Genomic DNA, 72,089 nt, shown 5'->3' with positions numbered 1-72,089 from the left:
CAAGCACATGCAATCCTAATCCCAAAATTCACCATAGATGGCCCTATACTAAGAACCCAACATAAACCAGTCAAAACACCAAAGTCTAGAGCTCATAACTTCATACCTTTTAATGGAATTCGATTTCAAGATAACCTCTACACCTCCTTAGCTTGCTCTTCCTCAGCCTTTGGCCTGAATTCCCTAAAGTTCCCATCAAATTCAACTTAAACACCATACTTCAAAAACCAGAATCAGAAACTGAAGAAATCTAAAGTCTGACCTCAAGTGTTAGTGTGTTCTTGCCAAACCTCTGCCAATTCTTCAAGCTTAGCTCAGAAACCTTATGGCTTAGTTGACCTAACTCCCATCTGAAAATTACTCCAAGAAAACACCCAGAAATGGTGAAGAGATCACCAACCGACTCCAAGGAAAGCAGCTCTGTTTTTCCCTTCCTTTTCTCTTTTCTTTATTTTCCTTCTTTTCTCTCTTTCAGACTTCTATTACATTCTACCACTTCCACTAACATAAAGCCTTAGCATATCTATCCCTTACAAGCCAAATGACCTTAATGCCCTCCCCTTTATTTCTAATCCTTTAATCCACTTAAGGGCATTCTAGTCATTTTACCCAATTCCCGCTAACTCCTCGAGTGTCTCTAATATTTCCCGCTTAAATCCCGATACCTAATTAATCACCAATAATATTCCTCAATGTCAAAATAGACTCCAGTATACTCACTAAATTCCCATTTATACCCCTAAGCTCACCCCGAGCCGGGTATAAATCCCCGCCATGACTTTTTCGCTACTTTGCTCACTAGGATCGTCTCGAGTCACAGATCACAGATATATCCACATAATAATGTGGTCTCGACAATTATCACATATATCAAAGCAGTTATGCCCATAATGGCCAAAATTACGATTATGCCCTTCTAACCTAATCAGAGCCTACATGCATACTAACACACATAGTCATGCATCTCAAATATTCAAATAGTCACATAACATGCTTTAAATCATAATCATGCATCTTAATCATTAAAGTCACACATAATTCCCACTATGCCCTCCAGGCACACTAATAAAGGCCCTTAAGTCTTATTAGTGAATTTGGGTACTATCAAGAATGGAACTGATCATGCCCATCCATTGCTCAGCTCTAAATGGATCTAGGCCTCCCTCAAAAACTGGAGGGTAATACTCCTAGAATCTTCCACAGAGAAATTCCCATCTGCTCTCAATCCTAGGCTGAGCCAAACTTGGTGCCACTCCTGGCACAACATAGGAAGAGGTGCTCCCCAACAGATTCTGCTGTTGCCTCAAACACCTAATCTCTTCCTCATGCCTCTGCAATCTTGATTGCAAATCTGTGACTATCTGTTGAAAATTCTGAGGGGCAGATGAAGAACTCAACCCCTGGCTGAAACTCCCAGCCTCAATATATCCACCACCAGGCCTCATTATCTGCCTTGGCTATAAACCTGCTGATTGAATCTGCAGTCAATAACTTGACCCATTAAACATGATGAGCATATCAAGAGTTTTCCCCCACGGGATCAATCTTACCACACCACATACACAAATCACTGCAGTGCTATAAACATTCCCATGGCATTCATACATCAATCAAAATCCATGCTCTTCCAACATTCACACCATGCCTCAACTCTAGCATGCAAACTTCATAATTATGTAATCATGGAGCAGGTAATTAAATGATCATGTTCATAGATATATTCACGGAGCATATAATCAAATAGTCAAGTGCCAGGCTCTATCAGAATATCATGCTCCCTAATGCAATGTGCAGGTAAAGCATTCACAATCTATTTAAGCAGCTAAACACATAACTACAAAAATAGTTACCATTCCTTGAGTGAAGCTATCTTCAGTGATGAGTGTACATGCCCAGCTTGTCTTCAGGAACACATAAACCTTGGCATGCTCTGATACCAAAATTGTAACGCCCCAACTCCAGGGACCGCTACAGTGTACATTGCAAACAGTGCTAAACTCGCTAATCGAGTCGTTTGGCCATAAAGGTGTAACTAAGTATGATTATCGGTTTAGGGATTAAAAATTTTGGTTAAGATATAACGTCTCATTAGAACGTTTACTGTATACATTGGGATCCCAAAAATATAATTTCAGAGTCTATTACAAGAAAATATTTACAACAGGCTGTTCTAAGCGGCAAAACCGGGTTTAACCCTAGTTCCTCTTTCAAACCTCGCCCAAGTATTGGTCGAGCAGCTGCATATGTACACGTCATCACCTAAGCTCTCCAACTCAAGGATGGTCCAACTTCCTTTTGCCTTTACCTGCACCACAAAGCACCCGTGAGCCGAAGCCCAGCAAGAAAACTCATATGCTCATGAACAGTCATATCATGATATCAAATCATATCTGGCATGCCTAGCAAACATAGCTTTAGTCAAGCATGCAATTGAATTCAAACAATGCTGGGGTATCCAGGATAAGAAATCCTGCCCTTCTGATTGGATGACTATCAAGTCAATCCTAATCAAATGAGTGTCTCAACACTTGAGGTTCTGGTAAACCATGTTGAGTGACCAACAAACAAGTCACTACGGGGCTCAGCACCCAAAGCCATGCATATGATGATCAAAATGATCATACAGAGCTCATAGCTCTGATCAGATGAGTGAATATCACTTGAGGTTCTGGTAAACCATACTAAGTGACTGCCAAACAAGTCACTAGGGCTTCAGTGCCTATAGCCGTGTAACGACACCGTTACCTGGGCTTTCCTGCAATGGCTCTTATCAGATGAGTGACTGACAAGCACGTCACTGTGGGGCCGGTGCCCATAGCCATGTAACCTAACAGTCACGAGGCTCGCTGGCCCTGGCTCTAAATGACTAGCCTTTGGCTAGACAAGTGCTTTTTAATATTCATCGAACTTGAGGTCGGTCCGGCATTAATGCTCATTTGAGTCATTCAATGCAGATGTCGATTAGATCTAATCTTTGTTGGCTTGCGTTGAACACGCTAAGGCCGTCCTGACTAATGAGTCAGCGCAATGTGACCAGTGCCCAGTACCGCTGCCGAACCTGACTAATGAGTCACAGCTTCACAGTTGATACTAACACCTTTGCCAATTCTGACTAATGAGTCAGTACCATGCACACGTAAGCATTGCTACCAAACATATATCATATGTCACACATCCAAAGATGGGCATTCAGCATGCTTACTTAACAATTGCGAGCATAATAATGATCATGCACAAACACAGAGACTCAAGCTCTGACCAATCCCATATTCATCATTCATGGCATGCCCTAATCACATGTTTCTTGTGCATCACATGCATCACACTTAATCATCCAGCATGCCTCAATAGTAATCATATGCAAATGAGCAAGATTGCTAAGCATTCATTATGCTATCAATGTTTACATTTAAACATCCAACATGCATCAATAATAGCCATGCATGTCACACATGGGGTGTGGTTTTCTTACCTTGGGTCCAAGCACAGGTTACCAACAAATGAGCCACAAGCACGATCCTGATTCCAAGCCTCTAGTGATAACCTAGTCACAACCACAAATGGTGATCCAATGAGTTCAAGTTCTAAAACCAATCCTTGAACTAAAACTTAACCTCCAAGACACCAATCCTCACTAATCCGGGTAGTAGGAATGATCCCGAGGCCTAAAACCATGTTCCCAGGGTCAAAATACCCAAACGGGCTCAAAAGCCTACCTGAGCCGCGGCCCCCAGCCAACTCTGAAGCAAGGGCCGCGGCGCCCAATGCATAGGGTTGCGGCGCCCAGCAGGATCAAATTCCTGCACCAGCTTCATCGAGCAAGGGCCGCGACGCCCAAGAACAGGGCCGCGACGCCCAAGAACAGGGCCGCGGCCCAACTTCGGGGCAGCCACTTTCCATCATTTTTAACCTTTTAAAACCTCCCAAAAACATGTCTAAACATTCCCAAATCATCAACTCAAAGTTCCCAAACTCCACAATGGTCCAAAACCTAAGGCTCAAACGAACTAGAAACTCAACGAATCACAAAGTCCAATTCAAGCTTAAAAACTTTTAAAAACTTAAAACTTAAACTTGAACTACCTCCGATTGGGTTGTTTCCAACTAAATCCTCCAGCTAATAAGCTTCTAATTCTCCTTAGGATTGCTATGCCTCGATCCTCGCTTGATTCTGAGTCCTAGAACTCAAGTTATCTTTGAAAATGCGATCGGAAAACGAAAAGGGAACTTTTAGAGAGAGAGAACGTACATAACGTTCTTTTTATTTTCTTAAAAGGTTACTTCAAGCTTAAGTAGCTTCCAATAAAACCTAGTGCTCGGGGTCCCGAAAACACCCCCGGGGACATTATAGTCAAAACTTCCAGAATTTCTCCCTGATCTTACTAACTCCCAATTTATCACCAAATATTAATTCTCATTACCCAATAACCCGGTAATGCTCTAAATACCCCTTGACTTAATCCAAGTCAAGCTTAAATCCCGTTGTGACTTTCCCACTAGCTTACCTCCTAGGATCGTCTTGTGCTGGGTAACCCTGGCATAACCAAACAATAGTAAAGCACCACGCCCATTTCACATATATGCCAAAAATGCCTGAAATGGACAAAATATGAAAATCGCCCAATTAATCACAAATGGGTTCACATGCATATTTAATACACCTAAACATGCATATTATCATTGAATAGCATAATAAAGCATTTATGGCCCTCCCGGCCTCCTAATCAAGGTCCTAAACCTTATTAGGAAATTTGGGGCATTACAAAACCCCTCAGCCCTGATGTTCATACCCATAACCATCCCAAGGGCAGATCCAAATAACCATAATAATCATGCATACATAAAGCATACCAAACACCAATTTACAATATTATGCATAAATTATCAAATTTCATTACCACCAGGTACATACATACTTACTATGCTTTCCATATACCGATAAATAAGTATAGCATATAAGTTCAATTTAAACATATAATCACCTGCAATCCATGTACAAATCATTATCCAAGTATTCATCCACATGCAAGAGCAATGCTAATCAGCAGGCCTCAATATCATCACACAACAGTCAAGGGTCAGGTCCTATCAGTATATCATGCTCCCTATTTTTTTTTTTTTTGGTAAATCAGATCTGTGTATTGCACAAAAATCCATTTACAACCTAAGTAGCCCATAATTAGGCCTGCCAATGAACTCTATTACAATTGTTCAAACCATTCTCTATCTAGCATTTGTATTTTGTTAGGCATGAAATTGCTAACTCTGCTCTTTACATTATATTGAATTCTTTTTACAACTATGACTACTCTATAAACTTTTTGACTCCACAAAGCCTCATTTCTACACCACCAAAGTTGATAAACCAAAGCTGTAATAGTAGCTTAAAACACTTGCTTCCTAAATCGAGAGATCCTTGCCTTAGCTATCCATCTCAGTAACTTCTGAATTGTATTGGCTGCCGTTTTCCAGCCCAACCAATTTTTAATCTGTTGCAGACAGTGAAAGCTCAAATAGCACTCAAAGTATATATGTTCTCTATTTTCCTTATTAGTTCCACATAAAAGGCAATAATCATCCGAAGTTATGTGAAATCTGAATAATCGATCTTTCATTTGCAACCTATCCAAAACCGCAAGCCAGAGAATAAATCTATGCTTCTGTATTGTGATTCTATTCCAGACCTCCTTATGCCACTGTACCATCTAATTTGTAGAAACAAGTGCTTGGTACCCCTCGGCTATCTTATATACTCCTCTTGAGAAAAGTGGAATCAGCTGTAGAGCCTTGAATTTTTCCTTGACTTTAACAATCTGTTTCCAATACTAACTACTTGTATTTGGGGCTGTATAAGCCCACCAATCTGCATCACTAATATATACTGCATGAATCTATCGGACCCATAAAGAATCTTTCTTTATTGCCACTGCCCACACATACTTTCCCATTGCTGCTATATTCCATTCCTTTATCCTTCTGAATCCTAATCCTCCTTCTGCCTTAGCTTTACACATATCATCCCATGATACATGTCCTGGACTTCTAAACTCAACCAATCCTTTCCATAAGAAATTTCTACAGATTGATGTAATTTGTTGCAAAACTTTTTGGGGAAGAATCAATACCTGTGCCCAGTAGGAATGTATTGCTATGAGTGCTGAGTTCACCAAGATAGCTCTGCCTGCATAAGATAAGTTTTTGGTACTCCAAACTTTAATCCTTTGAACCATCTTCTCCACCATAAGGTCACATTTAGTTGCTGTAATTCTTGTTGGACATATAGGAATCCCTAGATATCGAAATGGAACCTGACTTCTAGTGAAACCTGAAGCTGCTGTGACCCCGTGCACCTCCGATTCTTCCATATTACTGAAATATAAAGTTGTTTTTGCTTCATTTAGATGTAACCTAGAAGTTTGGGAGAATAACTTAAGACCCTGGATCATGCTCCCTATTGATCATACCAATTAATACATTCATATAATCTCATGTATTCAATTACAAAACCTTGAGTCGAGCTTTTCTTTAGCGGCGAGTGTACATGTCCAGCCAGTCTCCAGGAACCCTTAAACCTAGATCGCTCTGATACCAAGTTGTAACGCCCTGGGTAACCAAGACCGTTACACTATGTGTTTAAAATAGTGCAAGACTTGCTAATCAAGTTATTTAAATAAAAATGTGAATCTAACATCATCAAAGGATTAGGAATAAAAGATTTTGGTCTTAAATAGGTTATTTTCGTTAAAATGAAAATTCAGTACATGGGATCCCAAAACAGAGTTTAGAGAACATATTTACAAAATTTTCGGAAGTAATAAATAACCAAGGCCACTCTAATGGCAAAATACACAATTTAGGTTTTCGTCCTTGTACAATCCTTCGACCGTGGCAGCCGAGCAACTGACAATCTACACCTCACCCCCAGAGCTCTCCAACTCATGGTTGATCCGACATACCCTTGCCTTTACTTGCACCACGTAGCACCCGTGAGCCGAGGCCCAGTAAGAAAACCGTAATATCATAGCATGTTCATTATCAATAACCAAATATTCCACAAAACATAACCAAGCATTCTGCAATTCATAACATTTGCCTATTCAGTGATAACAATCAACAAATCAACAATTTGTCATCTAGATAATCAACATATCACATTCATTAGATTAACAACAATAATCACGTTCATAATCAATGATTTATCGCAACCATTACACAATATTTAGGGTCGACGCCCTTAAGTCGCACCCTCTATTTAACCCACTGTCTTCGGCTCACTTAGGCCACCCCCAATGTTATACCCACTGACTCCGGCCAGCTTAACCGAGCTCAGTGATTATTAAGCTATCCTCAGCTACCAATGGCTGAGTCGCGCCCTGTGCACAAATATTAGTTTCGGCACTCTTAGGTCGTTCATCCCACGCTCACAAGGCGTGTCACACTTAAATATCAATTCCGGCACTCTTAGGCCATTTATTTTATATTCACATGGTTATCACAATCATATAATAATGCATACAAATATAGGGAACACTTAGTCCCAACTTATCCACCTAATCGGGTGTAGTTTTCTTACATATGGTTCGAGCGAGTAATAGCAAATAACTGACCCCTGAGAACGATCGTTCCTTTGATCCCTTAGCGGTCACCTAGTCATAACCAAATATGGAATCCAATTAATGAAAACAACAATAAAATGGTCTTAACCTAAACCTCACTCCCGGGACCCTGAATTGTACCCAAACGGTGAGTAGATTCGATCCCGAGCCTTAGGAATTGAAACCCCCCAGCCAAAATCCCTTAAAAATGCCCAAAACCGAAATTTGAAGGAGCAGGGTAGCGTTGTACTGCCCATTTGTGGGCGCTATAGCGCTATGCACAACCAGCTTTGCCCATAAATTTTCCCCCTTCGACTCCACCATTCCCAACCTGAACCAAAAGCTTCCAAACCTCATTTTAAGTCCCAATTGAACCTTAATACCATATACACAAGTCCTATGCATCATAACCTAACCAAGCTTTGCCAAAAACCTCATTGAATTCTCAACTTTCAAACCCAAAATCTCAACTGAACTCAATAAGAAAAAAAGCAGAAAACCAGAGTTCTAATGGTTAGAATCTTACCTCAAGCTTAGTATAAACTCCTCTTCAATGGTGGAACACAATCCTAAGTCCTCAAGATCCACTTCCCTAGCTTGAATCCTCAAGAAAAGCTCCAAAAATCCAAAAGAAAAGAGAAGAAAATGATGTACGGGAGAAGAGGTTGAAGTGCTCTGTTTTGCTTCCTATTTTCTACAGCCTTCTTTGACTCATATATATCTTTAAGGTAAAAAGACCTAAATGCCCTCAAGTCTAATTAAAATCCTTAACAGCCACCAAGGGCAAAATCGTCCTTCCACACCTATCTCGTTAACCATAATTAACACCCTCCAATTCCCATTATTCTCAATATTCTCGAATACCAATAATTCATATCTCGTTACCCTTTAACTCCCAGCAACGCTCTAATCATCAAATTACCCCGGAACTCACCTCGAGCCGAATAGCTTATACTCAAAGATCGTCTCATGCTGAATAGCTCGAACAAATCCACATTATAATGTGGCCTCAACAATAGTTTACAAATATGCATACAAATATACAATTACGCCCTCTACAGGCCAAATTACCAAAATGCCCTCATAACAGCATATATACACATATGCATGCATTTATCATCATATAATAATATGATCCACATAAACATGCATATAATCATATAATGGCATAATAAATCAATTATGGCAGCCTCCTAATCAAGGTCCTAAACCTTATTAGGAAATTTTGGTCATCACATTGCACATCAATAAGAGCCCTTCCAGTAGCCAAGAATGGACGACCAAGAATAATAGGAATTTCATGGTCTTCCTCCATGTCCAATACCACAAAATCAGAGGGTAAAATAAAATTTTCAACCTTAACTAATACATCTTCAATCACTCCACGAGGATAAGTTAGTGATCTATCTACTAATTGAAGAGTAATGGTTGTAGGCTTCACCTCTCCTACCCCCAACTACTTAAAAACTGAAAGAGGCATTAAATTAATACTGGCTCCAAGATCACATAATGCTTTATCAAGAGATGACCCCCCAATAATGCAAGGTATAGTAAAACTGCCTGGATCTTTCACCTTCTGAGGCAATTTTTTTTTATAAGATGGCGCAACATTCTTTTGTTAGCTTCACAGTTTCAAAGTCTTCTAATCTTCTCATCTTCGATATGACTTCTTTCATAAATTTTACATAATTTGGCATATGTGCAAGAGCATCTGTAATGTCCCGAATTCTCTAATGTGGTTTATGTCTGGATTAGGGGGATATGAGGGCCATAATTGATTTATTATGCAATTATGTGATTAAATGCACTATTATGTCGAATATATGATGATAATTGCATATCTGTATATTTATGTGCATGTATGTGATATATGGGTGAGACCACATTATTATGTGGATATATTTGGATTATTCGGCATGAGACGATCCTAGGAAGCAAATTAGCGGTTTGGTCATAACGGGGTCAAATACCGGGCTCGGGGCAAGCCTAAGGGTAATTTGGTAAATTAGAATTACCGGGATCGAATAATAGGGAAATTATTTGAGGATATTGGAATTAGCGGGAATTGAAGGACGTTAATTATGATTAACGGGATAGGTGGGGAATGACCATTATGCCCTTGGATGGTTTTGAAAGATTATATTAGTACTATGGGCATTTTAGTCATTTGGGTTATTAGATATACTTAAGTTAGAAGGTTGTGGATTGAATTAGCTAAGGTAGGAAAGAAAAACAGAGTATCTCTTTCTCGGTTATCTCTCTATCTCTTGGATGTTTTGAGTGAAAGCTTGGGTTTTTGAAGGATTTAAGCTAGGAAATTGTTTGGGTGAAGCTAGGAGGCCATTACAACTATTAAGGTAATGATTTTAACATTTGATTCATGGTTTTTTTGAGTTTTTCTGGTGTTGTTCTTGGGCTGTTCTTGAGTCTCAAAACTTAAGTGGTGATTTTGAGTTTTAATGGTGTTTTGATTGTGTTTGGACTTGGGTTTTGATGAGGTTATGGGGTTAAATTATAAGATTGGGTGGTGTTTGAGTTGGTTTTGAACTTGCTATTCAATGGAAAACGCAGGGGAGAAAACCATAATTTTCTGGTTTGTCAATTGGCGCCCCAACGCCACTTTTGGCGCCCCAACACTAGGCAGAGGAGAGCTCGGGTGCTCTCTAACTTGGGGCAGCGCCCCAACGCTACCCATGAGCGCCCCAATGCTAGGCTTGTTTCATCAAAGCCCATTTTTAAGGTTTGGGAGGACTTTGGGGTCTCAGGGGATGGTTCCACCACCTCGTTGGGTGGATTGGAAGTCCCGAGAGCACGGGAGTGGTCCCAAAAGCAGGGTTTTAGACCATGAATCTTTTATCATTTATTTTATTAATGAGATTCCATGTTTGGTTATGACTAGGTGACTGCTAAGGGACCAAAGGAATGATCGTTCTCAAAGGGTCGTTCTTTTATTATTTCACGCTCGAACCAGAGGTAAGAAAATTGCACCCAGTATGTGACATGCATGGTTATTGATGAGGCATGTTGAGTGCTCTATATGTGGACATTGATTGCATATTAAATGTTTAGCAGTCTTGCTTACTTTTGAGTGGTACTGACTTATTAGTCAGAATCGGCAATGGTGTCAGTATTGACTGTGAAGCTGTGACTTATTAGTCAAGTTCGGTAGTAGTACTAAGCACTGGTCGTATGGAATTTACCTATGAGTCAAGAACGTTATTAGCGTGTTTAACGCAGAGCCAAAATGATTAGATCTAATCAACATAAGCATTAATTGCTTGACCGAAGCATTAAATGCTTGACCGACCCGAAGTTCGATGAAAACTAAAAGCGCTCGTCTAGTCTAACGGCTAGTTACTTAGAGTCAGGGCCAAAAGGCTCGGGTGACTGTAACGTCACATGGCTTAGGGTGCAGAGCCCAAGTGCGTGACTCCATAGTCACTTATCTGGTTAGGGTGTGGAACCCAAGTTTGTGACTCCATACTCACTTATCTGGTTCAAGTTCGTGACTCCATAGTCATTTATGTGGTTCAAGTTCGTGACTCCATAGTCACTTATTCGGTAAATTCATGACTCCATAGTCACTTATCTAGTTCAAGTTTGTGACTGCTTAGTCACTTATCTGAATGGGCTGCAAGCCCCAGTATGATTACCAGAATCATTAGTGATATTCATTTAGGATTGACTTGATAGTCATCCATACAGGAGGGCAAGGCCCACAATCATTTACTTGAACTTACTTGCATGCATGAATAGGGCTATTATTACTAGGCATGCTTATTATAATTCAGTGACATGTTATTACCTGTTCATGAGCATATTGAGTTTTCTTGCTGAGCCTTAGCTCACGGGTGCTATGTGGTGCAGGTAAAGGCAAAAGAAAGCTGGACCATCCTTGAGTTGGAGAACTTAGGTGACGATGTGTACATATGTGGCTACTCGACCACCACGACCGAGGGTTTAAAGCGGAACTAGGGTTAAACCCTATTTTTCCGCTTAGGTCGGCTGGTTGTAAATATTTTATTGTAATTAGCCTTTAAAATATATTTTTGGGATCCCAATGTATGCAGTAAACATTTTAGTGAAACGTTGTATCTTTGACCAAAATTTTTAACCCTATCATTAATCACACTTAGTTACACGATTATGCCCAAATGACTCGATTAGCAAGTTTAACACTGTTTAAATGCACAACTTAACGGTCCCTGGGTAGTAGGGCATTACAACTTGCTATCAGAGCGAGCCAAGGTTAAGGGTTCCTGAAGATAAGTTGGGCATGTACACTCGTCACTAAAGACAAGCCTCACTCAGGGTATGGTAACTATTTATGTGGTTATGTGCTTAACTGCTTAAATAGAATGTAAACGCTTTACCTGCATATTGTATTAGGGAGCATGAGATTCTGATAGAGCCTGGCTCTTGACTATTGATATGATTATATGATTACCTGCTCAGTGAATATATAAATATGTTATATGCATGCTGGAGTTGGAGGCACGGTGTGTATGTTCGAAAAGTAGGGGTTATGAATTGATGAACGAATGTTATGGGCATGTTTTTAGCATTGTAGTGGTTTGTGAATATAGTGTGGTATGATTATTCTGATGGGGAAGGCTTTTGAATATGCTCATTATGTTTAATGGGTCAAGTTATTGACTGCGGATTCAATTAGCAGGTATGTATCCAAGGCAGATAATGAGTGTAATGCCCCAAAATCCCTAATCAAGTTTAATGATTGGATTATTAGGTCAGGAGGTCCATAACTGATTTATTATGCCATTAAATTATTATATGCATGTTTATGTGAATTATATTATAATATGATGTTAAATGCATGCATGCGGGTCCATATTTCATCATGGGGGCATTTTGGTAATTTGGCCCGTTGAGGGTGTAATTGTGTATTTGTATGCATGTTGGTGAACTATTGTTGAGGCCAGATAATAATGTGGATTTGTTCGAGCCATTTGGCATGAGACGATCTTTGAGTGCAAGTTAGCGGTTTGTCATAACGAGATTAAGTTCGGGCCTCGGGGTGAGTCTCAAGGTAGTTTGGTGATTAGAAAGTTGCCGAGAATTAAAGGGTAACGGGATATGAAATATTATTATTTGAGAATTTTGAGAATAAGGGGAATTGGAGGGTGTTAATTATGAATAACGAAATAGGCAGAAAATGACGGTTTTACCCTTGGGGGCCTTTAGAATACTTTAAATAGCCTAGAGGAAATTTAGTCTTTTCACCCTAAGATATATTTAAGTCATTGAAGGTTGTAGAAGCTTACCAAAAACAGAGTATCAAAACTTCCTCCCGTACATCATTTTCTTCTCCTTTTTCCTTTGGATTTTTGAGCTTCTTTTGAGGATTCAAGCTAGGGAAGTGGATCTTGAGGGCTTAGGATTGTGTTCCAACATTGAAGAGGATCCTAAACTGAGCTTGAGGTAAGTTTCTAGCCATTAAAACTCTAGCTTTGCTCTGTTTTTGTTTTGGATTTCAGCTTGGTTTTCTAGGTTGGATAATGGGAATTGATGGGAGTTTTTGGCTAGGGTTACTTGGTTTATGATGCTTAGGACATGTGTGGATGGTTTTGGGTTCATTTGGGACTTAAAATGAGGTTTGGAAGCTTTTGGTTCAGGTCGGAAATGGTGGTGTCGAAGGAGGAAAAACCAGGGCAGAAACTGCCTAGTCCTAGCAATGTAGCGCCCAAGGGAGGGCTTGGGCGCTGCAGCGCTGTCCCCTTGGGCACTACAGCGCTGTCCCAGAGAAGTTTCTCCTTGCTTGTAGCACTGGGGCGCTAGAATGGCAGCGCTATAGCATTACCCTGCTTTTCCAAATTCCTATTTTGGGCATTTTTAAGGGTTTTTGGCTCGAGGTTTCAATTCATAAGGCTCGAGATCGAATCTACTCACCGTTTGGGTACAATTCGGGGTCCCGGGAGTGAGGTTTAGGTCAAGACCCTTTTTATTGTTGATTTTCATTAATGGAGGTTATAATTGGTTATTGCTAGGTAACCGCTAAGGAATTAAAAGGTCGATCGTTCTCAAGAGTCGTTCTTTTACTATTTCTCGCTCGAACCAAAGGTAAAAAAACTGCACCCCATATGTGACATGCATGGTTATTGTTGAGACATGTTGAGTGTTTAAATGTGGATATTGATTTCATATCAAATGCTTAACAAATATTGCTCACTTGTGGATGGCATTGACTAATTAGTCAGAATTGGCAATGGTGTCAGTATTAACTGTGAAGTTGTGACTCACTAGTCAAGTTCGGCAGTAGTACTAAGCACTGGTCACATGGTATTGACTAATAAGTCAAGAATGGTCTTAGCGTGTTTAACGCAAGCCGACAATGATTAGATCTAATCGACATCTGCATTGAATGACTCATCGTGAGCATTAATGCCAGACCGACCTCAAGTTCGATGAAAACTAAAAGCGCTTATCTAGCCTATGGCTAGTCACTTAGAGCCAGGGCCAGAACGCCCAGGTGACTACTTCGTCACATGGCTATGGGTGCTGAGCCCATAGTGACTCACTCATCAGTCACTCATTTGTTTAAGCTAGTGACTACCCATCAGTCACTCATCTGATTTACGTTAGTGACTTGCTCGTCAGTCACTCATCTGATTAGGGCTATAAGCCCCATCATGGTTAAACAAAACCTCAAAGTGTTAATCACTCATCTGTTCATGGCTATAAGCTCTGTATGATTATCATGATCATCATTTGATATTATTTACATGCAGTAATGAGTTTTCTTGCTGAGCTTTGGCTCATGGGTGCTATGTGGTGTAGGTAAAGGGAATGAAAAGCTCACCTAACCTTGAGTGGAGAGCTTAGGTGGTGATGTGTACATATATGGCCGCTTGACCACCATGGCCAAGGAGTTTCTCAGAGGAACTAGGAGGTTAACCCTATTTTTGCCGCTTAGGTCGGCGGGTTGTAATTTTACACTGTAATGACCATTTTGTATTGTAAATAACTTGTAAACGTTTTTATGGGCCCATGAAAAGTTTTATGTTTTAAATAAAATATATCATTTCCTTTTGATTGGTTTTTCCACCTTAACCTATTAATAACACCTAGATGCACGTTTATAACCAAAGAACTCGATTTGCGAGTTAAGCACGGTTTAAAGCTTACAGTAACAGTCTTGGAGTAACCAGGGTGTTACAATGAGACCTAGTGGTGGTTATATCGAGGCTGGGAATTACAACCATGATTTTAGTTCTTCACCTGCCCCTCAGAATTTCCAGCAAGTGTTTACAGATATGCAATTGAGATTGCAGAGGCAAGAGGAAGAGATTAGGTGTTTGAAACAGCAGCAAAATTTGTCAGGGAACACCTCTTCCTTTGCTATGCCAGGAGTGGCACCAGTATTGGCTCAGCCTAGGGTTGAGAATATATGGGAATTTCTTTGTGGAGGATTCCAGGAATATTACCCTCCAGTCTTTGAGGGAGGCCTAGATCCATTCAGAGCTGAGCAATAGATGGGCATGATCTATTCCATCATCGACAGTATGGGGGTGGTAGGTCACGATAGGGTGATCTGTGCTACATATGTATTGCGGGATGATGCCCAGACATGGTGGGAAGTAGTATCCCAGACACGAGATACAACTTTGATGGACTGGAAAGAATTTAGGCAGTTGTTTAATGAAATATATTATTGTGATGCAGTCAAGACTACTAAGATGAATGAGTTTCTGAACCTCGTTCAAGGAAATGCAACAGTAACCGAGTATGTTAACATATTCAATGGGTTGGCCAAGTTTGCTTTTGATATGGTACCCACGGATGTAGCTCGGAAGGAAAGGTTTATCCAAGGATATAATCCCAGAGTAGCTCAAGGTGTTAGGGTCGCCTCAGAGCATGAAATCTCTACCTACGCTCAGGTGGTAGGGAAAGCTCTTGCTATTGAGAGCACAGGAAATCAGATTGAGAAGGAGAGTGCCAGAGAGCGCGGAGCTCAGACAGTGATACCTCCATTTATTGGATTGAGCAAGGACAAGGATTGGGGACCCCGCCTAGAATGCACTCGGTGTAAGAGGCGTCATCTAGGAGAATGCCGAGCAAAGGCATGTTTCTTATGTGGAATGGTTGGGCATTTCAAGAAGGATTGCCCAAGGCGAAGGAAGGATGAGAAAAGGGGGTGAATAGCTCGACTCTAGCAGTCTGAGTCGGAGACTAAGACTGAGACTGAGACTGGGGTTGGTTCCTCAGTAGTGGCAGGTCAGCTTTCAAGTTCTGATTTTTGTATTATGCTGACTGGTTTTGGTGTCATGTTGTTCTTTGTTTATTGCATCTAGAGAAGCATAAACTTGTTATGCAGATTGCATGGTTATGTTGTGATGAGAATGTGATACTCTATTGGTAATTTTAAGAGATGGGTTAGGTTATGGTGGAAATGACTCATCAGTTGTTTTGATAGAGTTGGTTATGACTGACTTCAGTATGATCCTGGATATAGATTGGTTAGCCAAGTATGGGACATGTAAAGACCTGGATTTTCAAGACTCGATAATGTGGAAATATAAATATTTTCATTCAACAAAATGTCTCAAAAACCCGTATAAAAAAAACTTTTTAAAAAGTCGTATGGCCATACTTAACATTTAATTTCAAACATATTTTATAAAGAGTAGAGTGAGCCTAGTTTAGGAAAATTACACAATATTTCCAAAAATAAAACGGCTTCCCAAAAGGTCGGTCCACATGTACATTTGCAAGGTAGACTCCAACGCTCACGGCTCTGCCTTGCCCTTGCTCTTACCTACAACATGAAACAACTAGGTAAGCGAAAACGCTTAGTAAGTTCAACCTTAAAACAAAGCATGCAGAGAATTCGAGTTCCGGATCCATTCGGGCCCTACACAATCATTTTCAAGAATGCAAAAGCGTCCTGGCAAACTTATGGTCATGCTTGATAACCAATGATAAATTATTTCATATAAACAGATAAAACCCTGCACGCAGAAAATTCCAGAACAAGCAGACATATTACATCGCAACTATTTCTTATCAACAAATAAATACATGCACTCAGAAAATCCAAGAGCAAGCAGATAGATTATTTCACAACTATATCTTATCAACAAATATATCCCTGCACTCAGAAAATCCCAGAGCAAGCAGATAGATTATTTCACAATATAATTCGAGACCAACGCTCGACAATTTCCAACAATTCGGGCGTAACACGCCCTCCAACATAAATGCTAATCTGTAAGAGAGAACCGAGTCTTAACGCTAAGATCTAGCCAATAAATATCCCCATAAAGGGTAACTATCGTGTTACCTACGGCATCGCTACTTATCCAAGAGTGTAATCGAATTTACACGGTTTTACAAAGACTTCTATGTTAATCAGTGGTGCTGGTGAGCAGTTGCCCCTAGGGTATTCAGCCTCACTTAAACTTGGCAACCCCTAGTATCTCTAGGCACTCTCACTGAATGACCAATATTCACGACTGCTATCCGGGAATAACTTATCAGAGCACTTGCTTGGGTTCTAACCGTTCACTGATTAAGTAAACATGAGGACCCCTAGGTCCTATTCATTTTGGCGCCCCTAGGTTTAACCAGCAATCCTCACCTCTTAGCCACTCATTGCGGTACTAAACCGGACACAATAAAATCAAGCAGTGTGACGGGGATCAGCCGTCTAGGATATGACGAATATCTATCGTTCATATTTTTCTAAATCAGCACTCACTAGACTAACGTCTCTAAGCAACTTTCTACGACAGTGTATATATGTGCATGGGTCCCTATACTAACATACAATGCAATAATCGTTTCATGTTGCAGCCACACAATATAAGTTGACTTGTTTGGAGTCCTTAGCACTCAGCAGGTTTTCACCCTCCAACGTTTAGTCCAGTTACGCTAGTCAATACTGTAGTTATCCATACAGTATACTCGGATTAATTATGACACTCATAATTCATTATTATTATTTTGGGTAATTTGGTCATTTTAATAAAAATCATTTGTAAGGATTAATGATCCTTCTTTGGTTTTTAAACCCATTAAGGAAATTCATACAAAAAAAATTGAGACTAAACCCTAAGTCTCGGGGAGACCTATCCTATGGTCTCGATACCTAGGCTCGGGTATCGAAATAGTACTTTTCCACAATCCGCTAAAAATCTTGTTCTTTAAATGCATCGCTATTGATATGTACTTTCAACAAGTTGGTTAAATATATGGAAGATTTTAGCCGGTATTATATCTAGAAAATACTAATTAATTCCTTAATTATTTTTTTAAAGAAAATAAACTCTTAATTTTCCTTTTACTTTTCTTAAGGTTTTAATCTCTAAAAATCGTTTTAAGAAAAATAGCCTAATATATCTTAATTAGGAAAACCATTAAAAATTTCTCATATTGACTAGTTAATTTTCCAAAATCAATTAATCAAGTTTACTTACTAGAAAATAATTCACTTAATCATTTTATCAAAATATAGGGTTTTAAACCCTATTTTAATTTATTAACTATTAATAAATTAATCTTTTATTTTAAAAAGAATAAAAAATTCCTTAATAAAAAATAATTCACACTATACTCAGTGGTAATTTTAGTCAAAATATGTTTTCAAGACTTACCAAGTTTTTATCTTGCAATAAACAAAATTTTACTTTTTTACCTTAAGTTCCAAAATCTCATTTTTACACTAAGTATGAAAAGCTTATTTTTCACACTTTTAACTACATATTTTATTAGTTCATAACTTTAAATTTACTTACCCAATTGTTACCAAAATTTCCCAATTTCATTTTTGGTATGTCATTTAGGTCTTTGTAAAATCTTAGGTCAAAATGAGCAGCATTTTTTTATTGGTGAAATTATTTTCCAATAATGAGGTAAAAATGACCTTATTTTCAAGTTCTTATTTTTTCCAAACTTTGACAATTAATAACTTTCAACCCGTCCAATATTTTCTTACCAAATTTTGCAGTGGAATACTAGGTTATGCCAATAATATGTCCACCAAATTTTAGAAAAAACTGGGTTCATTTGCCCTATACAATGGCTGTCCAAACTTGGTTTCGAAATTAAGAATACGAAAAAACTGTTTTTTACCTCAACTTTGAAATAGCATAACTCACTCATTTTTAAACATTTTTTAGTATTTCAAAAGCTCAATTTTATGTACTCAATCTCAATAACATCACAGTATAATTAAATTTTACAAAATCAATATACAGTTGATGCTTGACCCCTTGGAAGTCACAGCTCAAAACATGTATTTTGTTTTAAGGTTTCCTACAAAACTCTTTGGGGTTTTGATCCCTATTTCAAAAAAAAATCAACACACAAGCATCATTAAAATTATAAAACAAGTACCATAACCTTATTACATTACCAATGAGATACTTTAGGCATTAACTATACAAAATAATGCTTAAAACTAAAAATCATACATTAACAACCATAAAAGTAAACTTTTTACCTCTTTGGTGTTTTTGCTTAAGGTGTGGATCTTCCTACTAGCTTTTTGTAACGCCCTGCTACTTAGGGTTCGTCACCAAGTGTATTTAAAACCAATACTGGACTTGCTAAACAAGTCATTTGAGTTTAAACTATGTAATTAAACTAACCACAGGTTTAAGTACTAAAAATTATGATCATAGTAAACAATTTTATTAAAAATGTTTAACTTCCATGCATGAAATTCCATTGTAATTAAAAAATGGTTACAAACTCAAAAACGAATACAACAGCCAACCTAGGCGGCAAAATCAGGGTTCAATCCTAGTTCCAACTGACAACCTCGGCCGTGGCGGACGAGCAGGCCGCATATGTACACTCCACCCCTGAAGCCCTCCAACTCATGGCTGATCTAACCTTTCCTTTTCTTTACCTGCACCAACTAGCACCCGTGAGCTGAGGCTCAGCAAGAAAACATAATCATACTTATAAGCAGTACATTGTCATATCATAGATTTACAACTAACATGCCTAGTAATAGTAATCCTACTAATGCAATTAACTTATCTGAGTGGCTACAGAGCCACACTAGAGCTTATCTCCATCTTTCATACAATCGGCCCTAAAGCTGGCCAAGAGGGTGTGATGCTAACATTTCCGGCGACCTTAGAAGCATTCAAAAGTAAATCTCGCTTCTGGATTGGCTTAACCCTATCAGTCAACGTGTGGCACGTTACTGCCGCCCTCAACTCCTGGGTGGAGCCTTTAAACTCTCGTGTAATAAGCTGAGTGCATCAGCCTTTGACTAGTAAGTCAATTCCTTTAGAGTTCAACTGGTAAGCTGAGTCCTTTAACTTTCAACTGATAATTCAAGTGCTTTACCTTTGACTAATAAGTCAAGTCTTTGATTTTCGACTGGTAAGTCGCATTTATAACCTTCGACTGATGAGTCGGATCCGTAATCTTCGACTGATAAGTCGAATCCTTTCATCATTTGACTGATAAGTCAAGTCTTTCAATCTTCGACTGAAAATTCGAATCCTTTAACCTTCGACTAATAAGTCGAGTCTGTAGAGCATGTTATAACCTTGACTATTAAGCCAACCTTTTATCAGATAACACAAATAAATCTTCAGCTTATAAGCTGAACTTTCCCAATCAGATATACAGATTAACAACCACAAGGTTACACGAGTGTGTATCGCACTCCTTTTTATTTGTATGGCATCCGAGCCAGTCAAGTGCATGTCGCACTCCCAGGGTGGCCTAGCCATGGTGTCCCACACTCCATGTGCATAATGCCAATCTTAGCTCATAAGCCGAGTCCTACTGATCCTCGACTCATAAGTCGAGCCTTACAAGCCTTCGACTTACAAGTCCAAGCTTTAGGACCCTCGACTTATAAGTCGAGTCTCTCAAAATCCAACGTAACCTTGACTAATAAGTCAATCCCAACTAACATCCTAATAATCCCCTGGTTTATAAACCGAGCTCTCTAATTACAACTGACAATCACCTATTTCATTTATCATACATAGATTCAAATACAATGTATTATAATACACTCAACAACATACATAGGCATAATCATAATCATGCGCATTTTAGTGTACTTAACCAGACATTCAACAACATAATTATAATAATGCTCATTTAACAGAGCCAAAGCCTTAATCATGTCTATTTTTAATCATTGGGCTAAGCCCTAATCACACAATCACATACTAGGTGTAGTTTTCTTACCTTCGATCCGAATGCAAGTTACTAGCAACGCCTTTTGAGTACGATCCCTGATTCGAGCCCTTAGCGATGACCTAGTCACAACCATAATAAGGATTTCCATCAACAACGAGTGATTAAAGGCTCTCAGATCGAGTCCTAGCCTTCGGGACATCGAATTCCACCCAACACGGAAGTAGAATCGATCCCGAGCCCAAAAGGTTAAGTTCCCGACCTAAAAACACCCCTAGGGCCAAAAATCCCCTTAAGGGTTGCAGCCCTAAGGACCCATGCCACGGCTCGCCTCTAAATCAGAGGCTCGGCCTCCCTGGAAAACCAAACACACGCCGCGGCGCTCCCCTGAGGTGCCGCGGCCCGCCTCTGCCTCCGAGCCCACCTGGCTCCTTCTTGCTCCATAGGGCCGCGACACACCAAGAACAGAGCCGCGGCCCAGCCCTTTGAACCCAGAATTTCTGGGTTTTTTCCTTAGCTGAACCCAACAAGAAACCACCCAATTATATCCCAATCTTCCAGTTAAATCTCCATAATCAATATACTTCCTTCCAGCAACCAAACCTAACTAATTAACAACTCATCAACACATCCTAAATTCACTCTCCCAACTCACATACATACAAAACACCATAGTTCTCAATAGTTCAATAGAACTAACATGAGGAATTCAAATTAAAACCCTTACCTCAACTGTGTGACTCAAGCTTCAATCTTCTCCCAACAATTCCCTAGTTTCAAGCCTCCCTTCCAAGCCAATTTCCTTCAAATTGACTTAAGCCACCCAAAGCTCCAAGAGATAAAGTATAAAACGTAAGAGAGAGAAGTGAGCTACTGAGAATCCTCTTTTCTTTTGTTCCTGAATCATCTAGAATGTTCCCAATAAACCAAATCCAAACCTTGGGCAGAAATGACCAGATTGCCCCTTGCCCTTAGCCTATTCTTCATGTGCTCTCAAGGGCAATTTTGTCCTCTGACTCATACCCCGCTATTCACAGTTTACGTCCTATAATTCCCGTTACTTCCAATATTCTCACATGATTACCAAATAATTTCCCATTACCCACTAATTCCCGATAATGTACTAAATTACTAAAATACCCCCAAGCTCACCCCGTGTCGGGTTTAAAACCTCGTTGTGACTTTTCCGCTAACTTGCTCATCAGGATCACCTCACGTCGAGTAACCCAAATATATCCACATAATAATGTGGTCTCAATCACACAAACACATTTTTGCATTTATACCCTGAATAGGTCAAATTATTAAATACCATTCTTATAAGAAACAGGCCACATACACATATTTAATATTTCTAGCATGCAAGCATAATTATATTATCATATAATTCACATAATAACACAGTTATTGCCTCCCGGCCCCCTAATCCAAGCACTAAGCCTCATTAGGAAATTTGGGATGTTACAGTTTGGCTCCTTCAAAACCTTTTAAAAACCCTAACCAACTCCCCCCAACAACATAGATAATTAGCTAATGAAAAATCTATGGTTAAAACTTTACAAAAGTCTAATATATGGAAACTTTTACCTTAGGGAAAACCCTTCCTAGACCAAGGCTTAAATGCTTCCAAGCCTCCTTAGTGTTCTTGAGGTTGAAGGTGGAGAGAAAACATGAGAGAGTTTTCAAAAAGATGATAGTAAAAGAGAGAAAGTGAGTCGTTTGGGGGGGGGGGGGGGGGGGGGGGGGGGGGGGGTTAGAAGAGTTTATACAACTCTAATTATCACCTAAAACACTCAAGTGTTTTACTACCCACTTGCTCACTTAACATTATCCCTAATATTTAAATAAAATGGGATTAAACTTAAAACCATTTGGTCCACCCAAATAATTTCCCACATGGCCGGCCACCCCTTTAATTATATATGTGATCATATTTTCTTTTATATAAAGGTTAATAAATAATTCCTAAGAAGAAAAGTCCAAATTGACTTTCTATACATTTTACTCTATTTAAGTTTTAAAAACAAAACTTAACACATAATAATTAAATTAAATGTCTCTCACATTTAATTTAATTAATCACACAATAAAATTTTACCTAAGGTCCATTTATGGAATAAAATTCCCCATTTCGGTAAAATTAAGCATTTAACACAAAATGCCCTAAAATTTCCATTTTATCTTAGGTTTATTATTTTTTACCAAACTTTAATTTTTATGAATGTATTTTATGCCCAAAATATATTTGCCATTGCTTTTCATTTTATTTTCCGAGATTTTTACCCAATCAGGGTTTTTGTGTCGGTCCAGGACCGAAAGTCTTATCTTGACTTTTAAATCACAAAATTCATAATTTGGCTAGCAATAACTCATGGAATAATTTACAAACAAATATAATATTATTTAAAATAATATTCTTAACTCGGGGAAAAATCCCAACCCGAGTCGTTTAAAGGTACCCGAAAACGCGGGACATTACAATACCTACAATTTATAAAGGTTACGTCCTCGAAAATTAAAACAAATGAGGATACAGCTCCCTCATCTTGTCTTCTGTTTCCCAGGTTGCCTCTTCAATGTCATGGTTACACCATTGTACCTTTACCAATGGCATTGTCTTGTTCCTCAACACTTTTTTCCTTTCTGTCTAGAAAGCATGGCATGCTTTCTACGTCAATAAGAGATCGGAGGTGCTTTCTACGTCAATATTCTGCTCCGATCTCTTATTGACGTAGAAAGCATGGCATGCCCATGAAGAGGTGGTTGGTTCGATTAATCCTTGTTGTTGTAGTTCTTTGCATTCCTCAGTTGCCATTTTCTGATGCTCTGGGTTCATGCCTGGGTGACTTGCCTTGGTAGGGTTAACATCTTCATTGAGCTTAAATGGTAAACTGATGAAGAATTGATGATTTTTCCAAAGGGAGTGTTCACATTTTTGGAGGAATTCGCCATGATTTGTGGCACAGGAATTTTCTATGAGTTGTTGTCTGACTTTGGAGAATGGATCAGGAGGCATGAGAAAATAGTTTGGTATAGATTCCCATGGAGCAAAATGTTGTTTGTAGCCGAGGCTTCTAGGAAGGATTCGTAAACCATTTTTCTTGGTGTAGACATCAAAACCAATAATTAGATCCTTCCCTGGTAATTTTGAGCCAATTACTCTATGAATGATAGAGCATCCTGGGAAGAAATGTAATTTAATTGGTTTACTGATGAGCTCTGTACAGAAGATGCTTCCATTTGCAGCATGGAAGAATTGTTTTTCTTTTCTCCAATATTCTGGAGGGAGAACATCAGGGTTCAACATGGTGTATGATGCTCCTATATCGAAGAAGGCTGCTACTTTGACTGGCCGAGCATACTTTGTAGAGAGGATCTGCATGGAGATGATTGGTGATGGTTGTATTATATTGATAGTTGCCATGTGATAGAATTCATCTGAAGCCTTCTGCTGTTCGAATGCATAGAGGGATTCTGGATTTATCTCGTCATTAGTAGAGAAGATGGATTCTAGGTCATTCTCTTCGAGAGATATGTCCATTGTTTGTTGAATGTGGGAGATCAGTTTGACAATTTTCCCTTTGGGGCATTGCTTGGCATAATGTCCTTTGTCGCCACAGATGAAACATTTGTCAGACTTCTTCCTGAAAGAGCGCTTCCTCCTTAGAAACTTGAATGAGCGACGTCCTTTTTCTTTTGAGGATTTAAAGGTCTTAAAGGTTTTAAACCTTTTGTTGTGTTTTCTTTTTTCTGGAAGACAAGAACATGTTGATTCTTATGGACATTTGCTTCGTAGGTCCTTTTGGCTGCAAACCTTTCCGAGATTCTTGGATTGTTTCATGAATTCTTGGATAAATTTGTGCTGAGAGCACATCCTTTCCAATGCCTTTAGAACTAGCTGATACATTTCTCCAATCATAGCATCAGCTAGGGTTCTTCCTGTTCCCAAGAGAAGTCTGAAGGTTTCTTCTCCTAGTGGTTCTGGTATGGAAAAGAGGAAAGTCTGTTTTAGATTTGGATCATCAATTCCACCTATTTGGTAGAACCGTTGAGTCATCTTTTTGTAATGCTTCTCCAAATCTCTCTTATCCATTGAACAACATTTTAGTTTAAAGAATTATGCGCGTAGTCTTTCAGTGACTTGAGGGTCCTGTCCGCAGAATTCAATATACAAATAGGTCAGGGCATTGGTGACAGATGGAAGTTATAAAAACGTCATTTGCCTGTAATCGCCCAGACTTGTCCACCAGTCTTGTAGGGTGCCTGTAAAACGGGAAACAAAACTGAGGAGAATCGTTCTTGTATGTGCTTCTGGTCTTTGTGATTCTAGGCTGAGCCAAGCCTAAAACTCTTGGAATATTTCACGTCATTTTGATGGAGGGAGGTCATCTAAAGTAAAAGTTTGAAAATTTGAACCTTTACTCTTTCGTTTTTGGGGAACATGTAGTGTTGTTGATTCATTTCCACTTTCGTCTTCACTTGTGATAATTGGTTCGGTTTGTGAGTTTGATTCAGCAGGTTGAACCATCAGATGTGGAAATGATCCATCGTCATTGCTGGATAAGTTTTTACTTGATAAGCTCTCGGGATCACTAGGTATAGTATCATCAAAAGTTGAGCTCATTTCTTCAAACCAGTCATCTGAAGAATTGTCTGAACTAGCCGAAGAGCTTTGATCGTCTGAGTCTGTTTCATTTTCTGCGATGTGGAGAGTGCTTGTATGTCGAATCATTTGTGACAGAGGATTTGTGGCTGGATGAACTATAAGTTGCTTGAGTTCGTCTGTCGGTTGGCTTGATGATTCTTTCTTCTTTCCCTTTTTTGTCTTCTGTTGTTGGTTTTCATCAAGCATGCGTCTTAATCTTACATCAGAGTCTTCTTGCACAGATCCAGTAATAGGAAAAGGCTGGGAGGTTTTTGGTATTGTAGCAAACTGCCAAGGGACTGGCGTCGTAGTTATCCCGAACGGAGACAAGGTTCCCAAATGGCTAGTTGAAGGAGCCTTTGTCGGTTCTTGTTGGCAGAACCGGTTCTTAAGGGATTCATATTGAGTTTTAAGGCTCTTCATCTCGACTTCTTTTGCCAGGAATACTGGCATCGGGACTGAGTTTGCTTTGATGATGGCTAGAAGCTCTTCATGAATCTGTTGGATCTTTGCAGTGAGTTTATCGATGACAGTAGTCTGAGATTGTTTTACTGCCGTCTCTATTCTGGTATTTTGTAACTCAACTTGCTTTAAGACCTTGTTTTGGGCAATCATATTTTTTGATTGCCAGTTGAGAACTTCTTCAGCCGGAGATACTTTTTTAAGAGACCCGTCCGCGTTCCTGGTTGTGGGGTTTTGAACCTTTGGTTGGTGAGAGACCGTACATTGGTCGTCTTGTTTATCAAATTTCTTGAGAGGAGGAAAATCTGATTCATAATCAGTAGTAGTCATCATACATACTTGTGGAATTTGTTGTGACTGATTTTGAGCAGGAAAAGCTTCTCCATAATGTTGCATCCATTTTACTGCTTTTTTGTAGCATGGAAAAATGTTCTGTTGAGGAGCCGAAAGTGGAGGCTCTTGGGAGCCTGTTGGAGGAAGCTCAATGTCTTATCCAGTTGGTTCTGGAGGAGAGTCAGGTAAATCTTTGGGAGCAGAATATTTGACTATATATAGTCAAACTTTCCAGAGGGTTGGCCTAACAATCCTATTCCTTTTTCTCCTTGATCTAGCTGTTGCTTAATTCGTTTTCCTGAGCTAGGACGTAGCTTTGGCTTTGAAAGGTCTTCTTCTATTTTTAGGCAGCTTTTGCAATCGCAAACATCCCAATACATATGTCCATCTGAAGATTCGAAAGCATAAATAGGCATGTCTTGAGAATCAAAGGATTGGATTTCCACATCAGCTGGTGTGACAGAAGTCATCATATACTGGGTGGTAAAGCAACTGGGAGTCTTTGTTTGAGTTTTGTCAAAGATTATTTCGACAGAGCCATCTTCTTTCTTGTGATAAGATGGTTCAGTAAGAGTCTGGACAACTTTTTGAGGTTGATGGAGCATCTCATAGTTTGTTATCCATGAGCTGGGCAAAATCTTCATAAGATCATCTGTAGAGATTTGCCTTGGAATATGAGTGCATGTTGGAACTTGGGTAAAGTCTACCGAGACCAGTAATGTTTCTTCAGCTGTTGGCAAAGAAAGATCCAGAACGTGATCTTGGAGTCTGTATGTCATCTGGTAGTGAAGAGTAGCTCCAATGGAAGTAAGATCTTGGTCAATTCCAGAAAGTTGGACCTCTACTTTGAAAGCATCAGTCAAGCGGTTGTCTTTGAGAGACATATTAAAGTTAGGAAACAGTGTAGTTATTACTGTTCCTGCGTTTAATGTGGTTTCGATGGTTGCAATGCTTGCATGTTGGTATTTCCTCATTTGGGTGTTGAGCAAACCCATTCGGCAACCAAATGGAAGGCCCTTTCGGCCATGAAGGGAAATAGCTAAGCGAATGGCACCAAAATGAATATGGGTGAATTCTTGCGCAATCCACTCGGGAATAAATTCAGGAGGGATTTGTAAAGTAACGAATTAGACCTCAGGAGTAGGTCTCAATTGGCACTCGCTGAATTTTGAAGCTTGGATATATTCTTTTGGGGCTTTGTAGGATGGTTTGATGAGCGCTTTAATGGACCGGGTAAAAGGAGTAATGGATTTCGGGAAGATTTGGTATGGGTGAATCAAAGGAAGGTTGTTATTGGTAATCTTGTTTTCTTCAAGAACATATGATAGTTCATAAAGAAAGTCAAGTTTGTTGGCTGTGGACTTACACGAAAAGATGAAAAATGAGTAAGTGACAAGGGTGATATTATAGGAGCACTAGAGTTTGCAGAACTTGTAGTTGAGGTTTCGTTTGCCATGATCTGAAATAGAGATTCATCGGTAAGATATGATGAAATACGGCTCTAAACTCAGAAAACCATCAAGATTTCAAACAAAAATAAAGAAAAAAACTATATATATATATATATATATATATTAGCACGCTTAATGATTTTATACATTATAGATAAATTATATATAAATATAATATATTACTTATACTATTTTCTTTGAATTATTTTTCTTTTACATCTAAATATAATAAATATTTATTATAGACACAATCTATTTGATGTTCAACTAATTATATACTGTAAAACCTCCATAAAACCTCCATAAGGTGTTACTCTATATTAGAATAACTCTCATTTAGCCATAAAAAGTTTTAATCCCAATTTAAGATCAATTATAAATAGGAATAAACTTCACGTTGTAAGAAGTTATAATATTTCTTGGTCACGCCTTTAGAAAATATACATCCAGACAATATTAATTGTATTAATATTAAATATATATGTATATATGCTATCTTATAATACTAAAAATTCATGATAAAATTAGTTATCAATTTATACTTGTAAAATAACTTTGTATATTTTCAACATTATATAGATATATATTGTAGTTATACATTTATATTATTTTCGTTTATCAATGTTTATATATTGAATTTGACATATTTTATCAATTATTATTTAATTTAGATTTAAATGGGTATATTTCTAATATTTTTTAGATATAATTCTATTAAATTATAACATTCTCATAGTAATAAAATATGTGGGTTACAACATTATTACTATAGAAAAGTTTTACTTAATATCTCTATATATAAAAAGTGTGTAGACATCACAAATTCTTGGTTTTAACATAATCTTTTGTTAACTTTAAGAGGATATTTCAGATATTTAACGGTTCTTATATTTATTTTCAATAGATAGACAGGCAAGTGCATAGTTGCCTCCATGGCACTCTTTCCATGAGAAGCCCCACCACTAGTCATTATTCTATTACTCTTTTTCCCCTTCATAGTTTCATGTTATACAATGCATAATACTAGATAGAAGGCTTCACTTTCATATAATAGTTTCAAATGGATCCATGTGTGTAATACATTTTTTACACATTTATTAATGTGTTATCCGAATACAACACCATTGCAGTAATTGCCAACTCTATTTTCATATATCTCTTCTATATAAAAAGTGTGTAAATAACGTTGTAAATAACAAAAATTCTTAATTTTAATGATTTGTTTTATTAATTTTAATAAAATATTTTAAATATTTAACGGAATATACTATTAAAATTAATTAAAAATAAATATTTATTAATTATATTAATATAAATTCAAATATTATAAAAAATCATTATTATAATAATATTTAATACAAAACTATATATATAATAATTATACGGAATATTTGTTTGATAATTCACACTTGCTACAGTTAAATACCTAATCTTTTATTTTTACAGCAAAAATATCAAATGTTCAATATATGTTAAAAATAAATACCTAATTTTTTTTCTTTACGACAAAAATACTTATAATTATTAAAACATTTCTTTTGTAAGTATCTCATCTGTTAGACATGTTAAACATGTTGACTAAACAGGCATTTGTCTCTCTGTAATCAGTCAATTTCATAATATCTTTTTTTAAAAATATATTTTAAATTTGAAAAATGAATTAAAAAGACATTTTAAATTAATTCAAATTTTTAAAAAATATATATATATTTTGAGGACAAAAATACCCAAATTAAGGAGTGATACATATTTGGTGAGTCAACAGTCAACAACTTCAACAGAAGAGGTACTGATAAAAGCAATGTTTTAGCAACTTTGGGTATTTTTACGATAAAGAAGAAAGATTAGGTATTTATCTTCAACATATATTAAACATTGAGTATTTTTACCGTAAAAATAAAATATTAAGTATTTATTTGTGACAAGTGTAAATCATTCGATATTTATGTCGCAAATACATCTAATTATATTAATATATTTAAATTCAAATTCAAATGTTATAAAATATCATTAGTATAATAATATATAATACAAGACTAGATATTTAATAATTATATTAATATAAATTTAAATATTATAAAATATCATTATAACAATGATATATAATACATAATCTTAGTTTTTCTTAAAAAAAATTATCATTTATATTTAAAAAGAAAACATGTTTTTTTTTATTTGATCTAAAATTTATAAATATATATTCATATTGAATAACAATAAAAATTACAAATATTTTAAATATAGATGTCGTGTCACATAAGAAATGAAAATAACATTTATCTTCTATCAAGAATAAACAAGCTTATTCTCCAATCATTAAAGTGTAATTTAAATAATATCATGAATATTTTGTACGTTAAATGAAGTAATCTGTGATCTAATAGATTATCATATTATATATACTTTTAAAAAAAAACCATAAACAATGTTTTGGTTTAATTTTTCTTTTAATATGTTTGTGTAATTATTTTATATATAATATTATTTATTTATTTAAAATTTATATGACAATCATATAAATTTAATAAAAATAATTAATAAATATTATAAATAACAATGTTGGTGCTTGTATCTTTTATATGTACTAGATACAAGTAACATGCAATATGCACGTTTGCTTAGTTTTATTTATAGAATTTAGTAATTATTTTTATTAAATTTATATTAATGTCATATAAATTTCAAATAAATATCTTATTTTAATTAAATAATTTATTTATTTTTGTTTAAGTTTATGGTTGTTCTAACTTTTGAATGGACAACAAGAGATTATATATTATATGTTTAATGTAATATTAAATATTATTTTTATCTAGAAATAAAGCATGTCAATTTGTTGGTAATTGACAATAGATTATATTATATGTTTAATATGATATTATTCTAATAAGTGAATTTAAGTTTAATTAAATTTTATTTAAGTTATAAAACGTATGATTTTATTATTTTTAAATAATTATCATTGTGAAATATCTAAAAAATATTATATTTTAATTATTTATTATTTTTAAATAATTGTCATTGTAAAATATCTCAAAAATATTATATTTTGATTTGTTTAATTATTTATTATTTTATTTAAGTTTAAGTGTTTACAAACTACTTTTGAATATAATAATATTCCGTTAAACTTAACATTAAAAAAATAAAAAACGGTTAAAACCAATAATTTTCGATATCTACACTTATTTTATAGAAGAGAAGAAGAGATATATCTCTTCTATATAATAAGTGTGTAGATAACATAAATTCTTGATTTTAACAGTTTTTTATTTTTTTAAGGTTAACTTTAACGGAATATTCTTATATTTAACATGATATTCTTATATTTAAGAGTAGTTTCTAAACACTTAAACTTAAATAAAATAAAATAAATAATTAAAAAAATTAAAATATGATATTTTTTAGATATTTTACAATGATAATTATTTAAAAATAATTAATAATTAAATAAATTAAAAATAAGATATTTTAAAAATATTTTACAATAATAATTATTTTTAAACAATAAATAATTAAACAAATTAAAATATGATATTTTTTAGATGTTTTACAATGATAATTATTTAAAAATAATAAAATCATATGTTTTATAACTTAAATAAATATTTAATTAAACTTAAACTCACTTATTACAATAATATTATATTAAACATATAATATAATCTGCTGTGAATTAGCAACAAATTATTTTTTCTTTTTAAATAGAAAGAATTTAAAATTCACTTATAATATTTTATATTACATTAAACATATAATATATAATTTCTTATTGTTACTCCCACATTCGTAAACTAGAACAAACATAAACTTAAATAAAAATAAATAAATTATTTAATTAAAATAGGATATTTATTTCAAAAGTTATATGACATTAATATAAATTTAATAAAAATAATTAATAAATTCTATAAATAAAACTAAGCAAATCTGCAATAAGCGGGTTGCTTGTATCTAATATATATATATATGAATTTAAATAAACCTATGTAATGGCAAGAAAACTGAACTTAAAATAGCATACTTAGTTAAAACCTAATTTTCCCATATAGCACAAACAATCACTCATTCTACTGGCTGCATAATTTTGATAAACACAAAGTCACTATTCTATTAGATTCTTTAGTTGTGTTATGTGGTGAGAATATGAAAGAGGAGGAATTTAAAAAAATACTTTGTTTTTTTTTAATAAATAAATAATAATTTGGGTGCAATTCTACAAGACCAAGTAATGACTATTGATACCAATGAAGTTCACCTGTCAGTTACTATAGAAGAGAAATAAAGAGCTAGTATCAATCACTAACATAAAAACATGAAATACTTTATAAGGATCTACATTCTAACACAAGCCAAATAATATGGGGATAATTGTCAATAACACTTGCTTGTTACCAAAATATGAAAAAATTACATCCTGGTTTCCAACAAAATGCCAATGCATGAAAACAGACACAGTAACCACAACAAAATTCTACTAACCTTATGTCTGCTTTCCTTCTTCTTCATCCACAGCATATTCATCGTCGTTGTCATCGTCTTCATCAACATCTTGATTATCATATAAACTGCTTCGAGGAAACTTACTGAGTTCATTTTTGCTGTCCTCTTCACTAAGAAATTCCAGCCCATATTTTGCATCTCGGTGTTTGACCACAAGCCAGCGCAGCAACCGATCTTCCTTGTTAAGGTAATGCAGCTCTTTGTTGATGTTGGGTGTAGCCATCATAGTCATTTGCATCAGTTGACCCTATATCACGTGCAAAAGATATCTCTTCAAGTCCAAGATAAAAAGAAAAGAAAAACCAATCAAAGCAAGATTGACTCTCTTATCTTTTAATTTTTCTTAAACAAGAATTTTTTTTATTATAAAATTCAATCAAACATAAAACCTACTTCAGATAAATATCTTCAGATATGTTACATGTAAGTCAAATAGTGCTGGTATATTATTTGGATATTCAGTGAGGCTTAAATTTTAATACTTCTAGGCATTTGGCACCTTAAATTTAGAGCATCCTTCCACCACAGAATGCCAAGAATCCATCAAATACGAAGCCCTTAAACTTAAATCCCAGCTACATCGACACATAACACAGGAAAGATTAAAGCCACTAACAGAAGAAAGCAACAAAGTTTCTGGGACACAAGACTGGTTTGGAATATTCTCAGTTTTTAGGAGTTTCTTGGATAGTTCCTATTAGAAATTTACAAGAATGAAAACAAACCAGCCCGGAAACTTCTCGAGACATTGATAATCCAATGCTTTCTTAGCATTTCTCTTAATTTATCATTAGTAGTACTGTAGTATAGTCCTTATAATGGAATAGGTAGAGAACACGCACACTAACACTCACTCACAACATACTAAATATTTGAACTTTACATCTGCAGAATTCAACTTAAAATCATGTTTAGGCGGGCATTACTTTCATTCTTATTTTTATTTTTTAAACAAAACCTCAAACTTGAATTAACAATGGAGAACTAATACAAGAAAAAGGTGAGTGAAAGACACCCACTTAACAGAAATCAACAAGAAATTACTTCCAATTGACTACGATAAAAGCAGACAGCCCTCGCACATCTAATCAGATAAAAAGAGGTGTCATCAGGGCAACCCATATTAAATAGTAATGTATCCGAAAATCCCAAGAATAAAGTTTCCACTATCTCCCACCAAATAACTAGCAAGGGCATTAACCTCAAATAACGGTGATGCATCAAAGAATTGACATTAATATCCTCTTTCTATGAGCAAAATCAATAAATGCAAATTTAAAAAACAAAAGAAAGGGCCAAAAATGAAGTTTCAAAATGGGTTATAGGATAAATCATGAAACCACAAAAGCATCACAGCTAAATTAAAATAGTACGTAATGAAAGAAAGAAAGAAAAGAAATCATAATAATGATGAAGAAAACCTACCTGGTAGTACCTTCCATCTAGTTTCTTAATACCATAACCCAACTGAACAGTTCCAAATGATTTAACCTCAGTGAGAACCCCATTTTTTCTGTAAACATGTTTTCCTACCCTAGCAACCAACTCCATGAGAGCCTCCTTCTTCACATGGGGTTTCAACAAAAGCATACAATCATACAAAGGCATTTTTCCTTTTCCTTTTTGCACAGCTGAACTGGGTTTACAGAGCTGCTTTCACAATAATCAAATAAATCAATAACCAAACCAAAAACCCGTGAATTCCAAACTCTGATTTTCCTGGATTTTTGTTATGCACATGATACATGACTAATAATAATAATAATAATAAAAGGAGTTGATGAATCAAATTACCTGGGATTTAATGCCCGGCGTCTTAGGGTTTCACTCAGCTGAGCGAAGGGTAAAGAGAGACTGAAGAAAAAAAGAGATGGCGGAGGCAGGGAGGGAAGTGGGAGAAGGGTTTTCAGTGAAACTGTGTGAGACACGTGCAACGCACGTGAGGTATTTAACTGTATTGATTTTTTCTTTTTTCTTAAAAAAAAAAAAGAAAGAAGAAATTTTTGAGGGATGGTCTCACCTTCTTAGGTTGAATTGAATTCCTTGGATAGTCATTTAAGAAATCATTGTGACGTGTTATTTTACATTCTATATGTGGTTTCAATAAATTCCTCAAATGGCATTAAGCTAGGGGCGTAAGGACATTACCAATTACTTGTTTTCCCAAAAGAAAAAAAATGTTCTAACAAAAATTTTTTAACGTGGCAACTTCATTTACACATTATACATAAAAATGTACTCTTTTTTCTTTGGTAGGATTTTTCCGAATAAGCTTTAGTGAAGCATATTCTGATAAATGGACATCCAAATAGGCATGCTATAAAAATTTGTATGAGGATGTCCATATAATTCTGAAGGCTTATTATTCCACAAGTCATAGCCTCTAATCTATGTGATGTATAACTATTCTTCAATCCTAAAGGTTGTAACATAGATAGATTTATTCTTCTTAATTATATTGTCATTTATTCTCATGTAACATATGGATACGTTGAGCCTATTATAAAGGTGTCGAGAAGCATTGTAATGAGGGAAAATGAAATAAAAGATATACTCTTATATTATTCTCTTCTCTTTTTGCTATAATTCTAGTTGTATTCTCTTTGTTTTACAACATGTTTATAAATTATTATCTCTATTTTAAAGTCAGTCGAGTTTATTTGTGGATTTTGGAATTTAATCGGTTAGATTTCTACTTTAATATAGCCATATATAAGAACAACTCTTATGATAGCTACCCATTAATTGCCTAAAATGTCTAAATCATCTCAAAATATTATTTTTTATTTTTTTTCTCATCAACATTAATTTTGGCAACTTTTTTCATAAAAATGCTTCAATGCTAAGCCACCCAAAAATTGTCAACTATGTCACACATATTATTATTTAATACATTATTTTGTAATTATAAATATTGTCACACTCAATTTTTTAAATTCATATATTAATATAAATAAATATTATACGAAATTTAAAGGAGCTTATAAAATTACATAATCATAATTAAAAAATGCTAATTAAAATCATTTTCAAATTTTGACCATATGTGCTCTACCAAGTTCGCCCGAAGATTGCGATGAATGTTTCTATCACAAATTGCAGCATTCCTTTGAAGCATTGTCGGGAAGTCAAAAATAGGTCCATGCAATACTTCAACTGCTGGGGTGTCGGCGGGACCGTCATCATAATTAAAATCAAACAAATTTTCATATGCATCTCTTTCATCCTCGACAATAATATTGTGCAATATGATGCATGCATAGATAATATCTTTGACAACATCTCTTTGCCAAAAACGTGTTGGTCCTCGTACAATAGCAAAACGAGATTGAAGTACTCTGAATGCTCGCTCAACATCTTTGCGTACTGCATCTTGGCATCGAGCAAATAAATTTCTTTTCTCTCCTTGAGGCAGTGGGATTTTGGAGATTGGTAGAGAGAGTATTTTGAAAATTTTGATTGAATTGAGAATATTAAAAATTTGGATTTTGGGGTTGGTATGTGGAGAATATGATGAATTTTGAAAAATTTGAGAATATTGAAAATTTGGATTTTGGGAGTTGGTATGTGGAGAATTTTGGAAATCCATTGGTAAGAAAATAAATTTTGTGATAGACAATTTTGAAAAAGAAAGAATGAATGGTGTGAAAATTAAATAAGGTTGATAAGTATTTATAGAAGAAAATTATAAAAGAAAATAATTTGTTTGAAAAAAATACAACTGTAATAAAAGCAACAGTAAAAAAATATGTATATATCTCTTCTATATAAAAAATATGTAGATAATCAAAAAGTTTGGGTCTCGGTTTGTTCTCTTCCAGGGCGAAGAAGAAGAAGCTGATACGTAAACCTGAGATTTGGGTAGAAGAGCAAGATACTCTACTGATTCAGGAGGAGAAGGCTCTATGTTGTTTCGTTACCAAGGGTTTGGTGATCGAAGGCCCTGCGTCTGTTGCATTGAATGAGGTTCGAGATGAGGGTTTGAATCTCAATAACGAAGAGGACCGATTGATAGGGGATAATGGATCTCAGGAAATCGATATTACGGGAGCTGGGGGAACTGCTTCGATCTCCAATACGGCTTCCTGGGCGGATAAGGTGGAGGAAGGGGATTTTCAGGCTTCAGCTCACCGTCAATGGCAGCAGTTTACGGCAAGTAAGATCTCCTTTTCGGACCAGAAACTCGAATTCACAGAACCATTATGCAGAGATGGACGGAAATATGCAAGGGTAGATACTGAAGAGGTCAAAATTCAATCAGCGAATTGGAGTTCAGCAGTAATCTGTATGGTTCTTGGTGCTAATCCTTCAAAAACAGTAATCTGTTTTTGAAGGGTTCAATAAAAGGGTTTGGGGTCTTCTAGGGATTGCTCAGATAGCTAGAATGACAATGGGACTGACCATGATCAAATTTAATGATGATGCTACGAGGGATCATGTTCTAGAAAATGGTATACTCCAATTTGATAGGAAACCTGTTATCATTCGCCCATGGACTGCGGATCTTAGTGTTGTTCGCCTTGTTCGTTCAGTTCCTCTATGGATTCGTTTACATGATTTAGGGCTTCAGTATTGGGGAAGTAAATGTCTTAGTGCTCTCGTGAGTACGATTGGTAAACCGATAATGGTTGACAAATTTACTAGGGAGCACTCAAGAGTTCAATTTGCTAGAGTTCTTGTGGAAATGGAGGTTACTGATAATCCCCCTAGAAGCATTCAGTTTCTTAATGAGCATGGTCAAATTATGGAACGGGGGTGGAATATGAATGGTTGCCTATTAAGTGCAAGACTTGCTCTGGATTTGGTCATTCAATGATGGATTGTCGTAAAGAGCTGAAAACTCAATGGGTCAAAAAGGATACTATGGCAAAAGAAGAGGTGAAGGATAGGAGGAGTAAAGAAAATGCAGAACCTGAAGCTGTGGAGCCTGCGGTCTTGATTAGTACAGAAGTGGAAGGGGTCAGGTCATCACTACTGAGGGCTCTCAGCCTAAAACTTTGGCTAAAGTTGTTGAAGACAAGGGTTCTCAAGATAGTAAACATTGGCTCACTCCCAAACGTGTAGCTACTCATTCTAAACAAGGTCAGGTTGCAGATATTAATGCTAAGCTTTCAAGGCCAAGGCAAAAGAAGTTGAATAAATTTGAAGTGCTTCAAGAGCAAGTGAATGGTAGCAAAGAAGGTAATCCCGTCTCTATCTCCTCCAATGGATAATTGCAATATATTGAGCTGGAACTTGAGAGGGCTGAGCAGTTCTAATAAGCATAACTCTGTTATAGATCTATGTAGTAGGAATAAAATAGGAGTTGGTGGTTTCTTAGAGACTAAAATGAAGGGGAATAAAATAATAGAATTCATGGAGCATAAACTTCCAAATTGGGAGTTTTATACTAGTTCGGTCACTGAAGGTAGAATTTTGATAGTTTAGAGGAAGGTTTTTGTAAGGGTTACGATTCTTGAGGAGTCTAATCAGTTTGTTCATTGCTTGGTCAAGATGGCTGGTCAGAAGCAAGTTTTTTATGTTACTTTTGTCTATGGACTTAATTCGATAGATGGTAGGAGGAGTTTATGGGAAGGGTTACAAAGGTTATCTCTCTTGGATAAAGCGTGGATCATCTTAGGGGACTTCAATGCCCATTTCTCTGGTATGGACAAATCTGGAGGGAAACCTATTTCAGCTTTGGAGTTGGTTGATTCTCTCCGTTGGATTGAGGATACTCATGTTGAGTCTCTTAAGAGTTTAGGTTCCTATTTCACTTGGACTAATAACCAAAATGGATTAGCTAGAATCTATTCTAAAATTGACCATGTTTTCATGAATGAGAATTGGCTTGATTTCTTTCCTCATTCCACTGTTGTATTTAGATGGGAAGTTGTTTCAGATCATTGCTCTTGTGTTGTTAACATCCTGCCTATGGAGAAGTTGGGTTTGAAACTGTTCAGATTCTACAATTTTTGGGCAGATCATCTTGACTTCAATGAGGTGGTTATGAACATTTGGAGGCTTCCTATAAAGGCAACTGGTTTAAGGGCTATCTACTTAAAGACTTTGAGGCTGAAGCATAGATTAAGAAGTTTTAACAGAGAAAATATTGGTGACATTGGGTTTAACTATCACAAGGCTAAGGAGAATTACCAAGAAGCTCAATTTCAAGCTCAATCTCATCCTTTTGACTATAGTTTTCAGGAAGTTATGAAGGAAGCTGCTGCAACTTTTTCGGTTCAAGAGAAAATGTTTCACAGTTTCTTAACTCAAAGAAGTAAAATAACTTTGTTAAGGCAGGGAGATATGAACACTTCTTTTTTTTCATGCTTATTTGAAGAAGCGTAGAGCTGAAAATGGTATTGATTCCTATATCACGGATCAAGGTAATTTGGTAGATAATTTTCCTGAAGTTGTTTCTCACTTTGTTGAGCATTTCAGAGGCTATTTGGGGAGCCCGAGTTCTGCTATTGGCAGGATAAACTTTCAGTGTATAGAGATGGGATCCAAGCTCTCAGTTGATCAACAACTGATGCTTTTAAAACCTTTTTCTCGTAAGGAAATTCGTGAAGCTTTATTTGGTATTCCTATCACTAAGTCCCCGGGACCTGATGGTTTTGATTCTGGCTTTTTCAAGGCAGTTTGGCAGGATATAGGGGATGAAGTTTGCTCAGCCATCAGTCAATGCTTTGACACAGGGAGTGTAATATCCGTTTTCCCGGAAGGGCAATTTCGTAATTTTCCCATTGTGTGCATCCTTGTCATTTTTTTTCTTTTCCTTTGATGGATTATTGGATATGTATGACTTCCAATGGAAATAAAATTCATGGTGTTGACGCCGTTTTTCGTCAACAATGAAAGAAGAGCATGTAAACAATAACTAGTAATGGCCAATAAAAATATGATAATACAAAACACGATTTTTTACGTGGTTCAGCAGTTAAATCTGCCTAGTCCACGAATATTTTTTATTAAGCTCAAGATGATCTCTGAAAATTCTTCAAGGATGAATTCTTCAGAGTTTTCTCTCAAGATTCAGAAATTCGGTCCTTTACAATGGTGCATGACCTCTCTATTTATAAAGAAGATTGCAGAATATTATCCCACATATTTTGGGTAGTTACTCTTTTTGTGCAAATAAATCAAATGGCTTTAAATGCCTGTAATCCTATATAAAAGGAAACGTCCCCTGAAGACCAGGGGGCGTATAACTAATCAAATAATATCCCATGATTTTAGGGGATTTACAGTAATAAATGTAGACCACGTCTCTTATGGACAACACTTGTAGATGTTCAAGATTATTATCATATATCTCCAAGGCCTTATTCTCCCAGGTCTCTCATCAACGTTCGAGCTAATGACATCTCCCGAGGTCACATGGCTTTCGAGATCGTTCGCGCGTCAGGCTCAGAACCCCTGATCTGAGGTCATCCCTGAGGGTAGATGCATCTCGGGAGCTCCCCTTCGAGATCGAGTGGGTTTCGAGGCTACCATATTCGAAGTCATCTCAGCTTTGCAAGCTCGATGTCTAGTCTTGAAACATACTTTAGACTTTACGAGTTCATTCGCTGCGAATCCAGCTTTCTAGGTCACATTTATCATGGCTCGAAATCTGGGTATAACATCTTGCCCCCTCAAAAGTATTTGTTCGAATCCTAAGAGAAGGAAACTTTTGAACTACTTTCTTCGGGAACCGTACCGTCACACACTTGAGAATGGACACGCGTCGGTTGGATATTGCTCATTTATGGTACTTGAGTACCTTGGAAACCTGCCCACGATCATTCGTCTGCCACCTTTTTGGTACCATCATGTCATTGACCCTTGACCGTTGGATTTCATGAGGATTCTGGCCAATGGCCCAGATTAATCCTTTTTATCACTTTTCTCCCTTTATATATTCAAGGTTTTCTCCTTCCTCTTATTTTACACGCATCAGAAACAAAAAAAAAAAAAAAGGACGAAACCAGTGGCCATCCCAGAAAACTTCTTTCTTGTGCATGTTGTTGACCCACGATTTAGCCAACTGACACAGAGTCAAAATATGAATGATATAGAGAATAACGTAATGACAAAAGTAAAGAAAACACAGTGATTTATAGTGGTTCGGCCCCAGGATCTGGAAATGACCTACGTCCACTTAGAATGATATTGATATAGAATCGAAAGTCTGATCAGAGAACTTGGGTTCAATGAGTTTCAACACTTATGACCAACAATACAAGTTTACTAGGAGAAATTCTCTAATCTCTATGATTCCGAAGCTAAAAAAAAGGTCCCTTCCCTTGAGCTATCTCTTGCTATTTATAGGCTCATGGAGGGTTACAAAATATTGTTACAGATATTACCCCCTGAATAATAGGATATCCAGAAGATTGCATGAGATAAATTCGGGATTCACAAAGATATTCCCACAATTGTTGCCTTGGCTGCGGAACCACCGACCAGACTGGTCGTGGGTAAGACAGGCTTGTCCTGCTTCTGTTGTGCATCCTGGCTGATACCATAGCAGACGCCTTCCAGGTATCAGCCACGTGTCAAGAGATTATTTGCCACGTCACAAATGCTAATTTATTGGATAACATTTGCCCCCCAAAGTTTATTTACTACGAACAGTAAATAAACTTTGAACGAACGACTCTTCGGTAACCCCTCCTGACGTGTTAGAACCCTTCGTGTGTTCTTGAAAGAAGCAACCCACTCCTGTCCAATCATGTCTTTTTGGTTCCCCAGAAACGATTTCGACGGCCATCACGTTCCCCCATACTTCGAAAAAGGAAAAATAATAATTACACCTTTCTAGTATCAGAGACAAACTTATATAAGACCATCAGAGCCACCCCTTTTCTTTTCACACACGCCATTATTCTGCCAAAAACCCTAGAAACCAGAGCTTTAAACTTCTCCGGCGAACGTTCTCTTGCGCCTTTCACGACTCAGACGGTGGGCTCCTTAATCTCCGAAGACCTCTCTTCTGCCTTCACGACCACTATTCTTGGTAAGTTCTTGAAACCCCATTCTTCTAATTTCTCGTGGTGCATGCTTTTTATGGTGTACTGTTTAAGTCTCTCGGCCTCTGGTTTTAGGTGCTTGTAGATAGAATGTTTTGTAGGCAGAGTAGGTTTACGAGTTAGTTTAGTTTGAAACCCAGGATCGTGCTTTTTAGGACGTAAAACCGAAGTAACATTTCAATTTTTAAGCTAGTTGAAAAAAAAAAAAAAATTCCCGCCCTAAGGGGAGTTGAAAAAGCTTTTCAGGAAAACTTCTCACTTTCACCCTTTAATCCGTTTTTCGAACTGTTCGCATAGAAAGATTTAGTTTCTTGTTAGAATGCTGTTGTATAAAGGCTTAGCTTTTATACTCGACCAGCGTTATTCTAAAAAACCTTCTATAGTTCTATAACCTCACCTCCCCATTCTTCTGTTTGCAGATTTTAATGCCAGATTTGTGGGGAGGTGAGAGACCCATCGACGACGACCTCCTCGCCCAGCTGCTCGAGGGAGAAGAACAACCAGCTGATCGTATCCATCAGATACCTTTTTCGCGATCCTCTTCCAGACCACATCCTTCCCCTCCAATGGCCCGCTCCAAGTCTTCTGGCAAGAAGAGGCCCGAGTCTGAAAGTAACACTACTCCCCCTGCCCAGCCTGATTCGCAGGCTAGGGCTCCCTCGACCAGTGGTCGAGAAAATCTTGTTCCTGACCCTAATATCCAAACTAGGGCTCGCCCTCGTCATCGGAATCCGCCTGATGTCGAGTGGTATACTCCCCCAGCCAGTTCAGTGACCATCCGAATGGTTGCTAACTGGTTCAGGAAATTCCCCCTCACGGGGGTAACCATTACACGTCCCACCGCGGACCAGAGGGCTAACCGTCCAGGAGGGGTGAACAGCGCCTGGTCCCGGTATCACATTGAGGCGGGAGCTTATCTCCCTCTTCATCCTTTCTTTGTGGGGATGGCCAATTATTTCGGCGTCGCTCCCTTTCAAATAACTCCCAACGTATAGAGGATGCTGGCCGCACTCTATATTCTGTACAAACTTAAAAAATGGCCAGAACCTTCACCCCACGAGGTCAACTACCTTTTTGACCTCAAGTCCAACCCTCAGCACAACGGGGCGGGCTTTTTCCACTTCTGCCATCAGGAAACCGGCCGGACGTTCTTGAGTGGTACAACCCATATATCAAACGTGGGACATTACAACAAGGAGTACTTCTTTACTCCGGACATAACCAGTGACAACCTGGCCTTTGCGAGAGGAGGTATAAACTTGTCTTTGTCTTGGTCGACATTTTAACATAGAGTATTTCCTTTCATTTTCTCTCAAACTTGATCTGTTTTTCAGGCCCTTGGTTACGTCCGACCCCAACACCAAGCATGGTGTCGAGGTCTAATGCTCTGGCCAGGATGTCTGATGCAGCAAAATGTGTCAAGACCCTGACACTTAAAAAGAACTTGAGGTCGTCTGGCCTCCTGGCTCCTCGCCATGAAAATAGAGGGCCCATGGTGGGCGATGCCACCGCCGAGGGGGTACCCGAGCAGCAACCTCCTGTGCCTCCTCCTAGGAGGAGGCCAACAGGAGTTACGATCAGGGAACCCACGGGTAGCCCTTCTGCCGAAAGGCCTTCTGCTCCCCAAGGCAAGGGGAAAGAAATGGCCACAGAGCCTGTTGTTGACTTGGGAGAGTCTTCTGATGACAATGGTAACGTTATTTCGCTTTTAAATGGTTTGCCAATTCCCTGTCATATGTTTGATGGGGATGGTAACTTTACATATGCTCCAAATCTAGGGCCAGACTTCTTCATGCCAGAAAATGAGTATATGATTAATAGAGTCAATAGTGTAGCGACCAGTAGTTGTAGATCGGGTATTTACTTTGTTATCTTCTTTCTGTTGTATTACTTACTTTCACCTTTCTCTTTCCTGTTTAACCTCTTGTGTTTACTATCATGCAGATATGTCGACTCCCAACATCTTCGACATGTATCAGGCCGAGGAAGAAGAAGAAACCCCCCAACTCACACGGAAGCCAAAAAAAAGAACTGGTGAATCCAGTCGGGGCCCTCCAGCCAAGAAAATTCGACCAGAAGACCCTCCTCAGGGCACACCAACTGGGCAAAGTCCTGCGCCAACTGGGCGAACTCCTACTCCTCCTCCAGCTCCTTCTAAACAGCAAACTACTCCTGTTCGGCCGAATCCTCCAGCTGCGCCTGCCAGGGAGCATCTTTCTCGTGAAGAGGCTCATGGGGCCAGACTTATGAGCCATGCCATCCGATCCGCCCGGGACCGCCTCGATCGCATTGGTAAAGGCGAGCGTGTTAGGGCCGCAATGGTTCAAGCTGAAGAGCTGCCAGTTGACCAGATCATGAACAGGGCTTTGAACGAAATCTCCAGCGTAAGTGCTTCTTTATTCTTTGAGTCTTTAATTTTTTAGTCCTCATGATAAGTTCTGACTCCTTTTTCTTTGTGCACAGGCCTTACTCTCTGCCATTACTGCCCGTACCCGAGCCCAGGCTTACCTCGAGCAGGTCGAGGCAAAAGCCATCGAGAGGTTCCAGGTGAAAGCGGTCGAGGAGCTTTCGGCTGCTGAGGCTAAGTATGCTAAGGAGTTAGAGGCGGTGATCCGAGAGAGGGATGCAGCGGTGACTAAGCTGTCCGAGGCTGAAGCTAGGAAGGAAGCAGCGGTCAAGTTGAGGCAAGAGTACCGGGAGTTCAACAAAACCCATCTCCGCGAAATCAAGCATCTGGGGGAGGTACTCAAGACCAAGGATAAGGCTATTCTCTCCCTCGAGGGCAAAGTGAAGCAGTTGGAGCTTGACAACTCCAAGAATCTGGAAAAGTATAAGAGGATAACACTCCGATGTTTCTACAATTTCTGGAAACACAATCAGGGTGCTGACTTTAGCTACCTTTCAGAGGAAGTCAGAACTGCGGAGCTGGCCCGATGTGCAGCCCAACTGGCCGAGGAGGAAGCAAGAGCCGCGACCCCTGCCACTCCAAGTGTTGCTGGTTTGGAAGAAGAAGACGCTGTTGAGGACGTGACTGACCAGAATGCTGCTCAGGACCCTCCAGCCCCGAATGCCTCTTGAATTCTTATTTGTTTTTTCTTCTTTTTTGGATATACGACCCAAGGGTCGTGGTATAAAGACAGTAGTTTCTTTTTTAAACTTTGCTGCACGGGCAGCAAATCTTTTTACTTTGAACAGTTATATCCAAACTTACATCTTGATGCTATAATATTTATAACATTTGTTCGTATGACCGAACTTAGCATAGTACTTTGCCATGATTTATCAAACACAAATTTTGAAAAATACTCTAAGTATTGTAGCATGCTTTCACTTATTTTGTTCATGTGTTTACATACCTTGAGAAGTATGCTTTGCTATCGATGTGCCTTATATGCCCCCCAAGTGATCGAGGAGCTTTAGGTCCTTGGTCACTTGCCTTGACCATAACCTGTTCGAACGTTCCTGTTCGTAGTACAACTGATACTTGTAATACAGCAAAACAACACACGTAATGAACAAATACTTGTAAATATAAATTCACAAAGGTTGGCAAGAATGACTGGCTAAGCACAGTCCCTTATAATCTCGTATTAAAAATGGACTAAACATGTCTTTACGAGTGATTCTGAAATAGAATCTTACATATACGAGCAGTTAGCCATACATCGTGGCTAACCCTCTTTGCAAAACTTGTAAAAATTTAAAAAGAGAAATTTAAACAAGCCAGTCCTTTAAGAAGGGCTGTTCATTGATAGTACTTGCGCAGGTGTTCTCCATTCCAATAGCGCGGAACGAGATCTCCGTTTAAGCGTGTAAGTTTATAGGTGCCTGGGTGCAGGACTTCTTCAATCTGGTAAGGCCCTTCCCAGTTAGGTTCGAGCACTCCAGCAGTGGGGTCGAGGGTATTTAAGAAAACTCGTCGTAGCACCAAATCTCCGACGTTGAATTTTCTTTCTTTAACTTTGGAGTTAAAGTACCGGGCGACTTTTTGCTGGTAAGCAGCAACTCGGAGTTGAGATTTTTCTCCTATCTCATCGATCGAGTCTAGGGACTCCATCATCAACTGGCTGTTCACGTCCTGGTCGTAAGTCAAACGCCGATGTGAGGGGGGATCTAACTCGACAGGTAACATTGCCTCATATCCGTAGGCTAGAGAAAATGGGGTACGCCCTGTTGCTGTTCGATGAGATGTTCTATACGACCAGAGGACTTCAGGCAGCTGTTCTGGCCACGCTCCTTTAGCTTCTTCAAGTCTTTTCTTCAGGATGTCCTTGAGATTTTTGTTTACAGCTTCGACTTGCCCATTCGCTTGGGGGTGTGCGACTGAAGAAAAGCTCTTAATAACCCCGTGCCTCTCGCAGAAATCGGTGAACAGGTCACTGTCAAATTGGGTCCCGTTGTCTGAAACTATCTTTCTGGGCAAACCATACCGGCATACAATGTTCTTGATGACAAAGTCAAGAACTTTCTTGGTCGTGATGGTTGCAAGTGGTTCAGCTTCGACCCATTTTGTGAAATAATCGACTGCCACAACTGCGTACTTTACTCCTCCTTTCCCTGTTGGCAGTGATCCAATCAAGTCTATTCCCCATATTGCGAAAGGCCACGGGCTCTGCATCTGCTTTAGCTCGTTTGGAGCTACTCGTGGGATCTTGGAGAACCTTTGACATTTATCGCATCTTCGTACATACTCCATTGAATCCTCGTTCATTGTTGGCCAGAAGTACCCTTGTCTTAGAACTTTTTTCGCCAAACTCTGCCCCCCAGCGTGATCTCCGCAGAAGCCTTCATGCACCTCTTTCATGAGTTCCTTAGCTTTTTCTGATGTAATGCACCTGAGTAGTGGCATTGAATATCCTCTTCGGTACATAACACCGTCGAGCAGTATGTACCTAGCAGCCCGCCTTTGCAGAGTCCTGGCCTTGTTTCTATCTGCTGGCAATGTTCCATTTGTCAGATACTCCAGGTAAGGCATCATCCATGTATCTTCTGCACGAATCTCCATGTTGGCTTCGGCCACTTCAATGCTTGGCTTACTCAATCTTTCTACCGGGACTATGTTCAAGGTGTCAGCATCCTTTGCACTTGCGAGTTTAGCTAAGGCGTCTGCATTCGAATTTTGGTGTCGCGGAATTTGCTGGAGGGTGTACTTTGTAAACTGGGCTAGCAAATCTTTCGTTTTATTAAGGTGGGCCATCATCTTTAATCCTCACGCTTGATATTCTCCCAGGACTTGATTCACGACCAGCTGAGAGTCGCTGTAAATATCGAGCACTTTTATACTCATTTCCTTGGCCATTCTCAGTCCAGCGAGGAGTGCTTCGTATTCTGCTTCATTGTTTGATGCTGCGAAGTCAAACCTGATTGCGCAGTGAAATCGATGCCCTTCGGGCGTTATCAATATCACTCCCGCTCCAGCGTGGGATTCATTGGATGAACCATCCGTGAATAGTTTCCACGAAGGAGTCTCGTCTTGAGGCATGGGCGCTTCAGGCTGTTTGCACAGCTCACTGTTGGGGAGTTCGGTGAACTCCGCAATAAAATCGGCCAAGACTTGCCCTTTTATTGCTGCTCGCGGTAAATAAGTTACATCGAACTGTCCTAATTCGACCGCCCATTTTAACAGTCGTCCAGCCGCCTCAGGTTTTTGGAGGACTTGCCGAAGGGGCTGGTCGATCAGAACTGTGATAGGATGGGCTTGGAAGTACGGACGCAACTTTCTGGAGGCTAGAATTAAGCAATATGCTAACCTCTCGATTGGTGGATATTTCAATTCTGCACTGATAAGCCTTTTGCTGACATAGTAAACAGCTTTCTGTACGCCTTCTTCCTCCCGTATTAGTACCGCACTAGCAGCAACTTCGGTAATCGCCAAATAAATATACAAAGTCTCTCCTTCGATTGGTTTTGATAGGATGGGAGGTTGCAACATATGAGTTTTTAAGGCCTGGAATGCTTGCTCACAGTCTTCCGTCCATTCAAACTTCTTATTCCCCCTGAGTAGATTGAAGAATGGAACGCACTTGTCAGTTGATTTTGAGATGAATCTACTTAGGGCAGCGATCCTTCCGGTCAGGCTTTGTACATCCTTGATTCTCTCCGGCGACTTCATGTCGATTAGGGCTTTTATCTTGTCAGGGTTGGCCTTGATTCCTCTTGAATTTACTATAAACCCCAAAAACTTCCCTGATCCGACTCCAAAGGAACACTTGAGGGGATTCAACTTCATGTGATACTTGTTCAACACATCAAAGCATTCTCGCAAATTCCTCACATGTCCTTCTGCCTTCTTGGAATTTACCAACATGTCATCCACATATACCTCCATGCTTACCCCGATCAGCTCCTTGAACATGTGGTTGACCAGTCGTTGGTAAGTTGCGCCTGCGTTTTTTAGCCCGAAGGGCATTACTTTGTAACAATATAAGCCCGTATCGGTCCGAAAGCTGGTATGTTCCTCGTCAGGGGGATGCATGTTGATCTGGTTGTAACCTGAATACGCGTCCATGAACGAGAGGATCTCATGTCCTGCAGTAGCATCAACCAACTGGTCGATCCTTGGGAGTGGGAAACAGTCTTTTGGGCAGACTTTATTGAGATCTGTAAAATCCACGCAGGTCCGCCATTTGCCGTTAGGCTTGGGGACCAGCACCGGATTGGAGACCCACGACGGATAAAATGCCACCCTGATGAACCCATTCTCCTTAAGTCTTTCGACTTCTTCTTTCAAGGCTTTTGATCTGTCTTTATCGAGCAGCCTTCTTTTTTGTTGCACCGGTGGAAAGGCTTTGTTTATGTTCAGGACATGGCTGATCACTGCTGGATCTATCCCAACCATGTCTTTATGCGACCAGGCGAAAACTTCCTGGTTCTCTTGCAAGAATTTCACCAGTGCCTGCTTTGCGGTAGGCTCTAAATTCTTCCCAACCCTCACGACTCTGGTCGGGTCTTTTTCATCGAGTTGAACCTCCTCCAGGTCCTCGACGGGTCCAACATTTTCTTCAAAATCCCCAAAGCGAGGATCCAAATCTATATCCTCACTTTGGGCAATACCCTATTTGGTGACATTACCACCTGATTGGGCTTGTCTGTCTTCTGCCATCTACAATCGCTCTGGGGTAGCGCTCTTCGATGCTCCACTTTTTGCCTTTGTGATCGAGGCGTTATAGCACTCCCTGGCTTCCCTTTGGTTTCCTAAGACGCATCATACCCCTACATCCGCTGGGAACTTCATGGCTAGGTGCCACATGGAGATGATGGCCCTTAGATCAACCCGTATGGGCCTTCCAATAACGGCGTTATATGCTGAAGGAAAATCGACCACTACAAAAGTGGTGAGTAATGTCCTTGAGGCAGGCGCTGTACCCGTTGTTACTGGGAGTTTGATCATTCCGGCTGGGGCGAGTCCTTCTCCAGAGAAGCCGTATATGGTTTGATTGCAGGGCTCCAGGTCTTTTACGGACAACTTCATGCGTTCCAGTGTTGACTTATACAGGATGTTCACTGAACTTCCTGTATCGACCAGTACTCTTTTTACCATCATATTGGCCATCTGGATGTCCACGACCAGCGGATCGGAATGTGGGAACCGGACGTGTTGGGCATCGCCATCAGAGAAGGTTATCCCATATTCCTCTGAGCGAGCCTTTTTTGGCGCACGATCCTCCACAGTCATCATCTCGATGTCCTGGTCGTGACGTAGAGTCCAAGCATATCGTTCTCTAGCCTTTCCGCTATTTCCCGCGAGGTGCGGGCCTCCACAGATGGTTAAGAGTGTTCCGGCTACGGGGGCAGGCTGTAATGGTGGCGAGAGTTGGCATGTGGACGTCTGCTCGTTGCCACCTGGAGCTTCTCGTTGGGAAGTTCCCGAGGCCCGTACGTACCTTCTCAAATGTCCTTGTCTAATAAGGAACTCGATTTCGTCTTTTAACTGGTTGCATTCATTAGTGTCATGTCCGTAGTCGTTATGGTAACGACAGAACTTGGTAGTGTCTCTTTTCGAAATGTCTTTTCGAATGGGTCCAAGTTTCTTGTAAGGTGCACTAGAGCTTGTGGCCTGGTAAACCTCTCCTCGAGACTCGATGAGGGCAGTGTAGTTAGTGAACCCAGGTTCATAACGATTACCCTTGGCTCATTTATTATCGGAGGTTGAAGGCTCATTGTGCAGCCGTTTCCCACCGTTCTTGCCATTACCGTTGCTGTGCCCGTTGCCTTTGCCGTTGCCATCAGGTTTGGAACCATTGGCGGCTTTGGCGGGTTCGGCGGCCTTCTTACCCTTGTTCGAGGGTTTTCCATCATCAGCAATGGCCTCTTCGAGCTTGATATAACGATCAGCTCGGTCCAAGAACTCCTGGGTGGTTCTAACCCTGTCCTTATGAAGACTCTTCCATAGGGGCGAACGGCGTCTCACTCCTGCGGTTATAGCCATCATTTTTCCTTCGTCCCCGACTGTCTTTGCTCCAGCTGCTGCTCGCATAAAATGCCTGATGTAATCCTTCAGTGATTCTCCATCCTGCTGGCGAATTTCGACCAGCTGGTTTGCTTCGGTTGGGTGCACACGACCCGCATAGAACTGTCCGTAGAACTCCCTTACGAACATTTCCCAGGAAACTATGCTTGCAGGTGGGAATTTAAAGAACCACTCCTGTGCTGCTTCAGAAAGTGTTGCAGGGAAGATCCTGCACCGAGCGTCTTCGGACACTTTCTGAATGTCCATCTGAATCTCAAATTTATTCACATGCGAGACTGGGTCCCCATATCCATCAAAGTTCGGGAGCGTAGGCATTTTGAACTTGCTGGGAGTTTCGGCGTTAGCTATCCTCTGGACGAAAGGAGTAACTTTCCTCTTGTCGTGGTCGATGTAAGAAGTCCTTCCTCCGACCAGCTGCTGCACAGCCTAATTGAGTGCATCTATCTGGGCTTGCACTGCGGCAGGAATTGTGGTGGCCTCTGTGGCTGGGGGGATGTTCTCACCGTGCCTTTCTTGACGATCGTTGAGTACATCTCTCAGGTCCTCTTCTCTTCTTCGTTGCTCGCTACCTCCGAGCCGGTTGAAAACATTATTTTGTCTGGGCTGCCCCCCAGCATCTTGTCTATTTGGCTGGTCACCTTGAGGTATTTGGCTCCTGCCTTTACCTCTTTCTCCATTCCTCCCACCAGCATTTCCCTTGCCTGAGTCGGCCTCATTGTACCCATGACCATCTCTGAACCTTGACTAGCTGTGGTGAGACTGATTGTTCCCTCTGTTACCGTCTCTGGCAGAAACGCCCCGAGCGTTAGAGGGTGGCCTGCGCTGGTCGCGGTGTCCCCGTGCATCGTTATGCCGTGGGGGTCCACGGACCGCAGAGCCTAGTTCTGAGTCCCTTCTGTTACCAGGAGGGTAGTGACCTCTGTTCTCTTGGTTTGGCCTGTCATTCTCATGGCGCCTAGGACTACGAGGCTGACGCTCGGTCCTATTTTGCCTTTGCTGCGGGGAATTACCCCGAGCAGCTTGGGATGGCGGATTTGCCTCGGGATCCAATGGGACATCGTCATGGGGCGTCTGAGGCTGCTCAGGCCTTTGCGGACTTGAAGGCTGAACTGGTGGGCTAGGATTGGGACCCTTCTGAGGTGGCCCATTTTCAGGTTGGTTAAGGCAGGTGCGGCCTGATTTCTAGCCAACAGCAAGGCTGCTTCAAGGGCTGCCATGGCCTCGGTCTGGCGGCGATCCACCTCTGCTTGTCTTTCGCTCAACTCCGCCCGCTGACGATCAAGCTCCTGCTGCTGTCGCGCCATAACTTCTGCGGCAGTCTCTTGATTGGCCCTCAGACTAGCCAATTCTTCTTGCAACGCGCCCAGGGTGCTCTTCAGCGTCGCATCATCCATTTCCTCCTCTTCAAAATCTAGTTGCGGCTCATCTTCCGCCATGCTTGCAGGGGGAGGAAGAGGTGGTGGGTTCGACGGCACAGCGGCAGTTGCCTGCCCAGTTTTCCTTCCTACTTTCGCCATTGGTTTTCTTAATAGCAATAAATCAATCTCTCAACGAGAGCACCAGAATGTTGACCCACGATTTAGCCAACTGACACGGAGTCAAAATATGAATGATATAGAGAATAACGTAATGACAAAAGTAAAGAAAACACAGTGATTTATAGTGGTTCGGCCCCAGGATCTGGAAATGACCTACGTCCACTTAGAATGATATTGATATAGAATCGAAAGTCTGATCAGAGAACTTGGGTTCAATGAGTTTCAACACTTATGACCAACAATACAAGTTTACTAGGAGAAATTCTCTAATCTCTATGATTCCGAAGCTAAAAAAAAGGTCCCTTCCCTTGAGCTGTCTCTTGCTATTTATAGGCTCATGGAGGGTTACAAAATATTGTTACAGATATTACCCCCTGAATAATAGGATATCCAGAAGATTGCATGAGATAAATTCGGGATTCACAAAGATCTTCCCACAATTGTTGCCTTGGCTGCGGAACCACCGACCAGACTGGTCGTGGGTAAGACAGGCTTGTCCTGCTTCTGCTGTGCATCCTGGTTGATACCCTAGCAGACACCTTCCAGGTATCAGCCACGTGTCAAGAGATTATTTGCCACGTCACAAATGCTAATTTATTGGATAACACATGTTCTCTCAGCCGAAAAAACAAAGGACTTCCGGTTTGTTCGTGTCCATGAGCTCATATTTGCAGCCTCTCCTTCAGTCAACAATTTCTCTACAATCGCCATTATTGTGTAAGTGTCCAATCTTTGTTTTCCCTTATCCCAGTTTTTGTTCATATTGTTCTTGTTATTTCTGTGAATGTACTAGTTTATTTTCTTAGTACGATACGTTAGGGAATTTTTTGGCCGATAGGCTTTCACGTTCACGTCTCCATACTGGGTTTTCATCACTGGTTCCATACCCAGTTTTGGTGTTTGAGCAAGATCTCTTTTTTTTCTGGGTTTTAAAATTTTAAAAGACATTTCTTGTACACCAAGATATCGGGTATAAAACCTTGGCTTTGACAAATGCACGATACCCAAGGTTACCTTTTCTGGTTATCCACCACTCTCTTTCCCCTGATTTTTGGGATTCTCACAAAAAAAAAATTGTCTACTCTCCTCCCTTTCTCGTGGAACGCACGTTCTGACTCTTTAATAAGGGTCTTAGTATCGAGCTTGTTTTGTTCCTAAACTCTGAGCTCGTCCTATCGAGCTCGTATTCTTGCATGCATGGCCCTCACCATTTTTTCTTTCTCGCTAGATGTCACAGAATCTGGAAAGACGGTGGGGGTCGTTGCTGGCAATCCCTTACTCGCCAAAAACCCCGAGCCCGGAATCGTTGTTTGCTCAGAATCAACGTCGAATTTGTGAGTACGAGCTTGCGCGCGAGCAGGAGAATATTCAAGCTCATTATCGCCGCCAAATAGACGAGGTCATAGAGAAAAAGAGGAGAACTCTTCAGGAGGCCCTTTATCCAGAGTCCAACTCAGGGCCTAGGCCGATCCTCCTCGACCCCGCATTAAAGGTCACCGTCGTGTATAGTCCAGGAGAACTTCAATTTTCATTGATGGGGGAGCCTTCTTCCTCGCAGCCGAGGAAAGAAATCTTCGAGGCCGAGCACTATTGGAGCTCGGTTACCTCAACAAGTCAGATAACTGACATTCTGGCCCTCCATGGCCTCAGGTTGTCAAGTTCTTTGAAGTTTCGAGCTCCGTCCGCTCACGAACGAAGCTGTTACGCCCCCGGGGATCGTGACAACAGGCTGAGATACGCGGCATGGAGCCAGGAACACATGAAGGCGGGGGCGCTGTTGCCTTTGAAGTCTTTTTTCAAGGACTTCACGGATTTTATTGGGTTGGCTCCGTTCCAGCTCAACACTAATTCTTACAGGGTCATGTCAGCCCTAAGGTCGTTATACCACGAGCTGAAGTGGGAAGGACCTTCACCTCAGGAGATTTTATATCTCTTTTGTCTGAAAAGCAACCCCTCCCGAGCTCAGGGAGGAGATGGCTTTTACTATCTTTCGAGCTATCCCAAAGAGAAAAAGGTCTTTGAAGATCTCCCTAATCATCCACCTGATTTCAAAAAAGCCTTCTTCTGGACAGATGGCCTGTCCCCATCTCGATACTACTCATTCAGGCGGATTCGTAAGTATTCCAGTTTTCTTTATCTCTGTGCTCGGGATTTTAGCTGTAAGACCCATACTTAGTTGAAATGTGTCTTGCTTTCCAGCCTTTCAGCCTCCTACTCCTGACGAGGCAATGAAGGGGCAGAGAGAGACCCTGCTCCAACTCCCTCATGGCAGGAGGTCTCTCTTGTACCTTTTACATGAAGATAAGCTCCGAGATTGCGGACTTTTGGGAGAGGGCCAGTCCACCTTTGACTGGTCCAATAAAAAGTATGAACATTGGGAGCAGGTGCCTTTTCCCACAGGCGTCCTTCCTCCGAGGAGAGAGGTGAGGCCCCCACTTCCAGTTCGCAGAAGGAGTCCGCCATCGGGGAATGAGGCTAATGACGAAGCCTCGAGTTCAGACTCGAATGAAGGTAAAGCCATCCTTACCTCGAGAATGTGGTCCCCCACCTTACTAAAGCATAAACCTGATAGGTTAGTTTCATGCCCGTATGATAGATACCACTTCTACATATGGAGTTGGGTAGACGATTGTGTTCATAGGTTTGATAGTTGGCTCGGGAAGTATGACACCATGTATACTTCAGACGAGGTGTGGAACGGGATAGCTGTCCAATATGGGACCAATGATTATAGGGACCTTTCGAGGTTGACGTCCACCTATAGGGAAGGTACTCCCCCCGCCTCTTCTGAAGATGAGGGAATTTCATGGTCCCCGAGCTCGAGCTCGGGGGGGAGTTCCAGTTAGGTTTCTTCTATCACTGCTTTGTATATCTATGCGATCTTGAATCACCTTTTATACTATTCCCTCTTTTTGTTATGATTCACATTGTGGTGTGACTGTGCAGGCAAGATGGACTCCGACCTTGACAACATCATCGAAAGTGGTGGCGCCAAAAGGAGTAAGCACCCCAGGGCGGGGTCGCGAAAGGTGGACCAGCCTGCCAAAGTCCCCAAGAGGGCCGAGAAGACACCTCCTCCCCCAGCTCCGCTTTTTACCAGTTCCATCACGGCGCCGTCTTCGCAGATCGATGCCTCAACCGTGGCACCGACTTCGCAGGTCGATGCTTCTATCACAACCGGGCCCCAACTTCCTGTAGTGGTTCGGCCGACACTCGGTCCACCTCCTAGAAAGCCTTCTGCTTCTCGAACTCAGAAGCTGTCAGTTTCTACCCACATGGAGGAGTATGTAATTGACAATGCAGCTGGGTCCCATGGGTCTACGCTGGGTTCGGATGTTATGTCCCGAATCGGCCAGGGCTTTAGTAGTCTCGAAGCTCCTCAGTGGCAATACTTGAACAATGCCCGAGACTGCACCGCCCTCTACGAGAAGAGTATCGAGCTTGCCGCCGCAGTAAGTTTTCTTTTACTTCTTAGTTATAATCACACCGACCTGGCGCTAATGACGGCTTTTTATTTTTTCAGTCTCTTGCCTTTACTGCCCAGCTGAACTATAAGTTGAACAATAAGATCCATTCGAGCAAGTCTTATGCTCAGGAGGCGAAGGATCTCCACCTCAAAGCAAGTGATGACCTGAAGGCAGCAAATGCAAAGCTTGAGGAAGGAGCTAAGGAGCTGGAGGCCAAGGCATCCGAGCTTGGGAAGCTGAAAGCTAGGCTCGAGGAGCTTGAGAAGGAGAATTCCAAGCTCGCAGAACTTGAGAAGGAGAACGCTCGGCTTCAGGAGGCCAACAAAAAGCTTGAAGAAGATAAGGCCGCCACCTTTGATATTATTGAGGGTAAAAAGGCTCGTCTCCTTGCTGAGTATAAAGAGAAGAAGGACCAGGCGGTTGATTCGGCCATGTACAAAATGTGGGCCAACAACGAAGACCTGGATGCCAGCTTCTTAGGCCCTCTCGAGGCGAAGCTTCTTGATAAGTGGAATGTTCAGCTTGAGGCGGAAGAGGCTGCTCGGGAGGCCGCCTCCGAGGGAGCTCGGAAGGATAGTCATGCTATTCGTCCTGAGGGGTCCGATGCTGCTGATGCTGAGAAGGCCAAGGAGACTCCTCCTTCTTGAATCTGATCTCGAGGAAATCTTATCTCGGGGCTGCGTCCCCTTATTTTTGTAATTACTTCAATTTATGCCCACAGGGCTGATACAATTTCTTTTTATTTTTTTATAAACTTACATATGCTTTACATTTCTTGGCTCGAAATGTTTTGCATATTTTATATGAATGAGTTTTTTATGTTTATTTCTTCATACAAACATAGTTGGGATTTAGGCTCGAAACTCGATGCATCCACGCATTGTTTGTTCGAATTATCCGCTTTCGATCTCGTTATTCATCAAGGTCGAATATTACTTTAACCATGAACTCGAAAGTACTTGTATGGTATGTAATGTGAATGGTTTAGTTATATCTTATTGCTTAGTTACTTTTCCTCATCCTCGGTTATCTCCCTTAGGTTATGAGTTCGAAACTATTTTTCTTTAAGATATTCCAGCCTCAATCTCGACTTATTTCGGAGTAGGTTTAAATTCCAACTCGTCGATTAGTTTTAGCTGGTTTGTTCCAAACCTATTAAGTTTGCACATCTGGTTAAATCCAAACGTTATTATCTTTTGATAATTTGGTTGTCCAAACTATCTAAGCTCGCGTATCTGGTTACATCCAAATACTTTTATATTTTTGGTAATTCGGTTGTCCAAACTATCTAAGCTCGCGTATCTGGTTATGTCCAAATACTTTTATGTTTTTGATAATTCGGTTGTCCAAACTATCTAAGCTCGCGTATCTGGTTATGTCCAAATACTTTTATGTTTTTGATAATTCAGTTATGTCCGAACTATCTAAGCTCGCGTATCTGGTTATATCCAAATACTTTTATGTTTTTTATTTTTTTATTTTTTATATCAATGGTATATATACCAATAATGCCCCCTTAATATCCTATGAGTGTGACCATAGGTTATTAAATTAAGAGAGATTTGCAAAAATAAAAAAAATAAAAAAAATAAAAAGAGATAACATATTGAACGAAATAGATCTTTATTTGATGGAATTCAAAAGCAGACAAACTACTACAGATAATCAATCATGGTTACAAGCAACACACTTCCTACACTACTGCTAGTAAGGTCTAAGGTGTTCGTCATTCCATGCTCGCGGTACCAGGCTCCCATCCAATCTCGCCAGCTTGTAAACACCGGTCCGGATGACTGACTCTATCTGGTATGGTCCTTCCCAATTCGGTCCGAGCACACCAGCTGCCGGATCTCGTGTTGCCAAAAATACGCGTCTTAACACCAGATCTCCTACACCGAATCTTCAATCTCGAACCCTTTTGTTGAAATACCTGGTAGCTCGCTGCTGGTAGGCAGCGTTTCTTAACTAGGCCTCTTCTCGTTTTTCTTCAATCAAGTCTAAGGTCTCCTGGAGCTGAGTGTGGTTTGAACTTTGATCGTAAATCTGAGTTCAGATCGTTGGGATTTCGACCTCAATGGGCAACATTGCCTCGCAACCGTATGCTAGAGGGAACGGGGTATGTCCCATTGATGTTCGAGCTGTGGTCCTATATCCCCATAGGACTTGGGGAAATTCTTCGGGCCACCGTCCTTTCGCCTCCTCCAACTTTTTCTTCAGAGAACTTTTGAGAGTTTTGTTCACAGCCTCGACCTGGCCATTCACTTGAGGATGAGCTACTGATGAAAAACTCTTTATTATGCCGTTCTTTTCACAAAAGTTGGTGAACAAGTCCCAATCGAACTGGGTTCCGTTGTCAGATACGATCTTCCTCGGCACCCCATATCGGCACACGATGCTTTTTACTACGAAATCAAAGATCTTTTTTGAAGTTATAGTTGCCAACGGTTCAGCCTCCGTCCACTTCGTGAAGTAATCCACGGCGACTACAGCATATTTTACCCCGCCTTTGCCAGTCGGGAGAGAGCCTATGAGGTCGATGCCCCATACCGCGAAAGGCCATGGGGAAGTCAACATGGTCAGCTCGGATGGTGGAGCTCGGGGAATCGTGGAAAATCTCTGGCATTTGTCGCATTTCTTCACGTACTCGAAAGAATTTGTTTTAATAGTTGGCCAGAAATATCCTTGGCGTATGATCTTCTTGGACAGGCTATGCCCCCCGGTGTGATCTCCGCAGAACCCTTCATGAATTTCTTCAATGATCTTCTTAGCTTCGAGCGGGGTTATGCACTGAAGTAACGGCATGGAATATCCCCTTCTGTATAGCTTTCCGTCCAAAATGGTGTAACGGGGAAGTTGATACATTAACTTTCGAGCCTGGTTCCGGTCTCTTGGAAGGACTCCATTCTCGAGATATTCAACTATTGGGGTCATCCAGGTAGGTTTTGTTTCGATCATACACACATCTTCCTCCTCTGGATCATTAATGCTAGGTGCCGATAGGTGTTCTATGGGCACACCGTTCAGTTCTTCATTTTCAGCGGATGTGGCGAGCCGAGCTAAGGCATCTGCATTTGAGTTCCGCTCTCGGGGAACCTGTTCGATTGTATAAAATTCGAAACACTCCAATGCAGATTTTGCCTTCTCCAAATAAGCTGCCATTCTCGTGCCGCGAGCCTGGTATTCTCCCAAGATTTGATTTACCACGAGCTGGGAATCGCTGTAGCAATGTACAGCTCTAGCTTTGAGCTCCTTTGCTATACGAAGTCCCGCGAGTAAAGCCTCGTATTCAGCCTCATTATTCGACGCTTTGAAACCAAATCTCAAGGCAGAATGAAATCTGCTCCTTGCGGGGGTAACCAAAATGACCCCTGCCCCTGCTCCATTTTCGTTTGATGAGCCGTCGACGTAAAGTTTCCACAGTTCATGGGCCGGGGTTATTACCTCGTCGTCGGCTATGCCAGTACATTCCACTATAAAGTCCGCCAATGCCTATGCCTTAATGGTCGTTCTCGGGTGGTAGGTGATCTCGAACTGTCCGAGCTCAACTGCCCATTTAAGAAGTCGACCTGAAGCTTCTGGCTTAGACAAGACTTGCCTAAGTGGTTGATCAGTCAACACATGGATGGGATGCACTTGGAAGTAAGGGCGGAGTTTACGAGATGAATGAATTAGACTAAGCGCCAGCTTCTCCATCAGGGGGTATCTTGACTATGCCCCTAATAATCTTTTACTGATGTAGTAAACGGGTCTTTGTACCTTCTCTTCCTCTCGAACGAGCACTGCGCTTATTGCGTGTTCGGTGGTTGAGAGGTATAGGTACAGAGTTTCTCCCGTTTCAGGTTTTGACAGGACGGGTGGTTCCGCAAGGTGCTTTTTGAGCTCCTGAAAGGCCAGCTCGCATTCCTCCGTCCATTCAAATTTCTTACCTCCTCTCAATAAGTTGAAAAATGGAAGACCACAATCCATAGATTTCGAGATGAATCTGCTTAGGGTTGCCATCCTGCCAGTCAAACTTTGGACATCTTTGTGCCTTCGAGGTGAGGGCATGTCAATCAGGGCCTTGATCTTGTCGGGGTTGGCCTCGATTCCACGAGAGTTCACGATAAAGCCCAGAAATTTTCCTGAAGATACCCCAAAAGTGCACTTCTGAGGATTTAGCTTCATGTTGTATTTCCGGAGTACGCCGAAGCACTCTTCGAGGTCATCAACATGGTTCTTGTTGAGTTGAGATTTGACAAGCATGTCATCGACATAAACTTCCATGTTGTTTCCTATTTTCTCTGAAAACATCATGTTCACGAGCCGCTGATATGTGGCCCCAACATTCTTGAGCCCGAATGGCATGACATTATAGCAGTATAGCCCCTTATCCGTGACGAAGCTCGTATGTTCTTGGTCGGGGGCATGCATGGGAATCTGGTTATATCTAGAATAGGCATCCATGAAGGACATCAGGCCATGCCCTGCCGTGGCAGCCATGAGCTGGTCAATCCTTGGCAACGGAAAACAGTCTTTCGGGCAAGCTTTGTTGAGATCTGAGTAGTCAATACAGGTTCGCCACGTCCCATTGGGCTTTGGGACCAACACCGGATTGGCTACCCAGTCAAGGTAAAAGGCATCCCTAATGAATCAGTTTGCCTTTAACCTGTCAACCTCCTCCTTTAGTTCTTTCTTTCTATCTTCGTCCAGCTATCTTCACTTTTGTTGCTTCGGGGGGAAGCTTTTGTCTATATTCAGTGCGTGGCTTGCTATATTCGGACTTATTCCCACCATGTCCGAGTGCGACCACGCGAAGACATCCTGGTTTTTCTTCAAAAAGCAAATTAATTGCTATTTTGTCTCATCTTGGAGGTGTTTTCCGACCTTCACCTTTTTCGAGGGATCGGTTTCCTCGAGCTGAATTTCTTCGAGCTCCTCTAAAGGTTCGAGGTCAACTTTCTCCTCAATCCTTGGATCAATCTCTTCGTCAATCTCTAAGACCGTTTCGTCTTTGTTTTGAATGATGGTGAGTGCTTGTGCGCTCGTCTGTTTCTTTCCTCTCAAGGAGATGCTGTAGCATTCCCTCCCTGCTAATTGATCTCCCTTCAATGTTCCGACTCCGCTAGGGGTTGGGAACTTAAGGGCCAGCTGCCTTACTGATGAAACTGCCCCCAGCCTGACCAGGGCGGGTCTCCCGAGCAGCACATTGTAGGCTGATGGTAAGTCTACTACCACGAACTCCATCATCTTGGTTGCCGAGACTGGGTAGTCTCCCAAGGTCACGGGGAGCTCGATGGATCCCATGCAAGCGGTCCCTTCTCCTGAAAAGCCGTATAAAGTAGTTGCACACGCTTTCAGGTCGCGAAGGGAGAGTCCCATCTTTTTGAGGGTTGCTTTATAGAGAATTTTGACTGAGCTCCCATTGTCTATGAGAACTCAGTGGACCCTTTTATTGGCCAGCTAGAGAGTGATGACCAGAGGATCATGGTGAGGAAACTAGACATGGGACGCATCATCCTCAGTGAAGGTTATTGGTTGTGTTTCAATCCTCTGGCTTTTTGGAGCCCTAGGTTCGGGTTCATAAGGAGACCCATCCCCAGTCTTTAGCTCATTAACGTATCTCGTTTGGGCATTCCTGCCTACTCCTGCGGGATAAGGCCCTCCCGAGATGGTTATTACATCCTCTCCATCTATCGGTGGGGGCCTATCCTCTTCTCGAGCTCGAGAATTATTGCTTTGTGCCATCGGAGGCGCGGCTACTCTCTGGCTCGCGACTGCCTGACTAGTACTCTGGTTTTTGACATATTGCCGGAAGTAACCTCTTGAGATCAACCCTTCGATCTCGTCCTTCAGTTGTCGACATTCATCGGTTGTATGCCCGGTGTCTCTGTGAAATCGGCAATACTTACTGGAGTCCCTCTTGGATTTTTGATTTCTCATCGGGTCCGGACGCCTAAAGGGGACCTGGTTTTCATTAGCCAGGTATATGTTCTCCCGAGACTCATTGAGCTCGGTGTATACTCTATACACGGAGAAATATCTCTCCCCTTTCTTTTTCTTTCCTCCCTCGGCTTCGGAGTTACTCCCTTTGTTCTTTTTCCTCTTGGAGGGGTTTTCCGCGACAGGCTTTGGAGCTGCTGGGTCCGCCGAGGTTGAGGCAGAGTTGACGTTTATCGTTGTAGTTTCGGGCTGGGAAGTCACATTAAGTGTCGACCTCGCTTCCTCTACATTGACAAATCTCTGCGCTCGTTTGTTAAACTCGGTTATGGACCTTACTGGTTTTTTTTGCATGTCGTCCCAAAGGGCACTCCCCGGCATTATGCCAGCTTGGACAGCCATTAGGTGCCCACTGTCATCCACGTTCCGAGCTCAGGCGACTTCCAGATTAAACCTTGTTAAGTAACTTTTTAGTGTTTCGCCTGGCTGTTGTCGAACGTTAGTTAAGGTTGATGCCTCTGGTCTGACCCCCATCATTGCTCTGAACTGCTTCTTAAAGTCTTTAGACAACTGCTCCCAAGAAGTTATTGAGTGTCTCTTATATTTTTCGAACCAGCTTTTGGCAGGTCCTATCAATGATGCTAGAAACAACATGCATCTGAGCTCGTAACCCACGTTACTGGCTCTCATTATGGTGTTGAACATGCTCAGATGACTATACGGGTCGGTCTTTCCTTCGAACGTTGGGACGTGAGGGATCCGAAACCCTTGAGGAAATGGAGTATTGGAAATATGGGGAGCAAACGGTTCGAGCTCCTCGTCAGAGTCTTCATATCAATCATTCTCTTGCTCGTTTTTCAAAAGCCTAAAAGCCTTTTCAAGATGGTCGATTCTTTCTTGGACAGGGTCCGCAAGAGGCACTGTCTGGAATCGGTTGTCATCGATCATAATCCCAGGCTCGTGTCTCCGCAAGGGATCTCTATGCCTATTCAAGCGATCTCTCAGGTCCGGATTTATTGGGTCACCATTACCCCGACTTTGATTTAGGTGCTCTCGCAGGTCGGGACGATTTCTGCGGTTTCCAGTATTCTTACGACCTCGATCATGCTTGCTGACCGACTTGGTATCTCCAGATTCATCACTGGTAAAACTCGTCGCCTGGTTATTTCGTGATGGATTCTTTCCATGTCGCCTCGTCTCCGCCGTGCGAGACCGAGATGTTTGACTTTTTTCAGATGGGGTGCCTCTCCGCTCCTGGAAAGCCTCCCCGTTTCCTTGTCTTCCTCCCGCACGCCTTTCGCCCTGGTCTCGGACGGATTGAGCATTCCTACGGGGGGGGGGGGGGGGGGGCGAAGGATATCTTATAGGTGATGGAGGAAACCGTATAGGTGACGGTGACTGCCATCCATGTCGCGGCCTAGACGGTCCAGAATTTGCCCGAGATGGGTCGGTCGCATTTGGTGCGCTCCCAGGTATCTGAGTCCGAGCCTCTGCAGGGGTTCGGTTGTTCTCAGTTCCTGCAGGTACTTCCACAGGCGAGTTAGCCGGGGTCCAAGCCCGAGTACTCCTCTGAGGCCTAGGTGGAGCGGATAGCTCTGCTGGTGCCGGAGGTTGAGCCGGCCTCCTTGTGGCAGCATCTTTTCGTGGACGCCCACGGGGTCTACGGGGAGGAACGTGTACGTCCCTTGGAGGAGGGACTTGGTTTTCGCGCGGAGGCGGGGGCTGAGCCACCTGCGCCTCTGCGGCTATCCTTGCCAACTCCTCATTCCATTTGTTGGCCTCTGCCAACTGCTGTTTCAATTGCCAGTTTTCAAGTTCCACAATGGAAACATACCGCTCAGGATTGTAATACATATCCTCATCCCTTGGTGGAGCAGATGGTCCCCGGGAATCGGAAGATTCACTTCTTTCTTCAACATCCGGGTTTTCCATTGGCTGTTTCCCAGGACGTCTTAGATAATTCTCTTCAGGTGTGTTCTGATTATTAGTGGCCATGAATTTTTCAGGAATGAATGCTTAAGGCTCTCAATGAAAGCACCAAACTGTTGATGCCGTTTTTCGTCAACAGTGAAAGAAGAGCACGTAAACAATAACTAGTAATGGCCAATAAAAATATGATAATACAAAACACGATTTTTTACGTGGTTCAGCAGTTAAATCTGCCTAGTCCACGAGTCTTTTTTATTAAGCTCAAGATGATCTCTGAAAATTCTTCAAGGATGAATTCTTCAGAGTTTTCTCTCAAGATTCAGAAATTCGGTCCTTTACAATGGTGCATGACCTCTCTATTTATAAAGAAGATTGCATAATACTATCCCACATATTTTGGGTAGTTACTCTTTTTGTGCAAATAAATCAAATGGCTTTAAATGCCTGTAATCCTATATAAAAGGAAACGTCCCCTGAAGACCAGGGGGCGTATAACTAATCAAATAATATCCCATGATTTTAGGGGATTTACAGTAATAAATGTAGACCACGTCTCTTATGGACAACACTTGTAGATGTTCAAGATTATTATCATATATCTCCAAGGCCTTATTCTCCCAGGTCTCTCATCAACGTTCGAGCTAATGACATCTCCCGAGGTCACATGGCTTTCGAGATCGTTCGCGTGTCAGGCTCAGAACCCCTGATCCGAGGTCATCCCTGAGGGTAGATGCATCTCGGGAGCTCCCCTTCGAGATCGAGTGGGTTTCGAGGCTACCATATTCGAAGTCATCTCAGCTTTGCAAGCTCGATGTCTAGTCTTTAAACATACTTTAGACTTTACGAGTTCATTCGCTGCGAATCCAGCTTTCTAGGTCACATTTATCATTGCTCGAAATCTGGGTATAACACATGGTTTCTCATGTTTGAGTTTTTGTGGAATCACAACATGAGAATAATGTCAAGTGAATAAATAATGGCTCGGGTTAAGTTATTTATTTATTTAAAAATTATAATAGTAATTATTATTATTATGAGCATAATAGTAATAATAATATGCTTAAAATTATTTTATCTTATTATGTGTAATTTTTGGTTTGCCATAATATTAAATATTAGAATTTGCGAAAAGACCATAATACCTTTGAAATTGGTTCAAGGGGCATTTTAGAGACTTTATTTCTTCTGTTTTAACATGATTAAATATTCATAAAATTGGTTAAATTTTCGAAATTTAACTGATAATATCAGTTGTGGAACTTAGTCAATTTATTTTATTTTAAAAAAAAAATAATAATAAAATTCCTTGAAAAGAGGATTTTACCACTTCAAACGCTAACTTATTTTTTTAAACCTATTCTAAAACATGTTACCATGATAATCTGATGGAGAAATCGTGGGAATATTGAGGGAATCAAAGGATTGAAGAGAGAGAGAGTGTTATTATCATTTTTTTTTTTAAAGAGAAGAAATTTTTGAGTTCTTACACTTGGGAAAAATCTGGGCAGTAATGAACATTGTAGAATCATTATAGGGGAGGAAATAAACATTTTGAGTGTGAGAAATACATTTATAAAGCCTCGGATTGTGATTCACCATTTTTATCCAATAAAATGCATATTCTTGGATAATTTTGGATTTAAGTGTGTTCAAGAGTGTATGGTGTGCGTGGTTGGTGATAAACAAGCTTAGGGGACTCCAATAATCGGTTTTGACGTGAAGAAACGGGCTGAAATGGTCTAGAGCAAGAAAAACTAATTTTGAGCTCCATTTTTGGCGGTACACCGGACTTGGAGAAGAAGACTTCGGAACAAGGGGTTACGGACATCTTTTTGGGCTGGGGTCTATTTTTTTGAAGTTCTGGACATAAGGGGATCATTTTTCAAGCAAGAGAAGGGTTGGAAAGCAGAAAAACTCAGCCATAGAGTCGCCGTCGCCGGAGAAGAAGACAAAACCGGCGATATTTCCGGCGAACCCAATCTGGGTGTTTACTGAGGTGTTTTTTTTTTGTTTTTCAATCTTAAAAATTAGTACATTAATTTTAGAGCATTTTCCAACTGGTTTCATATTTTTCTGATTTTTCTTTGAATTATTGTGATTTATTGAAGTTTAAATAAAAATTAATTATGAAAAATATTTTTATTGTTCAGAAAAATATGATTTTATGTTTCAATGATATCTGTATTATTTAGAATGGCTTTGTATGTTTAGATTTAATTTTTGATCGTATCTTATAATTTTCTTCAATTATTTGCTTTTAAATATGTGATTTAAGAAAATAAATGTGAAAAATTATTTAAAGTATTCTAAAAATTCTGAGAATTTTTGTATATGTTTAAAATGAGATTCTAAGGCTCTCTGTAATTTTATTTCGAATTTGTATCGTTTATGTAATTTTCATGATTTATTTGGCTTATGTTATATTTTAAATATAAAAAAATATTAATGCTACTGTTCTGAACCTTAGGTAATTTTTCGTGTGTTACTGTAGGGTTTAGAAACTGATCTGTATAGTTAGATTCTATTTGTAATCAGTTATAAATTTTTCTTTAATTAATTAGTTTTCTATAAAAATTAATTAAGAAAAATAGTTATTTTGCCCAGAAAATTCTAAAATAATTTTTATAAGTTTATTTTGGATTTTTAAACAGTTCTGTATGTTATTTTGAATTTTGGACTGGTTGTGTATTTATTTCTATTATTTGGGTTTCATTTGAGAAATTGAGGAAAAATAATTTATAAATGTTAAAAATTATTTTTCTGGTCTTATATGAGAATTTGCTGATTATTTAGGATTTTGGAAAATTTATTTATTAAATTTTGTTGTCATATGATAATTTTTATAAAATTATTGAGTATTTAATGTAATTATGATATTAAAGGGTATTTTGGTAATTTTCACATAAAAAGTATTTATATGAATTCATGCAATATGTTAGAAACATCATTGTTTATGTATGTAACATGATGGTTTGAAAATTTTGTGGAAATTGTTTTAATTTACGTGTCATGCATGTTAAAATGACATAGTTAAATTATTTCGATAATTAAGGTTTCGAAATAAAACCTTAATGCCTATTTTATTTTTCCTAATTTTTCGCTGTGTAATTGGACGTCTAGGAGCTAGCGGCCATCGAGGTGACGCAGCGAGTGGTTCGAGACACGTCAGCGGAAAACGCACTGTTTAAGGTAAGAAGAGTGGACATCTGCGCATAGGGTGTACGTTATGCGTGCGACATTGTTTTCTTATTTGTTTAATTATGTAATTATTTTTGTGACTTGAATTGTTGCATTAGGTTGACTAGCATGAGGATAGTGCTAGAGATTTTAGTTAGTAGACATGCTAAGAGGATAGAGTAGGCGTGCTACTAGATTTTAGCTGCTTGTGTGAGTGTAGCACTTGCAGGAATTATCTTGGGTGTGTATAACTCAGGATAATAGGATGCCACCATGGAACTGTCGAGTGTGAGTACAGCGCAGGCAGGGCAACGATGTCTCGAGGGAACGGGCGAGTGTGAGTACAGCGCAGGCTAGACTAGTAGCCACCGTGGGAATGCCGAGTGTGAGTACAGCGCAGGCAAGGCAGATTACATTTCATGTCCGATCAACATGACTTGTTAGTATTTATGTGTGTGAGTGTAACTCACATTATGTTAGTGTGATATGGTGTTTATATATCACACGATGATTATTGTGCTTATGATGTTTATTTATGTTTAGTTGAAAGTTTATGTTTCTTGGTTTGGGGAGTTATGTCCTACATAGCTCTTCTTACTGGGTGTTAGCTCACGGGTACTTTGTGTGCAGGTAAAGGCAAAGAAAAGCAGTGAGTGGTGCGGGCTCGAGGCATGGACGAAACATGTTAGAGGCTGGGCTCCAGTTATTTTATGTTTTTAGAAATAAATGTTATGTTTTAAAATTTTCAGACTTGAATGGTTATTTTCTTTATGTTTTGTTATTAAACCTAGCGTCCAACATTTTTATTTTTAAATAATGAGATCTCATTGTCTGCTTAAATTTTAAATAAATATGTTCTCTTAGCGTCTTAGAGTATTTATTGTTTAGTATTTTTAAATGGACTCCCTAAGTAACGTCTCGGGAAATCGGGGCATTACAGGGAGTTTCCCTTCTGAGCTTCATGAAACTACTTTGTCGCTGGTCCCTAAGGTGGCTAATCCATCCCGGACTATAGACTGTAGACCTATAGCTTGTTGCTCTACTTTGTACAAATGTATTGCCAAGCTTTTATGTTCGAGAATGGCTTTAGTCCTTCCTGAGCTCATTCAACCGAACCAGGGAGCCTTTATTAGGGGTCGTTCTATAGCTCATAACATCATGATTCTTCAGGACCTTATCAAAAACTATGGGAGGGCTTCTACTTCACCTAGATGTGCAATCAAGATTGATCTAAGTAAGGCTTATGACACAGTAGATTGGCATTTCCTAGAGGATCTATTAAGGGCTCTTTGTTTTCCTATGAAATTTATAGGATGGATTATGGTTTGTTTGCGGAATACTTCCTATTCTTTGCTCATGAATGGTAGAGTTCAAGGCAAATTTAAAGGCAAGAAGGGGCTGCGACAAGGAGATCCCATGTCTCTTCTTTTGTTTGTACTTATAATGGAGTATTTGACTAGGAGCCTTCAACTAGCTGCTCTTAACTCTACATTCAGATATCACCCTATGTGCAAAAGCCTTAAGCTCCTTAACCTTTGCTTTGCGGATGATTTAATCTTATTTTGTAAAGGTACTCATTCAGCTGTTAGCATTCTTAAGGAGGTTCTTGTGGAATTTAGTGCTGCTACTGGGCTCTCTATAAATACCACAAAGTCTCATATATTTTTTAGAGGTGTCACTGCCACAGAGAGAATGCATATTGCTAAAGAGATTCAACTCCCTGAAGGTTCCTTTCCCCTTAATTACCTTGGGGTGCCTATGAGGCCAACTAAATGGAGACATGAAGACTGTGAAGTTATTCTTCAGAAAATCAGATTGAGACTTCAGTCTTGGACTAGCAGGCATTTTTCTTTTGCTGGCCGAATGCAACTCATTAACTCAGTTCTATTCGGGCTTCATAATTACTGGATGAGTATCTTTGTTTTACCTCAGAGTATTGTTAAGGAGATTGAGAAACTTTGCTGTAGCTTTCTTTGGGGTAATTCTGGGCATAGGATTAAGCTGCATCTTGCTTCTTGGCAGAAGGCTTGCCTTCCTAAAGCCTATGGAGGTCTCGGTTTTAGAGATGGAGCCAGATGGAATAGAGCTATACTAGCTAAATATATTTGGGCAATTTCTGAAAAGCCTGAAGTTTTATGGGTAAATTGGATCAACACTAGTTATCTGAAAGGTTTTAACTTCTGGAATTATACCCTGAAGTCAGATAGTAGCTGGTATTGGAGGAAGTTATGCCATATAGGGGAAAAATATAGTCATGCTGCGATTCTTGCTGCTGGTTATCATGGGAGATTTCAGCCTTCAAAGCTTTACAACAGCAACTGGTGGGCTATTATCATGCAGTCTGGTGTAAACTTACCCTTCCTAAGCACAGATTTGTACTTTGGCAGGTGGTTAATGCTCAGCTTCTTACCAGGGATAAATTAACCCAGTTACACATTCAGGTGACAAATCTGTTTTGTCCTGTCTGTGGGAGTCACTTTGAGAGTCACCCTCACCTCTTCTTTGACTGCTGCCTCTCTAAGCAGATTCTTAATACCATCTTTGACTGGTTAGGATTCAAAGCTTGGCCCAGTGACTTCAGTGGCTGGGGTGTCTGGCTTGCTAGAGATCGGCATGGAGCAATGGCTTCAATCATGAACATGGTAGTGGCAGCTGTTATTTACGGCATATGGAGAAACAGAAATAGGTGTTATTTTTATGGTTATTCTTTGACAGCTGATAGCCTAGCTAAGGAAGTAATGAACATAGTTAAGTATAGACTATACTTAGTTAATAATAGGAAGATTTCTGTACAAGAGCAAATTTATATAAGGAAACTTCAATGTAATTAAGAGAGTGGTTGTCCTGGTTTTTTAGCTGGCTGTACAGAGTGTTTGTTCTTGAGTGTTTTGGCTCTCAAGTTGTATTGACTGTTTTGTTCAATGAAGTTCAATTTTCTTCTTGATAAAAAAAAATATATGTAGATAACGGAAATTCTTGTATTAAAGGTTTTTTTTTATTTTTTTCGTTAACTTTAACATAATATTCTTATATTTAACATAATATTCTTATATTTAACGATAGATTGTAAATATGAATTAAATTTAAATAAACAAATAATTAAAAAAATTAAAATAAGATATTTTTGAGATATTTTACAATGATAACTATTTAAAAATAATAAAACCATAATTTTTTAACTTAAATAAAATTTAATTAAACTTAATATTATATTAAACATATAATATATAATATTTTATTGTCACTGTCAAATTCAAAAACTAGAACAAACATAAACTTAAACAAAAATTAATTAATTAATTAATTAGCATAGGATATTTTAAAGATATTTTATGATAATTTAAATAATTAAATCATATTTATTTAAAAATAATAAATGCATACATATCATTTTTTTATCTTATAAATTTGTATGATAGTTTGTTTTTTATCTAGTGATTGGAGCTCTTTTTCTTCATCAAATTCAACAAAGGACATTGCGGGATACATTAGAAACTAAAAATAGTTTATGCATATATACTATTGTTTACACTATGACATTTTCTATTCTTATTTTATTTTTATTATTAATTTCTTTTTAAATATTATTTTGTTTTATATATATGTCATGTAGCTATGTATATATATATCTATGTCGACGTTGTATTTAGATGTCATATATCTAGAGATTATTGATATAAATATTTATATATATTATAGAATTATAATTCATTCTATTATATATATTTAAAAAAAACAATAAATCAATTTTTATTAAAATTATATACAATTGTTATCCCCAAAATTTGAAAATGATGATGTGACAATAGAAATGACAAGTGGCAAGGAATGGTTGGGTGACTTGGCTTAGGAGTAACCCAGTAGACTGATGAAGAATTTTGACTGGCCAGAGAAGTGTCATTGCCGACCAGGTATGACCTTGTCCAACCAGTCACGTGTTTGTCTGCCCAGGCATGACCTTGTCTGCCCAGGCACGACCTAGTCTGCCCAGGCACGACCTTGTCTGCCCAGGCACGACCTTGTCTGCCCAGGCACGACCTTGTCTGCCCAGGCACGACCTTGTCTGCCCAGGCATGACCTTGGCCGATCGGTCATGACCATGTCGGACCAGTCAAGTGCATGTCTGCCCAGTCAAGTGCATGTTTGCCCAGGTAAGTGCATGTCTGCCCAGTCAAGTGCATGTCTGCCCAGGTAAGTGCATGTCTGCCCAGTCAAGTGCATGTCTGCCCAGTCAAGTGCACGACTGCCCAGTCAAGAGCGTGTCTGCCCAGTGAAGGTGTGGTCGACCAGCTTGAATGAGATATGGATCAACTAGATGGAGTATGACTACGTCAAGATTCCCAGAAACGGATTCAACAAGAATCGATCTTGGCATACACGGGAATCTCTCATTTATCCCACGAATATAGTGTACTGTTACATTTTGAATATTGTTCTAATTTAAATAAAATATGAATAATAAAATATCCCGATGATGGGGGATATCATGTGTATGATCCTAAGCCTATAAATACAAGGCTTATGGCATCATAAAGGGGACTTTTGGAACTTCTGATTCAAATTCTTATTTTCTAGAGAGAGAGAGAGTACTTGTATTTGAGAGAATTCTTGTATTCTTGTAATCTGCACTGAAGAAACTTAGTTGACTCAGGTTCATCTGATCTTGAGTGCAGATCTATAATCACAACTCTAAGTGGATTAGGCTATTACCAACACATTGGGGCTGAACCACTATAAAAATCGTCTGTGTCGTTTATTTCTCTTGAAGGTTTTTATCGTTTTTGACGTTCACACGTCATTGGCCAAAAACGCGGTCAACATTTTGGTGCTTTCATTGAGAGCTTGAAGAGAAAGACAGACGGTCCCTGAAGTATTATGGCGCCTAAGAACACCAATGCGGCCTCCAAGAAGACAGGCTCCTCTAAAGAGCCTGCCAGATCAGAAGGTCCTAGCCTTCAAGATCGTGAAACTCAGCCTAGAGTCGTGCTCAAGGATGTAACCTCAGAGGTTGAAGAGATCCATGAAGCCATGAGCGCCTTCCAAGAGGAGATGGAACAGTTCAATGCCAGACAGGAGGCGTTTGCTGAAGAAATGGCTAGGCAGAATGCCACATTCGAGCAGTAAAGATGGGAAATGGACGCTAAGAGTGAGGAGATCCGGCAACAGCAAGAGGAGGCTGATAGGTGACATCGCGAGGCTGCACTCGCTCTGGAGGCAGCTACGCAGCTGACCCGGGCCAATGCCCAAGCTGCACCTGGAGTAGCAGCCACCCCAGGAGCAAGGACCACAGAAGCTGGTCGTAAGAACACTGATAGACCCCATTCTCGAGGGCCAAACAGGAGAGGTAGTAACCCACCTGGTCGAGAGGAAGATGGGGTCCGGTCGGGCACTGCCTCAACTCAAAGGGGGAACTCCAGAACCCCCTCAAGGAGCCACCGATCAGAGACTTCTAGATCAGGAAGTCACAAATCAGGTAGCAAGAAAACTCCACCTGAGCAGGAGCACAATAGAGCTCCTCGAGGTAAAGAAACTTCTCACTTCAAAGATGGGCATGGGCGTGATGAAGCTGATAGTCATCACACTGACCAGTCGAAGGAGAAGAATGATAACAACCATCGAGGAGGAGATCGCCCAGCTCAGACAGGAAGGCCACCACTGCATTCCAACCAGCGCAGTGGCAAGGAGCATGTTCCGCACGGCAAGCCTTCCGAAAAGACTCGAAGTACGGTGTTCGATCGGTTAGGGAGACATACCTCCCAGAAGGATTTAAGAGACGACATCGCTGATAGGAGAAGGACTGTGCCGGTCGAAGGGCGAGATCCAATCCGACCTACCAGTCAAGTAGTAATACTTGATGATGGTCTGCCGGATAGGAGCGCCCGACCAGGCGGTCCCGAAAATGAGTCCCAAGCAGTGGCCCCAGGCATCCAAGCCCACCTTGATGCTCTGACAGCAGCAGTTCAAGGTCTGATGAAACGACCCTCTGCGATCGATCCAGTAGACCACAGGAGTGGCAGCCCGTTCTGTGCTCGAATTAGAGCAGCCCAGCCACCAGCGAAGTACAAAGCACCGGTACTGCCAGTTTATACAGAAAAGGCGGACCCAATAAGGCATGTTGGGAAGTTTGAAGACCAGATGGAGCTGCTCGGAGTGAGTGATGACTATCGGTGCAAAGTCTTCCCCACCATATTGTCCGACACTGCCCAGGAGTGGTATTGGAAGTTTAAGCCAAACTCCATCATTTCTTGGGAAAGTTTTAGAAAGGAGTTTTGCAGGCAGTTTAGTGCTGCTCGAACCCCTCCTATTTACGCCAATCACTTGGCGGATATTAAGCAAGGAAAGGATGAGTCTCTCAAGAACTACATACAAAGGTTCATGAGAGAAGCTAATCGAGCTACTGCAGTTGGAGATGAGGGGAAGATGGTGACAATTTCTTCCGGCATTATCTATCGGAGTCCTTTGTGGGACAACATTCATCG

At 40.0% G+C, this 72,089-nt stretch overlaps 2 protein-coding genes across 4 annotated transcripts; one reads left to right on the top strand and one right to left on the bottom strand.

Moving 5' to 3' along the window:
• Nucleotides 1-16,121: 16,121 nt before the first annotated feature.
• Nucleotides 16,122-34,069, bottom strand: LOC133782876 (uncharacterized). Of its 3 annotated transcripts, none has more exons than XM_062222304.1 (4): nucleotides 33,912-34,069; nucleotides 33,543-33,767; nucleotides 32,097-32,364; nucleotides 16,122-16,368 (listed from the first exon to the last, which is right to left on the bottom strand). In XM_062222304.1, the coding sequence occupies exons 2-3, from the start codon at nucleotides 33,723-33,725 to the stop codon at nucleotides 32,098-32,100; spliced, it is 450 nt and encodes a 149-aa protein (XP_062078288.1). In that variant the 5' UTR covers nucleotides 33,726-33,767; nucleotides 33,912-34,069; the 3' UTR covers nucleotides 16,122-16,368; nucleotide 32,097. The 3 variants fall into 3 exon arrangements, with proteins under 3 accessions (XP_062078288.1, XP_062078287.1, XP_062078286.1); XM_062222303.1 differs by lacking the exon at nucleotides 16,122-16,368 and adding an exon at nucleotides 19,223-19,464; XM_062222302.1 differs by lacking the exon at nucleotides 16,122-16,368 and having other exon boundaries at nucleotides 31,918-32,364.
• A 2,863-nt stretch (nucleotides 34,070-36,932) lies between these two features.
• LOC133785786 (uncharacterized) lies at nucleotides 36,933-64,428 on the top strand. Its single transcript, XM_062225001.1, has 5 exons — nucleotides 36,933-37,059; nucleotides 37,182-37,298; nucleotides 37,669-38,336; nucleotides 38,440-38,802; nucleotides 64,321-64,428. The coding sequence occupies exons 1-5, from the start codon at nucleotides 36,933-36,935 to the stop codon at nucleotides 64,426-64,428; spliced, it is 1,383 nt and encodes a 460-aa protein (XP_062080985.1).
• The last annotated feature ends 7,661 nt before the right edge of the window (nucleotides 64,429-72,089 follow it).

This window comes from Humulus lupulus, chromosome 6 (genome assembly GCF_963169125.1).
Source record: "Humulus lupulus chromosome 6, drHumLupu1.1, whole genome shotgun sequence".
Classification (NCBI taxonomy): domain Eukaryota; kingdom Viridiplantae; phylum Streptophyta; class Magnoliopsida; order Rosales; family Cannabaceae; genus Humulus; species Humulus lupulus.
Note: the sequence above shows the minus strand (reverse complement) of the source record. Positions and strands in the feature narration are given on the sequence as shown.

What these genes read in the sequence shown, in the direction of transcription:
- LOC133782876 (XM_062222304.1), bottom strand. Translation starts at nt 33,725, where the DNA reads ATGCCTTTGTATGATTGTATGCTTTTGTTGAAACCCCATGTGAAGAAG. An exon ending in TAGATGGAAGGTACTACCAG is followed by an intron (nt 32,365 to 33,542) that starts GTAGGTTTTCTT and finishes CACGTGATATAG; the next exon opens with GGTCAACTGATGCAAATGAC.
- LOC133785786 (XM_062225001.1), top strand. Translation starts at nt 36,933, where the DNA reads ATGGATTGTCGTAAAGAGCTGAAAACTCAATGGGTCAAAAAGGATACT. An exon ending in GGAGCCTGCGGTCTTGATTA is followed by an intron (nt 37,060 to 37,181) that starts GTACAGAAGTGG and finishes CCAAACGTGTAG; the next exon opens with CTACTCATTCTAAACAAGGT. An exon ending in AATGCTTTGACACAGGGAGT is followed by an intron (nt 38,803 to 64,320) that starts GTAATATCCGTT and finishes TCATTTTTCAAG; the next exon opens with CAAGAGAAGGGTTGGAAAGC.